Genomic DNA, 69738 nt, shown 5'->3' on the forward strand with positions numbered 1-69738 from the left:
AGAATGAGCACATGCAGGAGAGGGGTGCTGTCTGTTTCCTCCTTTCTAGGTCTCAGGTTGATCAGACAGGTAGAGGAGACAGAGTTCACGCTGTCTCACTTTCCTTATGGAGCTTCTCAGGTGAAGTGACTTGTTCAAGTTCATGATTAATACAGAACCAGGTCTCCCTGTGACACATGGGGTTGGCATGACTGGGCTGGGGCTGGGATCCACGTCACCCCGACTGGGAGTCCAGTGTCCTTTCGATGACTCTGTGCTACTGTGGGGTGTGTGACATGTTATGGAGAGAGGGGACTCTGTTATCTGAAGCTCCTTTCCCTTCATCCTTTGCTCCACAAGCCCTAATGGCCAATCTTAGTTTGCCCCCTCTTCTTTTTTTTTTTTTAAATATTTGTTTATTTAGTTTTGGTTGCGTGGGGTCTTAGTTGCGGCACACAGGCTCTCTAGTTGAGCTGTGGAGGCTCAGTAACTGGAGTACAAGGGCTTAGTTGTCCCGTGGCCTATGGGATCTTAGTTCCCTGACCAGGGACCAAACCCATGCACTGGAAGGCAGATTCTTAATCACTGGGCCCCAGAGAAGTCCCCTGCCCCTCCTCTGTTTCTCCGTCTCTCCCTCACCATGACTCCTTCTTCCCGGGAGGGCTTATGCTTGTGTTCTCACCTCTTCCACAAGACTAATTAGCTGTTCATATTCATAGATCTACCCACCTCTCACCATCTTTTTTAAACAGAATTTTATTGAACAGTTGAATACCATGTTTCTCAAGGCTTTAAGCTTGCTGCGTAAATAGGCATTCATCCTAAACAATGAAAGAAATTCTCCTTTTGTGCCGGCCTATGTGCAATGGCATTGGCAGTTGGAACAGACTATTGAAAATTTCTTGGAATGTTAAAAATAGGACACTGACACTGGAAACTAACACAACATTGTAAATCAACCGTATTTCAATAAAAAATTTAAAAGAAGAAAAAAAACAGAACATTAAAGTTGTTAGTGTTAATACAAAATATTAAAATTATTGTCACTGGGGAATTCCCAAGCTGTCCAGTGGTTGAGACTCTGTGCTTTCAAAGCAAGAGTGTGGGTTCAACCCCTGGTCCGGGAACTAGGATCCTACATGCTGAAAGCCATAGCCAAATAAATGAATAAACCACACTGCTACCACTGACTGATCCTAAAGGGAACCAACCCTGAATATTCGTTGGAAGGACTGACGCTGAAGCTGAAGCTCCAGTACTTTGGATGCTGGGAGAGATTGAGTGCAGGAGAGAAGGGGGTGACAGAGAGTGAGATGGTTGGATGGCATCACCAACTCAATGGACATGAGTTTGCTCAAACTCCAGGAGATGGTGAAGGACAAGGAAGCCTGGCACGCTGCAGTTCACGGGGTCACAGAGTAAGACATGACTTAGCAACTGAACAACCGCAACAACCACTGATTGAATGCTTAGAATATGTCAAACCCTTGCTAAACACTTGACGTCATTTATCATCCACGAATGCAGTGTGAGGGGTACCAGCAAGCTTCCCATTTTTAACATGAGGTGTCTCTTAGTGTCTTCACACTGGAAATGGGCTATTTGACTCTTGCACTGTATTTCAATGACTCGGCTTCTTTAAGAGCTCTGCTTTGGGTCCACTCATGCCGCACTTGGAGCCTCCCTGGGTGATGGTAGAGGTGATCCTCATCCTCTGTGGGTCCAGCTTTAATCCTCTAGTATCTCAGAAGCTGGAGGATGGGGTGGAGTGAAGTCAGCCGGAAGTAGGGGCATCGAGGCTCCATTCATACCTACCTGGGATCACAGAGGGGAGGCCAGGAAGGGCCAGAGAGGGTGGATTCCAGGGTTGAGGATTAGCTGGTGGATCAAGACATCAGTGGGTGAGGAGCTCCGATGCCAAGTCACAAAACCCTAGGCCCTCCTCACTCCTGTCTGTTCTCCCTGTATTTCTAGCAGTCTCAGCAGCTGGAGAACTTGGGGCCTGGATTGGGTCTTGCGGATGCTCATGGCATCCAGAGACCATTTGGGTGAATGTTGTACTCTGCTGTGGGATTCATCTGGGAGACGTCCTGCGCAGATGGGCATGGGATAAAACATCCTAAGAGTTGAGGGTGGAGTCTGACTGACTCAAAAGGACTGATAGAGAAGTGGCGATTATCTATTGCAACATAACAGGGCCCTTGGTCCGAAGTCAGGAGTCTGCGGGCTGGGCTGGCCCAGAAGGGCACATGACCTGCACGTCTCTGGGCCGCAAAGCATGGACACATACACACTGCCATAAGTAAAATAGACCGCCAGTGGGAATTTGCTGTATGACTCAGGGAACTCAAACCAGGGCTCTGTAACAACCTAAAGGGGTGGGAGGTGGGAGGGAGGTTCAAGAGGGAGGGGACATATGCATATTTATGGCTGATGCACATTGATGTATGGCAGAAACCAACACAATATTGTAAAGCAATTGTCCTTCAATTAAAAATCAATTAAAAAAACAACAACAACAAGGGGGGCTGTAGTAGATTATCTTTGAGGGCAGTTTGGATCAATGTATCGGAATACTTGGGAAAAGGGCACTAGGAACATTCTAGCAATACCTGATGGAGTGAGCTGTAATTCCATTAAGCCTCATGACGTCACCTTCCCCATGGAAGCTGGGCCAGGCACTGTGGCTCTCATTTCGTGACCGAGGTCTTCTGGGAAGTTCAGCCAGAAAGAGCAGTTGGGGGACCTGCCCAGCACAGATTGAATGAGACCTGGTGGGGTGGGGAGTGGGGCAGGTCAGGATCCCCAATGAGGGTTAAGCTTTACTCTGAGGTTTGAATTGCAGGTGTACATTCCCAAGAAAGTGAGACATTAGGATGTCATTGGAGAACCCTGGGAAAAGGGGAAGAGCCCTGAGGACTGGGATCAAGTCTGGCATCACTTACCTGACTGCGTGAGAGAGGGTTTCTTCATTACGCAGACCGGATCACAGAAGATCACCCAGCTAAAAAAGCAGAGTTCTGAGCTGGAACCCAGCGAATCTGACTCCAAAGCCCTGTCTTTCTCCTTCTGTTCACTTGGGACAGGCCCGGCGTTGTGGGAGAGGAGGCAGAAGGCCGGGAGGGGCGCACCTGGGTGTTTTTCTTTGGGGGGGGGGGGCGTGGTTAGGCCCTGGCACGTGGCCGCTGGATCCCGGAGCCCTGCCTCTGTCTGACTACAAAGGGTTAATGGACCTTGGCCCCCCCCTTCCTCCCGCCTCCTCCCGCCTCCACCCCAGGCTCTTCCTGTCCTAAGTTGCAATACCCCATCTGCCTCTCTCCCTTCCCCTCCCACCTCCTCTCAGCTCAAGTTTTCTCGGAGCTCTCCGGGCTCTGGGCCGCAGGGCTGGCCTTCCGGGTTTGAGGTCCTCCGGATTGGGCTGTGTCCCCGCCCCAGTCTCAACCCTCCACTCCCCGACCCGAGGCCCGGGCTCCACTGGGCATACGCGAGGACCGTGTTGCTGTCACTGTCGCGGGCCGCCACTGCCCCAGCCCTGATGGGGGATTGAGAGGCCACAGCTGGCCGGACATGGGCCTCCCCACCGTGCCTGGCCTGCTGCTGCCACTGGTGAGACGGGGAGGGGCCCAGGGAGGAGTGGGCAGGCGGGCGAGGGGCGCCTGGGGCTGGAAAGGGTGGAGGGCCGGGCCGAGCCTCAGGCCTGCGCGGGCCTGCCCTCACACACTGCCCCATTCACCCGCGGCCCAGAGCTGGGGACAAGCTTGGAATGCCAGGAGGGAAATGGACCCAGGCCTGGGCAGGCTGGGAATGTGGCGGCAGGTGCCCACAGGGTAAGGAGAGGCAGTTTGATAGGAAATCGAAAGCAATGGGAGAAAGGTGGGTCCTCTCAGAATCTGGATGGTTCTGCCCGGCACGTCGTTGTGTTGGGCCGCGGAGAGGCTAGGCTACCTGGGCGCCGGGCTGAGAATGGAAAGCAGGGGCTGGACGCCGCTCGTGAAGTGGGGAAACTGAGTCCAGGAGAGGCCCTGGGCTGGGGGCGGTGGGCTTGGGATGCTATGTTGGGGGCATTTGGGAAGGGAGTGGGTAACTACATAGGGGCTGGAGATCCCTCGGCCTCCCCAGGCCCAGGCCTCCCGGCCCCCTGGGGGGCACCCTTCACCCTTGGTCTGTGGCCTCTGGCTGTCGGACTGACCCCCCTCCAAGGCCGCAGAACCCCAGGGCCTGTCCCCTGGCCCCCTCCCCCGACCCCAGCAACAGATCACTTGCTTTCTTCTTCCACAGCTCAGTTTGGGGAAGTTGGTAGACACTTGTTTTCGTCACTGGAAAATGTCCCTTTCTCTTGCCTCAGCCTTCTTTCAGTGGATCCTTGACACCCCCCCTCCCCGCCCCCCGCAGTGGTTGGGGGCAGAGACCCAGTCCCTCGCCTCTGCCTAGTTGGGGGGCTGCGTTGGCCGCTTTCTCCTGGTTCACTCTTCCTCTGCCCAGTCGCCCCTCCCCACTTTGACTCCCCCAACCTCTTCTCCCCCCACCCTCCTCCCGCCAGCATCTCCTGCTGTGCGCCCTAATCATTCCTTCTTTTCTGTCCAGTCTCCCCACCAGTCAGACTCCTCGGAGCCTCCTTTTTGAACCTTTCTCTCCGGTTCCTCCCTCTTCTCTGCTCTGGTCCACCTTTCCCGACACTAGTTTCTCACGAAGCACCCCCCCCCCCCGCCCCCCCATCTCCTTCGTCCATTCTTCCACACCCCCAAGCCCACCTTTCCCTTCTTTCCTGGCTGTTCTCACAGGCTCCCCCCATTTCCCTCTGCAGCCTTCCTGACTCCTCTTCTCTCCTGGGGCAAACCACCCGATCCAGTCCTGTCTCCCTCAGGTACTAGCTGTCTGGACTTGAATGGGTTACGTAACCCTCCACGTCTTGCTTCTTTATCTCTAAGATAGACAGAATAGTCACCACCTCATAATGTCGTTGTTTTGGTTTGTTTTGTATTTAATTTTATTTTATTATTGGGGTATAATTGCTTTACAGTTTGTCTTAGTTTCTGCCGCATAGTGTCGTTTCAAAGATGACATAGATGGATATAGATCAGGTATTTCATTCCTTTATGCTTGCTTGGTGCTGGATACTGTTTTAGGTGCTGGTAGTGAACATAGTCTTTGCCTTCACGGGATTTCTGATCTAGTGGAGGAACAGAGTATGGCAAACGGAAAGCACTCAATATTAATGAGAGCTTTTCTATTGTTAGTAGTAATAGTGTGTGTGTGTGTGTGTGTGTTGCTTAGTCATGTCCAGCTCTTTGTGACCCCATGGACTATAGCCCGCCAGGCTTCTCTGTCCATGGAATTTCCCAGGCAGGAAATCTGGAGTGGGTAGCCACTGCTTTCTCCAGGGGATCTTTGGGATCCAGGGGATCTTTGGGATCCAGGGATGGAACCCGGGTCTCCTGCATTGCATGCAGATTCTTTACTGTCTGAGTCACCAGGGAAGCCAGTAGTGGTGGTTATTGCTCAGTGGCTTCTGCATTTGGAAAATAGAGATACAGGGGGCCTGGAAAGATAAAGAAAGGTGTCAGGTGCCTGGGGTTGCGGCTGATCCAGCCCAGGTTGGGGTGTGACAGCTAAGGGAACAAGCTTAGCCTGGAACTGAAGGGGACAAAGGAGGCGTGCGGTGCTGGGTAAGGCTTCCCTGGGCCAGTCAATGAGCAGTGCAGGGAATACTGTGTGTGTGAGGGGACAGAGGGTGGTGGAGGTGGGAAGAATGCAGGAGACACTGTGAAGGAGCACACGAGATCTTGCTGCACCCAAAGAGCTTACAATCTTGTAGCCAAGACAGCTTACAGAAAAACAAATTATTTTAACGATCTCGGGGAAAATGCCCACAAAAGCGTGATGTGGTGCTCTGGAACACCAATGGGAGGCAGAACCAGGAGCGGGGTGAGTGCTGTCCTGTCTGCGGATCAGTGCCCAGCTCCCTCCCCAGTCACCCATCTCTGACCTAACTAAGAAGTCTTTTGTGTCTTCATCTCATCTTCCCTGGCATTCCTCTGGGACCTGCACCTCAAAGGTGCTCCTCCCCGGTTTGTTGAATGAATAAAGGATGGAATGAGGGAGGGAACGCCTCCTGGAAATTGGGTTTTGGAGCTGAGATTTGAAGTCACAGACAAGCAGGAGGCTGAAAAAAGGGACACTGGTCCGAGGGAGACTTTGGGCTTCCTTGGTGACGCTAGTGGTAAAGAACCTGCCTGCCAGTGCAAGAGACACAAGAGACACAGGCTCGCTCCCTGGGTTGGGAAGATCTCCTGGAGGAAGAGGAAATGGCAACCCGCTCCAGTATTCTTGCCTGGAAAATCCCATGGACAGAGGAGCCTGGTGGGCCACAGTTCATGGGGTCGCAAAGAGTCAGACACGACTGAAGCGACTTAGCACACACGGCCTGGAGGAACAGAACAATGGGGTTGTGTGTTGGAGGCTGGTGGTGGCAAGAAGCTCAGTGTCTTGACTGTTAGGGGTAAGACTCTGTTGAGGTACAAAAAAAAGTGAGAGGGGCTCCCCTGGTGGTCCAGAGGCTAAGACTCTTGAGCTGTCAATGCTGGGGCCCTGGCTTTGATCCCTGGTTGGGGAACTAGATCCCACATGCCACAACTAAGACCCTGCACAGCAAAATAAATAAATAAAAATAAATAGTAAAAAGAAAAAGAAAAAGTGAGAAAGAGAAAATTGAAGGAAATAGGGGAAGGGACAGAGAGAGAATCTTGACTGTGATCCCTGGTAGAGGAATTCCGTTCATTCATTCATTTCTTCATAAATGATTCTCTCAGGTCCGCTGTGTCCAGGAATGTGTCCAGAATAGTAGCAGGTACCTCTTCAAGTTCTCATTCAGGGAAGGAAGGAGTGACCTACGGAAATGATGTTCAGGGTCAGGCGAGAAAGATTCCTACACCTGTGGGTGCAAGTTGAAGCTTGAATGCAGATAAGCAAGGGTGTAGGCTGGACTGGAGCAGGGAATAGGCGAGAAGACAGTGGCAACAATCTGGGAGTGAGGCATCCCATGGAGAGGGCTGAGAGATGACGGAGGAGGTCTGGCAAGATGGACTACGGACCCGGATTGTGGCATGGGAGGGATGGGGACCCTGAGGAGAGAAGGGTGGCCAAGACAAGTTGATGCTGTGATATCTGTCTGGTCGATGGGTTTTGTTTGGGGGCATGTAGAAGGTCTGGGAATTTGCCAAGTGAAGTGCGTATCTGACAGGCTCAAGCAGAGGTTCTCACACCCTTATCAGCCTCGTGTTCAGGCAGAAATGTTCAGACTCTTATCTGTAAGCGCTGCCTTCACTCACCAGGGATGCTCAAAAGGAGTGGAAGGCTTGCCAGCGTCTCCTGTGAGACCGTGCAAGTGGCTGTGCGAGTGTGTGGGAAGGAGGGAGGAGTTTTCCCCTGGAGATAAATATATTCCTACAGCCCAGCACTGACTCCCATCTTCCCACTTTGGTTATCACTGGCTTTTACTGGAGTGGAAGAGAGATAGTCATGAAATCAATCAATCAAACCACATTTATTTTGCCCCTATAGTTCTGTGTGCGGGGGATTAGACAGTATCTCTGACCAAAACACTTTCAGATCTCTCATCGCATAGTTTATGGTCTACTTGGGGAGATTATTATCTAGTCACCCAAAGCTGTTATGTTATGGTAAGAGCCCAAAATAGATATAATAAATTCATGGTTTTAAAGTTCACAGGGTGGGGTTTGCATGGGATATGCTGGAAGGGGGGAAGCCTCGCTGATGGGGGGCTTCAGGGGAGGGAGGCCGGGCCTCAGCAGAGCCTTGGAGGAGAAGCTGTCTTAAGCTCCCCAAAGATTTTGACATCAAATGAACAAAACGGACTTTAATGAACAAGTGAATGGGGGATGGAGAGTGAGGCGGCTGGTCAGAGCGAGACCACAGGGTCTCGCTCTGCTGTCAGCTCTTCCACCCCCACGCTGCAGGCCCAGCGCAGGAAGTCGCACTTAAAAGCCTCCCCAGGCGGAAGTTGTGGGGGAGTTGGAGGGGTGCTGGGCCACCTCCTCAACTGTCTCTCCACAGGCACCCCAGCTTCCTGCCTTTGCCCTGCTCCAGGCCACAGACACTCAGGTTGACTGGGGTCTGGGCGCTCAAAGCTCACCCTCTGTTTCTACTGTTTTACTGCAAGCCTTCCAATGTAGGAGACATAAGAAATACGGGTTCAATCCCTGGGTCCGGAGGATCCTCTGCAGGAGGGCATGGCAACCCACTCCAGTGTTCTTGCTGGAGAGTCCCATGGACAGAGGAGCCTGGCAGGCTACTGTTCATAGGGTCTCAAACAGTCAGACAAGACTGAAGCAACTTAGCACAACACACACTGCAAGATGCAGTGGCTAAAGATGTGCTCGGTGCCGAGGGATGGTGCCCACTAGTGGGGGGACCTGAGGCCCTGGCTCCTAGGTTCCAAGTGGGCTGGCTGGGGGTGCAGGTGGGGACTAGGGGGGCCCCCCTGGGGACATGATGCTGGTTGTCTTCCATCCCTGCTTACTTGCTCCCTCCCTCATGGAACTGGGCATTCAGGGCTCTGGAGTTTTTCTTGTGCAGCCTGTGGGCTTGCGGGAGGAGCTGAAGAGCCTCAGAACTGGCCTTGTTTCCTAAGGATTGTTCAAGGACCCCAGGGAGGTCCCCAAGCCCAACCCAGCTGGCCAGAACCAGCTGAGCTGTGGGAAGGCAGTGAACTCAGCTGGGAGGGCAGCCTTGGTTCGCTCCCTTCTGGACGTAGGGCGCTCCCTTCTGGAGCTAGGGCAGGTCAGGGGGCCCTCGTTGTCGGGGGACAGGCAGAGCTGGGAGGAGGAGGGGTCTGGGTGAGGCTGAGTCTAAAGGAAGGATGCTGAGGGGTGGGAAGGAGCTGAGTGGCCCTCCGGGAGGGGGAGGGGCGGGTAGTGACCTGAGAGGGGGAAGCCCGAGGTCACCGGAGACTTCCCTTTGGGATGGAATGGGATAGGGAGCCATTTCCCGAAAAAGTGGGCCAAGAGGGACTGAGACCCATGGCCTGGCTGTTTGAAGGAGGAGGGGAGGAAGGGGGGCGCTGCGTGGGGATAGAGCCTGGCCCCCAGGAGGAGGGAATCAGATGGGGTCCAGATTGCGTGCGGGGTCCTGGTCCCATCAGCCTTTCAGCTGACTCATGACCCTTGAGGAGCCGGGGGAAGCGACGGGTCCCCTCTCCCTCCCCTGGATTCCCTCCCTCCCTCTGGCCTGAGTCACTGGGCGGAGCTGCTGGGAAAAGATTTCCCTTTCCCGGATCTGAGTTAACCCCCAAATTGCTGGGGATTGCAGCACGAGGCATGTGGCCTGAGAAAGCCTCTTTCCCTCCTTCTTGGGAAGCTGATTTCCTCATCAACCCACAGTCCCTGGAAAGCTGCACCCCCACCCCCTCAAACCCTGGCCCAGACCTGGACCCCCGCCCCCGTTCTTTTTCCTGATGCTGTCTCTGCAAGTTGGCTCTGCTTCCAGCCGCCTGGAATGTAGTTCCAAGGTCCCGTGACCTTAGATGCTATGAGGCCTTCTTCGGGAAAGGAACTGCACATACAGGATTGGGAAGCCCTTCCCATAAACATCCCCAAACTCTTCCTGTTGCCCTGGAAGCCCCAGGCCTGTTGTCAGGGGCTGTGGCACGGGGCTGGGGTGGCTAGGGAAGGGTGCTGGCCCTGGGTAGGGGAGGCGCCCTACAGGATTGCAGCTGGGTTTCTGAGTATAGCTTCCTTTGGCTGGCGCTGGGGCTGGGGCTGGGGCTTCTAACTGCTGCAGCGACACCCAGCGGGGAACTGGGTGGTGACCTGCTTATAGCTTACCTGCTCTGGGCTGCCAAGCCCTCCTGTCCTGGCTGGGGTCTCTGGGCTCTGATTAGCCTGTTGCTCTCAAAGTTTAACAGGGCTTCCCTGGTGGCTCAGCAGTAAAGAATCCGCCTGCCAGTGCAGTAGACATAGAAGACTTGGGTTCGATCCCTGGGTTGGGAAGATCCCCTGGAGGAGGAAATGGCAACCCACTCCAGTATTCTTGCCTGGAGAATCCCATGGACAGAGGAGCCTGGTGGGCTACAGTCCATGGGGTCGCCAAGAGTCGGATATGACAATGTAATACAGGAAAGGGCACAACCCTATAGGTTCGCCTCTGTGAATGTTCACGAAGTGAATACACCGTGAGCACAGCACCCAGATGGAGAAATGCCACCTTAACCTTTAGGGCTGCTCATTGGAAGGAAAGGCCTGTTCTCAACCCCTCAACTGAACACCTGCCCTGGTCCAGTCCTGAGAGCTGGTTTGGGGAAACAAGGATAAAGTACAAGCCGCACCTGGGATCTTGCAGCCTTGGGTTGGAGGGAAGAGGATGGGAGAATGAGAGAACAATGGCGACAGCACAGTGCCGGTAGCTCAGGCGGAGTGTAGGTGGGGGCGTCCCAGGGAGAAGGTTCGAGAAGGCTTTAGACTTGCTACCTCTGTGATCCCCATCCTTCCTTTCCTGAGGGTCCTCCTCCATCTGACTCCTCCCCAGGTGCTTCCAGCTCTGTTGGCAGATGTGTACCCCGCAGGGGTTCAGGGGCTGGTCCCTCACCCCGGGGACCTGGAGAAGAGAGAGAGTCCCTGTCCCCAAGGAAAATATAACCACCCGCAAAATAGCACCATTTGCTGCACCAAGTGCCACAAAGGTAGGAGAAAGATCCCCGTGGAACTCCTCAGTCAGGAGGCCCTGCTTCTTCCTTTGCATTTTCCAGATGTTCTAGAACCTGGCTTGGTTGCCTCTCCTGGTCTGGGGCTTTCTCCCTCCTTTCCTCTCCTAGGGACTTTGGGAGGTGCCCAGGCTATCTTCCCAGGCCTGGAGCTCCTCCCCTGAGCTCCTGGCTGCAGCCTAATTCCAGCCCCTGAATCACAGGTACCTATCTGTACAATGACTGTCCGGGTCCAGGGCGAGACACGGACTGCAGGGTGTGTGCCCCTGGCACCTACACTGCCTTGGAGAACCATCTCAGACGATGCCTGAGCTGCTCCAGGTGCCGGGACGGTGAGTCTCAGGAGGGTGCAGGGCTCTGAACAGACTGGGTCAGGTGGGTGTTCGGAGGGGTGTGCGGTCTGTTTCTAGGGGAGGGGACGGGTGTGTGCTGCTGGGGGTGAGTAGGGACGTTCATGCACAAGTGACTGAGTGCATGGCTGTGAGTGCGCGTTACACAGAGAGACACACCAGATGAGGACCATGGGGGCTCATACCCCATCTCCTCCCCTCACCAGAAATGTTCCAGGTGGAGATTTCGCCTTGTGTAGTGGACCGGGACACTGTGTGCGGCTGCAGGAAGAACCAGTACCGGGAATACTGGGGTGAAACTGGCTTCCGGTGTCTGAACTGCAGCCTCTGTCCCAATGGCACAGTGAATATCCCCTGTAAGCATGGCTCTCCCAACCCCGCTCCTCGCCCCATCTCCGTCTCCAGAGGAGGGTCCTCACCTTGCTGTACCCTGCCCCTCCTAGCCCTCCCTCTTGCACTCAGGGTGAGGGGCGTCCTCTCTCAGCTGTGCTGCTTGTCTCCCCACAGGCCAGGAGAGACAGGACACCATCTGCCACTGCCATATGGGCTTCTTTCTTAAAGGCGCCAAGTGCATCTCCTGTCATGAGTGAGTCCTTCTGCCAGCTGCTGGGCACTGGATTGGGGTGGGAGGATGGAGAGGTTCTAGGGGGTGCTTTTGCTCCCACGGGATGCTTTTTTGTTTTTGTAAATTTTTATTTATTTATTGGCTGCGAGAGGGCTTTCTCTCATTGAGGAGAGCAGGGGCTACCCTCTAGTTTTGGTGCACGGCCTTCTCATTGTGGTGGCTTCTCTTGTCGCAGAGCACAGGCTCTAGGGCACTCGAGCTTCTGTAGTTGTGGCACGTGGGCTAGAGTTGCGGCTCTGAGAGCCGGGGCTCAGTCGTTGTGGCGCACAGCCATAGCTGCCTTGAGGCATGTGGGATCTTCCCGACCCAGGGATCAAATCCATGTCTCCTGCATTGGCAGGCAGATTCTTAACCACTGGACCACAAGGGAAGCCCGCTACTGGCTGTTTGGTATGGGAGACACTTCATGTCGAGATACCAGCCAGTCTTCCCTGCCCCCAACATGTTCAGAAATCTTATGAAGTCTTTGAGGAATAGAGGCTCATACCCTCAAGGACTTGCAGTTCCTTTTAGACATTCAGATCTTTTTCTGAAGACATTCAGATTCTTGGGAAACAGGCTCTGCTATTGATTCTAGGAATACACGCTTACATCTTTGAAATCAGACTGCATCTTACAACAGTTGATGGCACAGGTGACAGCTGTGTATAAGATGTAAATGATGCCTTTGATTGTTGATCTTAGGTTTGATACAGCATGGTCTTTCTTTCCCAGTCCTTTTGACCACACCTCCTCACTCCTTCTTGCTTTGCACACTTGCTTCCAAAGAGGAAACTCCGAGGGCTCTAAAGTTGAATTGCCCTGGGTTTAAAACTCAGGCTAGCCACTGTATTGGCTGTGTGAGCTTGAGCCAGTGACTTAACATCTCTGAGCCTTAGTTCTTCTTTACCTTTAAAGTCAAGATAATGACATCAGGTTGGCAAAGTTGTAAGAACCACAAAACATAACTACAAAGTGTCTGATGAGAAATTAGTTTCTTTTTCCCACTAGTCTCTTTTTCTTAAAATCACTTTTACACCCTTTCCATGTGGTTCTCTGTGTGAGCTTGTGAAGTGGGTAAAATCAGCTCTCCTTGTTTGCAGATTCCTGCGGAGAACTCACCTCCTCAAGTTCCTTCCAAAACCCTTGATGTAGTTCTCATCCTTCCGTGCTGCCTGATGCCAGCTCCCAACATGGGAAATTGTTCTAGTGTTCTCTGGCTTCCCCCAGCAAGATGTGTTTTTTAATGGTTCACACGTGTGCTAGACCCCCTCTCAAAGTCAGGTGCTGTCATCAGCAGTGTCATCTAGAGAAAAAGTTCTTGAATCTCTCTGCCACTGGATTCTCATCAGTAAAACAATGATAAAATAATTCAAAGGACTTCCCTGGTGGTCCAGTGGCTAAGATTCTTCTCTCCCAATGCAGGGAATCTGGGTTCCTTGATCATGGAACTAGATCCCACATGCCACAACTAAGACTCATTGCAGCCAAATATTTAAAAACAAACAACAACAACAAAAACAGTTCAATGACAGTCAGCATGTATAAGCGTTTACTATATGTCAGGCATAATTATTTTACTTAATCCTTAGTCCAAGTAGGATCCCTGTTTTACTGATGAGAAAACCGAGGCTTACAGGTGAAGTGATGTGCCTGTAGTCACACAACCAGTCTGGTGACTCTGACTCTGACAGGTGGCTCGGTGGTAAAGAATTCACCTGCCAATGCAGAAGACACAGGACCAATGCAGAAGACACAGGAGACACTCATTCAATCCTGGGTCAGGAAGATCCCCTGGAGAAGGAAATGGCAACCCACTCTAGTATTCTTGCCTGGGAAATCCCATGGACAGAGGAGCCTGGGGGGCTACAGTCCACGAGGTCACAAAGAGTCAGATGTGAAGAGCACGCACACACTTTTAACTCTTTCTCTACACAGCCTCTTCAAGATCAAATCCAACTCTAAAATGAAATGATTCTGGGATCAGCTAATTTTTTTTTCCTTCCACTGCATCTGTTGCCAAGATAGGATTAATTTCCATTCTATCGCAAGATAGCTAAATATTTGTAAAGGGCAGAATTTCCAACAATCTGTATGGGTCTTTCTATTTTTTCCCTCCTATATTCCTCTTAATGGGGGGCCCCTACTCACCAGCACTATCTCTTCTTTTAGTTGTAAGAACAAGGAGTGCGAGAAGTTATGTCCAACCCGACCTTCAACTGGTAAAGACTCTCAGGACCCAGGTGAGGAGAACTATCCTAATGCCCAACCAAGCCCAGGGGCCTTTTCCTGGTCTTGCCCCCGCCCCCATCCATCCGGTCCTGCCCTCGCCTCTGACCACCTTCTGCTCTGTCTCCAGGCACTACAGTACTATTACCCCTGGTGATTGTCTTCGGGCTTTGCCTGGCATCCTTCGCCTCTGTCGTCTTAGCATGTCGCTACCAGCGGTGGAAGCCCAAGCTCTACTCCATCAGTGAGTGGGGACTTTGGGAGGACAAGGGGATAAGGGAGGGTGGGGTGCACAGGCACGGAGGGAGATTAAGGGTATCCTCTTAGTTCCCTGCCAAGGACCCCGCTGGCCCGAGCTGATACGGGATGGCTGGTGAGAGCTCGTACTGCATCAGTGATTCTTTCGTCCCTGGGGTCACATAGTCCCTGAAGCGTGTCACCACAAGGGCCCACCACCAGTCCTGCGATGGGCACTAGGGCTGAGAGAGGAAGTGAAATTTGTGACGCTCTGTTTCTTTTTTTCTCAGTTTGCGGGCAGTCGACTCTGGTAAAAGAGGTAAGTTGATACCGGGGAATGACCCCCAGGCTTCCCTAACTGTCCACTACTACCTGGTAACACCCAAAGCACCCAGAATCAACCTTTCACCCTAGGTCTCCCCTGATTCCCTCTAGCCCGGCTCCCATCCATAATCCAGAAGAACTGGGGCTATGGGGCTGTTTATCCTCTTGCGCTAATGCTGTGCCGTCCCTTCCTCAGGGGGAGCCAGAACTCCTGGTCCCGGCCCCAGGCTTCAACCCCACCACCACCATCTGCTTCAGCTCCACCCCAAGTTCCAGTCCTGTCTCCATTCCCCCTTACATCTCCTGTGACCGGTCCAACTTCGGAGCCGTCGCATCTCCCTCCAGCGAGACGGCCCCGCCCCATCTAAAGGCTGGCCCCATCCTCCCGGGGCCTCCGGCCTCCACCCACCTCTGTACCCCGGGGCCTCCGGCCTCCACCCACCTCTGTACCCCGGGGCCTCCGGCCTCCACCCACCTCTGCACCCCAGTTCAGAAGTGGGAAGCCAGCGCCCCCAGCGCCCCCGATCAGCTCGCGGATGGTGAGTTCCTCATTCATCCTCTCTGGGAACACCGGCCCCTCCGGGGAGGCGGGTGGGCGGGGCGCCCTGAGTTGCGAGCGCTGTGCGGGGCCAGGCCGGAGGGCCGCCGCTCCAGGCTCACCGCGCTGCCTCCCCGCAGCCGACCCCGCGACCCTGTACGCGGTGGTGGACGGCGTGCCCCCGTCGCGCTGGAAGGAGTTGGTGCGGCGGCTGGGACTGAGCGAGCACGAGATCGAGCGGCTGGAGCTGGAGAACGGGCGCCACCTGCGCGAGGCGCAGTACAGCATGCTGGCGGCCTGGCGGCGGCGCACGCCGCGCCGCGAGGCCACGCTGGAGCTGCTGGGCCGCGTGCTCAGGGACATGGACCTGCTGGGTTGCCTGGAAAACATAGAGGAGGCGCTGGGTGGCGCCGCCCGCCTCGCGTCCGAGCCCCGCCTTCTCCGGTGAAGCCCCGCCCCTCCGACTGCGGGCCTCCCCGCCCTGCAGACGGCTGCTTCCTTCCTGTGCCAGGCAGCCCGGAAGGATCTGCGAGATGCCCTGTGGACCTCCTGTTTTGTTTTTTTTTTTTTCTGGAGAGGAAGTCTTGGAGGAGCAGGCACGATCTGGCAGCCACTGACCTGGTGCTACTCACTCAGTGTACATAGCTTTTCTCAGCTGCCTGAGTGTGTGTCTGTGTGTAGTGTGTGTCTGCGTGCAGTGCGTGTGTTTGTGTCTCTGTATGTGCGTCTGTGTGATGTGGAGTATGTGTACTCGTGAGAGAGGCCGAGTGTGCCCGGAGCCCAAGGCAGTGGTTGCGAAGATGAGGGGCGCCCTGCCTTATTGCCTGTTTTTTGGGCTTGGAGAACTCAGCAAGGCGACTTGGGGAACCTACGTCGGTCCCTGAGCCGGTTTCGCAGTAGATAAGCCATCTTTGTATCCACTCTGCACATCCACTCATCCACTCTGTACACTAATAGAAACTTTGTTGCCCTGCCTGGACCAGCTGAACTGTCCCCAGGCAGCGGGGGAGCACAGAACAATGGGGCCTCCCAAGGGAGCTAGCTGTTCAGTTCAGTTCAGTCGCTCAGTCGTGTCCGACTCTTTGCGACCCTGTGAATCGCAGGGACTTCTGTAAATACACTAAAATCTTCCAATTAAAGCTCTGCCCTGGAGGGACTGGTTTTTCTGAGTGATGATGCTGTTGTGGGAGGCTGGGGAGGAGGAGGCCAGAGCCCTGATCCTGGTGGGGCACAGATGGAGTCAACCTGTGCTCAGTCTGGTACAACCACCCTGACCCCCACCCCAGGTTCTCTTTGCTCCGCCCTCATCTAGTGCTGCTTGGACGGTGGTTTTCACACACAACTTTATGTGGGGTTTCGGGGTATCTGTGATACATAAATGTACAGTTCTTGATCCCCAAAGTCCTCTGAGCAGGAGGGGCAGGATGCCTGGGGAAATGTCCTTGAGGTAGAGTCCCAGGGTGGAGGTGGTGACCAGCATTCATCAGAAGAGATTTCCTCCTGGAGAAATGCTAAGGGTCTTTCGTGTTCCTCACACCTCTCTGAAAGGGAAAGAAGCAGGTATCAGGTAGACGTGGGTGAAGAGTGAAGCTAAAGGCCTCTCCCTGCCACGACACCACTATCCCCATTCCTGCCCTCCTTTACTTTTTGTCTTTGCGCAGTGGCTAAGTCATGTCTGACTCTTTGTGACCTCATGGACTGTAGCCCACCAGGCTCCTCTATCCATGGGATTTTCCAGGCAAGAATACTGGAGTGGGATGCCATTTCCTTCTGCAAGGGACCTTCCCAGCCCAGGGATCAAATTCGTGTCTCCTGCATTGGCAGGTGGATTCTTTACTGCTGATCCACCTGGGAAGCTCTCCTATGTTGACCCATCTCACAACCACCTCCCCCCCCACCCGACCACCACCTCTTGCATCCCCGATGGTTCCACACTGGCCTTTCCCTCCACTCTGTCCCAAGCTGGCTTCCGTTCTGCACTTACGATGTGGACAGGGGTGTGTCCAGGTGTACTACATGAGACCCTCGCATCCTCTGCAGTTGGACCCGAGTCAGCTTTCGAGGCCTGCTGTCTCCAGGCTCGGGGACGCCCTCAATCCTTTGACTGGCCAGTTCCTCACGGATCTCTCGGAGCATGTCCTCGGGCCGGAGTGGGTGAGGGGAGGGGGTGTAGTCAGGTCCCTGGAAGAGATACCCCTCTTCTTCATCCCCTGAGGACTCCCAGGGGCTTTCCTCAGAAGAGTCAGCGTGGGTTGGGGAGGGGCACAGTTGCCCCCGGAGCTGAGCCCTCTGCAATGTTTCCACCACCACATTCTCGCCTGTTGAGGTCCGGTCTTCTTCCTCAGACCAAGTTGGTGGATCTACCCTGGGAAGACTGCCTGCTTTCCGGACACCTTCCTCTGGCAGTACAGGGGCGCTTCGGCGTTGGGGAGCCTGGGGGTCAGAAGGCTGGGGACGCAGAGGGACATCTCGGAGTTCTAGGGTGGAGAAGGTGAGGCGAGGGTCCCGCCGAAGGGCCCTCAAACGTAGACGGCTCAGCGAGGAGTGGGACTCTTTGGGAGAGCCTGGGATGAGAGTGCCGTAGCCAGAGTCCGAGGTGTCATCTGGTACCGAGGGGGCATCATCATCTGTGTCTTCTGTCACCACCAGGTGGGGGATGACAGTCGAGGACTCGCAAGTCCTACAGTTAATAGCAAATGGTCAGAGTCAGATGCTGAGGGGTCAAGTTCAAGTCCAGGGAATCTCCCTTGATCTCTCCATCCAGAAATGGCCCCTCCTTCAAACTTATTTTGGTCTCACTGTTTGCACTTTATTGATTGTTTTTCTCATCTCACTGGCTAGACCACAAGCTTCTTTAAGGCATTTTAGCCCCTACGTTCGGGTCCAGAAACTTGTTATCAAGTATTTGCTCTTTCCTGAGCTCTGCTGAGTTCTCACCCACCATGGATGGAGTCTTTTTTTCCTCTTTAACAAACCAAGATGTTCAGCAACTGTGTTATTTTGGGTGAAGCTCTCACATTATCTGTTCAGATCTGAACTAGCCGGGTTCCTACAGCCCTGACATTCTGCAAAACCCCTGGCCTGGGGAGCCTATTCCTCTCGGTGAGTTTTCTCCTCTCCTGTCTGTTTCCTTTACCCTGTGCCCACCCAAGGCTAGCTAACCCAAAGGCGGTCCTTTACAGGGCTGGTGCCAAACTATAGCCTGGGTTCCTCAATCAGGTCCCACCCCACCCCCGCAGCCAAACTTGTCATTTCTAGCCTCATAGATTCCCCTTCCTTGCCTCCCAGCAGGCAGCCCCCCTACCTTGGGAGAACTTGTGCTCCCTGTGGTTCTTACCTGCCCTCCGTGCTGTTCTGAGAGCCCTCCTGGGAAGGCGTGGAGGGCCTGGTGCATGGGGACTCCCCATCTCGGTCCCGATAGAGGGCCAAGAGCTCCCTCTTCTGTTGGATATACTCCTCTGCCTTCAGCTTTTGCAGGGTGGCCTGGAGTGTGGAAACTTTCATTAAGAGCTCTCCTTTACTGAGCACCTGTTGTATGCCAGGTACCATGCTAAGTGCTTTACAAATATTATCTTACTTCATCTTCTCCACCACCCTATGAAGCAGATTTTTTTTGCTCCTACATTACTCCCAGAACTTCCCTGGTGGCTCAGTGGTAAAGAACCCACCTGCCAAAGCAGGAGACTTGGGTTCGATCCCTGGGCTGGGAAGATACCTTGAGAAGGAAATGGCAGCCCATCCCAGTATTCTTGCCTGGAGAATCCCATGGACAGAGAGGCCTGGCGGGCTACAGTCCATGGGGTTGCAAAAGAGTTGGACATGACTTAGGACTAAACCACAACTTTATTCCTGAGAAACAGAGACTCTGAGGTTAAGTAATTACCAAGGTCATGCCTTGGGAAAGTGGGATGGAGCCAAGATTTGAGCTCTTGAGCTGGTCCTGGGGGTAGGTGGGGGAACAGAAGTGCCCTTTCCCAAGCTGTACCATTCTTCCTGCCTGTCATGCTCCCTTGGCAAGCCCTCTCTCTGGTTTGTTTTTTCCTTCAAGAAGCCATTCCTGATTGGTGGTGACAGTGGCATAATTGCTCTGAATGATGCTGGATCCTCAGGTTACTCTTCCTCCTACCTGCAGAATGGGCAGGGGTATGCTTTGTCCTGGGCCGAGGACTCTGCTGTCCCTCAGAGATGACAGCAACATCGTTCCAAGAGGAATGGAAAGAGGATATACCACATTTTGTCCTCCTTAGCATTTTCCTACGGGCACCATCAGAATAAAAGAGTGATGTCTGAGAAGTTGTTCATAAAGCCCTTCTACATGCATATGGATATTGGATACACATCACCACCTGGCAGAGTGGAAGCATGGATGTTAGCCCATTTTACAGATGAGAAAACAAGACTTAGAAAGATGAGTGGACTTGAACCAGGCCTTTGTGAGGAAGCCTTTGTGAGTCCTAGTTCAATAACTGCACTATTTTTAAAGGGCAGCCTTAAAGGGTCAAGAACGATCCAAGGAAAACTTTTCTCTTGGCGGCAGGGAAAGGCGGCAGCGGAACCCTTGGAGAGGCTAAAGGCGGAGGTTTGGCAAAAAGGCTGTGGTGGCAGCTGCTGCAGGCAGCGCTGGTACCGGCACAGGCTGAAATGGCCTTATCACTGTGGAAATATCGAAGGACTTCCATGCTGGTGAGCAAACGGTTCCTGCCCGAGCCTCACGCCTTCCTTCCCCAAGGGCCAGCAGCTGAGAGAGAACATCTGGCACATCAGGGGGCCGCTAAGACCACACCCCCAAGCTCTACTCTGATTGGTTGATTCCCATTAAGAAATTTGAATATGCTCTGGCCCCACCCCACCCAGAGTTGAAGTACATGATCCGGCAACTCTTAGGCACCAGGACCTTCCCAAAGCCTCTCTAGAAACACAGCGAGGTAAAGGGGAGCTGGGTCTGTACAAGAGACATGTTGGAAAAATGGATGAACAGAGTCAGGAAAATAACCTCGGGTTCCTATTTCCAATTTTCCCACCCTGGCTTCCCAGTCACTGTCTCCTGCGAGGATTCTCAGCAGTCTCTTAAGACTTGGTATGTTGGCCAGAGCCAAGGTGATGGTTCCTGGGGGCAGGAGACCACCATGCCAGGCCAGGTCCTGTGACCTGAGTGTGGTGAGGGAAACGAGGTGGGAGGAGCTGGTCTTGGGGTCAGGGCAGCGCTGGGGCAGCCTGCTTGATGTTCGGGACCCAGGGATCCAACCTATATCTCTTGCATCTCCTGCACTGGCAGGTGGATTCTCTACCACTGATTCACCTGGGAAGCCCACCCTAGCCCTAACCTAACATTACGAAATGATCCCCAAAGAGTCTAGTTAATAACCATCACCATATGTTGTTACAAACATTTTTTTTCCCTTGAGAAAAGGACTTTTTAGGATCTGCTCTCTTAGCAACTTTCATAGTTCATCCTTATCTCTCACCTGAACTCCAGTCTGTTTCCATATTTCCACAAACCCCAAAAAGCCCTTAAGAGATCTCTGGTCTTCACAGGTGGCTTAGTGGTAAAGAATCCACCTGCCAATGCAGAAGATGCAAGAGATGTGGGTTCCATCTCTTGGGGGGGGGGGGGGGAGATCCCCTAGAGAAGGAAATGGCAACCCATCCCAGTATTCTTGCCTGGAAAATCCCATGGACAGAGGAGCCTGGCAGGCTACAGTCCATGGGGTCACAAAAAGAGTTGGACATGACTGAGCACACTTGCACTGCTAAGAGATCTCTACTTGGCTGTCTCCTACGACTTCATTTCCAAAGGTTTCTGTTTAAAACGAAACCTCACTACCGCAGCCCTACCCCACCCAGGAAGCAGCAACTAAACAAACAGGTTTCCCTTTCTGATGATTTCAGTTGTCTTTGCCAAAGGTTTCCCTTTCTGATGATTTCAGTTGTCTTTGCCAAAGCAGCTTTTCACACAGGAACCTTGCAAGCAAGTCATCCTTTGTCCTTGTGGATCTGAGTTACCACGAGCTGCCACCACACTGCCTGCTTAATCTGAATGGTTTCTTTGAATCTTACCTGTGAGACAAGGACTGTTATTATTTAAATCCATTTTGCAGGTGAAGAAATGGAAGATCAGCCTCATAACTCCCCCAAGGTCACCCATTCAGTAAGAGGCAGAGCTGGGGTCTGAACCATGCATTCAATACAGGCTTCTCTTAGTCTCCCTAAGGCTCACCTGTCTCTTCTTTCTTCTTTAGCTCCTTTCTTCTTTTTCACACCATGTCCCTAAGGCCATGGCACTCAACCTCCATGTTTCATACCCAAACTAGTACGGTAAATCTCCTGCCACCAGTCTCTCCCTCTCTCAGCCCACCGTCACATGGCCACCTAACAATTCAAGACCAGACACACAGATTTCACCATGGCCCTCCCTTGCTCAAGAATCTATGGCAACTCTCGTGTCAGCCTGCTAACTAAATTCAGACTCGTCCAGTCCACACTCTTCTGCAGGCCCTGGGGTCCCTGTAGAACTCGGCCCGTCATCACTGGCTCCACACAAAACCCTTCTCTACAGACTCAGAAGGCATGCTTACTGTCCCCCTCAAATAAATCCAGCCCAATTTCTCCCTTGAGTTTTCTGCCTGGGGTTTTCCCATCCTTAAAGTCCAACTCAAATCTTCCCTCTTCTTTAGAAAAAAAAAAAGTTTATTTATTTCTGGGTCAGGTCCTAGTTGCAGCATGAAGGATTTTTATTGTGTCATTCGAGATCTTTCACTGTGGCACTCGGGCTCAGTTACCCTGCAGCATGTGAGATCTTAATTCCTGGATCAGGGATTGAACCCACAACCCTAGCATTGCAAGGTGAATCCTCAACCACTGGACCACCAGGGAAGCCTGCTTCCCTCTTCTTCGGCCATTATGCTCCCATAGTGGGTTGAATAGTGGGCCCAGACAGACAGGTCTAGGTCCTGACTCCCAGAACCTGTGAATGTGGGTGACCTTGTTTGGAAGAAGGGTCTCTGCAGATGGGCACAGATTCTAAGTGAAGGATCTCAAGATGAGGTCATCCTGGATCTGAGGCTAATGAGCAGTGTCTAAGAGACAAAAGAGGGATACTGGGACACAAAGACACACAGAGAGCTGGACCACGTGAAGACAGAGGCAGAGAGTGGAGTGATGCTGCCATAGGTTAAGGAACACTTGGAGCCCCTATGAGCTAGAGGAGGCATTGAAGGATGCCCCCTAGAGCCCTGGAGAGGACACCTCGATTTTCAACTTCCAGCCTCCAGAGCTGTGATGAAATACATTTCTGTCATTTTAAGACACCAAGTGGTAACCAACACAGCTGCATTTGGGGAACTTTGTTGGTGGTCGAGTGGCTAAGACTCCATGCTCCCAATGCAGGGGGCATCTGGGTTCAATCCCTGGTCAGGGAACTAGAACTCACATGCTGCAACTAACTAAAGATTCCCCATGCCACAACTAAGAACTGGCACAACCAACCAACCAACCAACTAAATAAATAAATATTTTAAAAACTATAGCTCCATTTGGGTCTCGCTGCTTCTGAACTCTAGTTTTTGTTGCAGGAATCTGCCCAGCGTCACTCGCCGGGTTAACATTTTCACGAGCTCTGTGTCATTTACAGGACAAAGTTCAAGTGCCCCAAGCATGGCATCTGGAAACCACATGATCTGGCAGGGCAGTGCTGCCCTTGTGCTGGATGCCCTGGTAACGCCACCCACTAGGCTGGTGATGGTCTTAACACACACGACTGCCTCCAATTTCCAACCTTCACACACTCTGCTCTCCATCTGGAATGTCTTTCCCACCCACCTCGTTCCCCCAACGTGCCCCAAGAGATGCACCAACTGGGCTCAGACAGTAGCTCCTTTTGAAGCCTTCTCATCATCCCTACCCTCTGCACAGTCCCTGCCCCAACCAACACCCAGACAGAGTGAGCCACGCTCTACTCCGTCCCTTCCACACGCTTCTGTCGCGTGTACACTCATTTGTCTAGATAGGCTGTAGCGTGTATTACGTGAGGGCAGAAATGGCATTTTATACTTTCTTGATTCCCCAGCCCCTTGCCTTTCGTACGCAGCAGGTGCCCTGTCTGCTGACTGGAAGCCCAAGTTCAGCAGTTAATTGTTTCACAGCCTCGAAACCTTCAGGGAAGTGTGTCTTGGCTGGCCCAGAAATGGGCATCCAAGCTGGCCAAAAGCTTCTTCTAGGCTCTTTTTTCTTTTATACTTTTTTTTTTTTCAGCCGTGTCCCATGGCTTGTGGGATTTTAGTTCCCAGACCAGGGACTGAACCCATGCTCTTGGCAGTGAATGCACAGAGTCCTATCCACTGGACCACCAGGAAATTCCTTCTTGATGGTCAAGGCTGTGTCTTCCTCTGAGAGCACACCAGAGGGGCAGAAGTTCTGGTCTGAAGCTGAGTGCTTCTCCCCTAGCTTCTCTCTCCTCTCCTTGATCCTCCCCTTTAGTGTCTGAGCTGCAGGGCCCTCCCCAGCCCCACGCCCAGCATCACACACCTGGGCCTGCTGGGTCTTCTCCAGCCACCGGGCCCGGTTGGCAGTGCTGGGACAGTGCACGGTGAGGGCGCTGGAGACACACTGGAATTCAGTGAGGTGGATCAGCAGGAAGCTGCCTGGGGGCAGGAAAAGGTCTGCTTCCAGGGCTGGACCTTATCTGATCCCCAACCCCACCTCTGCTTCTGTGGCCGATGGGAAGGGAGACAGAAAAGAGGAGAGACTTACTGGGATCACGGAGCGGCCGGCACACAAGCTTCTCCAGCATGAGGGGCGGGCGGATAACCTTGGCTTTGTCCGCCTTGCGAGGGGGCTTGGTCACCAGGAGCACATCAGAGAACAGGAACAGGTACACATCCAGCTAAGGGCGTGCAAGGAGAGAGACAAGGGTCAGCTGGAGCAGGGGTGGAGAGACAGGGGTCAGGCATGGGTGTGCGGGCAACACAGAGCAGCGGGACTGAGAGCTGGGAGCCCCTCCATGTGGGCACGTCTCTTTACAGGAAAGAAAGTGGCTGACTTGAGTCACAGCAACCAGCAGAGCAAGGCCAGAACCATCTCCTCCTCCCAACACACACAGACACACACAGAGAGACACATGGACACAGACACAGACACAGACACACACAGAGAAACATATGGACACACACACAAAGACACACACACACACATAGAATACAGACATAGACACAGAGACACAGAGAGACATATGGATACACACAGACATAGACATAGACACACACAAAGATACACACAGAGAGACACGCGGACACACACACAGACACACACACATAGAATAAAGACATAGACACAGAGACACAGAGAGAGACATACGGACACACACAGACATAGACACACACAAAGACACGCGGACACACACACAGACACACACACATAGAAAACAAACATAGACACACACATAGACACACAGACACACACACATAGAATAAAGACATAGACACAGAGACACAGAGAGAGACATACGGACACACACAGACATAGACACACACAAAGACACGCGGACACACACACAGACACACACACACAGAATAAAGACATAGACACACACAAAGATACACACAGAGAGACACGCGGACACACACACAGACACACACACATAGAATAAAGACATAGACACACACATAGACACACAGACACACACACATAGAATAAAGACATAGACACAGAGACACAGAGAGAGACATACGGACACACACAGACATAGACACACACAAAGATACACACAGAGACACGCGGACACACGCACAGACACACACACATAGAAAACAAACATAGACACACACATAGACACACAGACACACACAGAGACATATGCACATGCAGACACACACACAAAGACACACAAAAACACAGAAACCCATAGACACACACAGACATAGACACACACAGAGACATATGGACACACACAGACACACAAAGATACACACAGAGTATCTTTGTGTGTATGGACACACATACAGACACAGACACACATACACAGAATACAGACATAGACACACACAAAGATATACACAGACACACAGAGAGACACATGGACACACACAGACACATGGACACTGGCAGAGATACACACACAGACACACACATAGGCACACACACACACACACACACACAGCCTCCTCCTCCCATTTGCAGCCTCTGATCCAGCCTCTTCCCTTCCCTCCCATCGTCCCTGTTTCTCACCTTCCCTTCACGTCCCTCCTTCACACGCGCGGGCCCCTCGAACAGCAGCTGCCTGGTGTGCTCTGGAGCGACCCCCAGCATGGGGGCCATCAGGTCCAGGGTGGAGAAGGGTCGCAGGTTCTGAGGGTGCAGAGAGCAGAGTGGGCACCGGAAACCCCGCCCCTTGGAGGAGTGCCTCCGGTTCACCCCCCTAAGCCCGCCCCCGGGGCCCGCCCCCTGCGCCCCCCCCGCCCCCCCCCCCCCCCCCCCCCCAGCCACGAGGAACGATGGCCACACGCAGAGCCCTTGGCACCTCTGCCCCTCTCCCTCCAGGCCTGGGGACCTTACTTTCCCGAAGCCCCCTTCCCTCTGTCTCTCTCACCTTCTCCACCTCCTCGCTGGACGGCTCCAGCACCTCGTAGGGCCCGATGCGCCGGGCTGCAGCCACCAAGCTCTCCTGCTCTTCGCCCTGGCGCACCTGCTTGTTGATGTGTTGCAGGAATGACTCCATCGCTGCGATCTGGGGGAGCGGGAGGGGAAGGCTGCGGAGGAAGATGGCGCGGCTCCTCGCCTGTTCATCCCACCCACTGACGACATCAGCGCCACACGGGCACATACGCATGAGAAAGGAGACCTCAAGGGTTCCCGGAGCTGCACCCCCACACACCAGCCGCCGACAGCCCCCGCCTCCCTCAGGGGTCAGCCCTGCCGGTCCTACCATGGCGGTCAGGGCCTCCCGGGCCTGGGGCTTGGGGGTCCTCTTGAGCACAGCCTGAAGCAGCAGAGGGTACTTGGTGATGCGCTGGTGGGGCTTGATGAGCAGGTCTCCCAGCATCTGCCTTCCCGAGAGCTTGTGCTTCTCACACCACTGCCAGGGAAGGGGCGCAGGGGTGAGGGACTGTAGGCTACCTTCCTGCCTTGGACCAAGGTCCGCCGCGTCCCCCTTCCCCAGTGAGTCCTCTCCCACCTGCACGAAGATGTGGAAGAGAGGGTTGTGGTCCTGCTGCTCCCGGGCGTAGGCCATGGTCTGCCTCACTCGCAGGCAGTATAGGACGTAGGGCTGGAAGCGCTGGCTGCACTGGAGGGACAGGTGTGGGGACGGGGAGCGGGCAGGGGAAGGCGGGATGAGATACCTGCTCCAGCCACACACAACACGCAGAGCAGCCTGGCCTAGACCCTTCCTCCAGTGCCTGCCAATCCAGACCCTCCTCAACTTCCAGCCCCGCTCCCTGGACTCCAAGGAGGAGTTGAGGTCCTGAGGGGTCGACCCGATTCCACCTCTGAACTCCATCCTCAGCCCCTGCTGTGCCCTGCTGCTCTGGATTTCACCCACCATCAATAATTCAGCAGACTGTTGTTAGGGTGCTGCAGATCCCATTTCAGCCCAGCTGTGGAGTGGCGACCTGAGGCTTGCCCAGAGCCCTGCCCTGGAGAAGGGGGTCACAGAAGGCCCCCAGGAGACTGTGCCCCCACCTCTCTACCCCAGCCCAACCCTGCAAGGCCATGCTTCCCTGGCTGGGGAACTGGGCAGAGGTTGGATCCCCAGCCTCTTGCTTGCCAGTGGCCTGTGGTCTTTCACATCCCCTCCCCCCAGGCTCCCAAGGGACAAGTCACTAAGGCCCCAGTCTTGTTTTCTGATGCTTGTCCCTGAATCTCTGTCCCGGACATCAGATTTCATGATGTGTGTAGCCCTTCCCTGAGACAGTTGCCCTCTGGGATGTTCAGAAGCCCAAAGAGCCCTGGGGACAGAGGTCATACTGGTGAAATGAAGGCAGGAGATGAACTGGTATTTGAGGGTAAGGGCCGTGTCTTTGGACTTGCTTGAATTACAGCAGGATTCCGGCGGCAAGCGCTTGCCCTGCGGACAGGACCCCTCAGGGCCTTCCCAGTTCCACCCCATCTGGAAGCGGCCCTTGTGCCCTCCTCACCGTCAGGAAGCCATCCTGCAGGCTGACCGGGTCCAGAGGCTGGCCTGAGGCTCGTGTGTCCTCTAGGGTGGGCCCCAGCACCTCTTCCCAGAAGCTCCGGTGGGCTCGAATCAGGTTGGGGACGTTTCCAAATAGGGTCTCAGCTGACACCTGGGGGAGGGGGTGGCACTCAGCCATGTGTCTGGGCAGGTGACCCACGGGCTGCACTGGCCACGGACAGGCAGGCCAACTGAGCCTGGGTGCGGGGAACTGGGGTCTAGAGCAAGAAGTGGAGTGGGGACGGCGGGAGGTTGGGGTCCTAGTAGATGGGGCAGTGGCATTTCAGTTCTCTGTGACCTTGCCCCCCCAGGCCCTGGGCTCAGTCCACCCACACTAATCTGTCCCCCCGCCCCACACCACGTGCCCACTCACTTCCGTCAGCAGACCCACGCGCTGCAAGTTCAGCAAACCCGCAGCTAGGAGCTGGATGCAGGGAGAGAGAGGGTCTTAGTGCCTGGTCTCCTCCTCTCGGACCCCAGCCTCACCCTTCACAGCATCCCCACCCCCATCTTCAGTACCACAAACCTCTCTCCCAAGACCCTGGGCAGGGGGCTCTAGGTATCCTGCCCCTCCCTCTCCAACAACCCTGCCCCGTTCTGGTCTGGATGATGGGGGATGATTCGAGGGCCAGGGCCGGGCCGCTGGGTGGGCGGGGGGTGGCTCACATCCGTCATGATCTTGAGCTTCCGCACGTAGATGAGCTCCGTGGTCAGTAGCTCCCACAGGGCCTCCTGCTGGTGGCAGAGGTCCCGGCTCATCTCCTGGGTGGGGATGGGGCTGGTGAACGATGACAAGACCAGCTGCTGCCGTCTGCTAAATGCTACCGGACATGCGTCCTAGACAGCCTTTAACCTTCTCCGTCTTCCAGTGTGGAGGGGGTGTTTGTCATCCTCATGTCATGAGGCGATGGAGGCACAGAGAGGCTTGTTGTCTTGTCCAAGGTCTCACTAGTACCTGGTGGGGCCTCACCTAGTACCTGGTGGGGCCTCACTAGTACAGGGCTGGGTCTCACTAGTACCTGGCAGGGTCTCACTAGTATGTGAGGGTTTCACTAGTACCTGGCGGGGCCTCACTAGTACCTAGTGGGGCCTCACTAGTACAAGGCTGGGTCTCACTAGTACCTGGCGGGTTCTCACTAGTACCTGGGGGGGTCTCACTAGTACCTGGCTGGGCCTCACTAGTACATGGCGGGGTCTCACTAGTACATGGCGGGGTCTCACTAGTACCTGGCGGGGCCTCACTAGTACCTGGCGGGGCCTCACTAGTACATGGCGTGGTCTCACTAGTACCTGGGGGGGCCTCACTAGTACCTGGCGGGTTCTCACTAGTACCTGGTGGGATCTCACTAGTACCTGGCGGGGCCTCACTAGTACATGGCGGGGCCTCACTAGTACATGGCGTGGTCTCACTAGTACATGGCGGGGCCTCACTAGTACCTGGCGGGGTCTCACTAGTACCTGGCGGGGCCTCACTAGTACTGGCGGGGCCTCACTAGTACATGGCGGGGCCTCACTAGTACCTGGCGGGGCCTCACTAGTACCTGGCGGGTTCTCACTAGTACCTGGTGGGGGCCTCACTAGTACATGGCGTGGTCTCACTAGTACCTGGGGGGGCCTCACTAGTACCTGGCGGAGCCGCACTAGCACCTGGCGGAGTCTCACTAGCACCTGGTGGGGCCTCACTCATGGCATGGTCTCACTAGTACCTGGGGGGCCTCACTAGTACCTGGGAGGGGTCTCACTAGTACCTGGCGGGGCCTCACTAGTACCTGGCGGGGTCTCACTAGTACCTGGCAGGGTCTCATTAGTACCTGGTGGGGCCTCACTAGTACCTGGCAGGGCCTCACTAGTACCTTGTGGGGTCTCACTAATACGTGGTCGGGCCCAGATCTGAAGCTTCAGTGACATGCCTCTAAGTGCTGTCCCTGTGGACCCCACTTCCCATGGCCTTTCCCTCCTCTGGGTCAGAGGTGAGGGGGGTGTGTGTGTGTGTCTCGGACCCCACGTGGTCAGGCTCACCTTGTGCCCAGGCACCAGCTCCTTCCAGGACTTCTCAATGGCCACGCTGTTGTCGTTGCCCTCCCCGATCTCCCAGTGCTGCCGGTCCTCCCGGGGCAGGCGGGGCATCCCAAACATGCTGAAGGTATGCAGCCTCACCTGCAGCTCGTGGGCCTTGGTGACTTCCTGGGGGCGCCAAGAGGGGATTAGTTCTGGCACCTGGACCACCCGGCCGATGAAGGGCTGCATGTGTGCATACGTGTGTGTATGTGAGAGAGCTCATCTTTAGGTGGGTTGATAAGGAGTCTGGGGCCCTTGAGGAGAAAGGAGTCTAGAGCCCTTGAGAAGGAGAAAGGGGTCTGGGGGTCTCAAGGAGAAAAGGACAAACTTTTTACACTGTTTCGACTTAGTCAATATAACAATGTATCTTGCTTGAGGGAATGTTTCCCCTTAACAAGAACCTTCTGACTAATCTTGTTATCTTAAGACATATATTGTGGGAGTGAGTCTGGTGAAAGTGAAAGTGAAGTTGCTCAGTCATGTCCGACTCTTTGTGACCCCATGGACTATAGCCTACCAGGTTCCTCCTGTCCATGGTATTTTCTGGGCAAGAATACTGGAGTGGGTTGCCATTTCCTTCTCCAGGAGATCTTCCCAACCCAGGGATTGAACCCAGGTCTCCCCCATTGTAGGCAGACGCTTTACCGTCTGAGGCACCAGGGAAGTCCATTAGCTCTAATCTTATTAATTTAAGCTGTATGTTGTGGGAGTGGGCCTGGTAAAACTCTATAGGGCCCTGATAAGACTAGGGAGGGGGACACTCTCCGTCCCCGTTCTGATGTCTGTGTCAGAAGCTTTCTCTGTCCCCTTTCACTTTAATAAAACTCTGCTACACAAAAGCTCTTGAGTGATCAAGCCTGGTCCCTGGTCCTGAATCTGACATTGTTCACTGTAAGTTATCATATGTGTGTGTGCGTGTGTATGTGAATGGGAGGTGGCAAGCAGCCCTGAGCATGAGTGGGGACACGGAGGCCTGGCAGGGGCGGGGAAGATCAACCCTGGCTGGGATTACAGGGGTTGGCATAAGGCTGGAACCCGTATGGAGAGGAGCCTTGTCTGCAGGAAGGTCCCTGACTCCCGGCTCCCTAATCAGAAAGACAGCTTCCAGGTCTCTCCTGAGTCAGACCCCTTCAGAGGGACCTTCAGGTGAGGGCCCGAAGGGGGCTTAGGGAACCAGCAGTCCCGGGAATATTTGGACACTTGCCCGTAAAGTGGACATTCTTATGAGACAGCCTGGCTGGGAGATGCTCCCCTGAGAGGGTCTCTAGAGCTACACTTGGCTTCTTGGAGGGACTCTGGTGTTCTCAGCTCTGATCGCAGCTCAGGCTGGGAGCTCGGTGATGGGAGAAGAGGGACCCCTCACCTTGAGTTTGGGGGAGTGAGGTGTCCCGACCCCAAAGGGACTTCCATGCGTCTTCTCGGGCTCTGGTTCTCGAAGCCTCAGGGGAGAAAGGCGTCGGGCCGGGCCAGAACCCGTGGTGAAAGGGACATAGCCCATGAAGCGTCGGCGGCTGGGATCCTGGAGGAAGAGCAGGGGGAGCTCTGGGCATGCCCTCTTCCCGCAGAGGTCCCAGAGAGGCAGAGTGGTGCCCGGCTTAGCTCTGGACAGCGTCCCCTACACCTGCCTGCAAGTTGGGCTGGCTCACCGCTCCCCTAAAACCAGTTTAGTGTGAGCCGCTCCGGCCCTGAGTCACAGTGGTCGCTGCCAGGAAGGCTGCCTAGATGGGCAGGAGCCAGTCGGGCAGGGCAGAGGGGCCGGGGGTAGACGCGGCCTCGTGCAGAGCAGGCACAGAGGCACGTACTCGACTGGGCTCTGCGTGTGCCCGAGTGTCCCCAGCTCCCGTGTGCTCCCTACACTCTGGCTGTGTGTGTGCACAGGGCCCAGTGCACATGCACTCTGCGACCCACGCACACATGTGTGCCCTCCCATCCCGTTGGGAGTGGCTGCCCTTCTGTGGGAGAAGTTGAGGCTTGGGCTAGCAGTCCCTCCTGGGCAGGCCTGGTCACATTCCTTGACCTGCCTGTGGCCTCACTTACCCCATAGACTTCCTAGTCTCCCTTCCCACCCTCGGTGGTGTCCCATGGCCAAACCCTCCTCCAGTCAGACGAGGGATATCCCCAGCTGGAAACAGAATTGACCTCAAGGTGGAGGGAGGCCAAGGGAAAGGCCGCTGGGCCTCCACGCCCCTTTCCTTGGTCAGCGCTGGAGGCTGGCCGGTGGGTGGAGCCGGGCTGGAGCCAGGCAGGCCCCCACACCCCTCCCCACCTGTAGAATAGGGGCACCTTGAACCTTTGCTCTTCCTCCAGGCCTGACTCAGAGGAGGGCAGGTCTCAGGACGCTGCTCACAAGCTCTTCCCTAGTAAAGGTAGGAGTCTGGGAGGCACTGAACCCTGGGTTTGGTGACCTCCCACCCCCAGCTCTGTGCCTCCAACAGCACCGAGGGCCTGGCCCCTCCTGGCTCTCTGCCTCACCTGCTCCTTCTGTCTGGGGTGAGTGTGGAGTCCTGGGACCCTGGCCCCACACAACCGTCCTCTCCCTCACAATCCAGGAGAGAAGGCGGGGATGTGGGCTGGGATGAGTGCCACCCAAGGCCTGGCAAGGGGACAGAGACTTGAAAGCCAGGGTGTCCTCCCGCCTGCCCCGCCCAGATCACCTCTGGGGCACAGCCCGGACTCACCAGCAAAAGACCTCCTTGCGGATAGACATTGCCTGGAGGACTCGAGACCGAGGCCCGATACCTGCCTCCATAGGTCTCAATGCGGGAGGCCACCAGCCCTTGGAGGGGACTCTTATCAGGAGGACCCAAGGCCTGCATCCCTTCTCTCCTGGGTCACCTGCAAAGGCTCATCACTCCACTGTGCAGGGGAAAGGGGCCCCCTGAGGCTGCAGAGAGAATATAAGGATCAAAGGGCCAGCCTTGGTTAGTGGAGGGTGCAGGGCTGGAGACAGAGGTGGAGGGGGAGGGGAAGAAGAAGAAGGGAAGGGGAGAGCCCAGTTTGCTTGTTGGGAGTGGGTTGGGTACACTCCCACATGCTGGGCAGAAAGCCCCTTGGAACATACCCCCTCATTCACATGTGCATACTTGGGATACCAGTTCCTGCACTGGCTTCAAAGGATGCTGACATCCTAAAGAGTAGCTGGGATCAAGAGTTACAGACAGGTTCCCTGCTTCCTGGGTGCCCCCAGGTGAGGGGGATGCCCCTTGCACCTAGCAACACCCTTCCCTCCCCAATACACAGGAGTGGAGGTGCGGGGGGGGGGGAAGTTGCCGGGGTGGGGGGGTGGTGGGCAGGGGTGGTGAAGACAGCCCGATCTGCCACCTGTTTTTGCACAGCCCACAAGCTAAGAATGGCTGTTTTACATGTTTAAATATTTGGAAAAGTCAAAAGAAGAATAAACTTAAAAAGTAAATAAAATCATGAAAAAGAAGAATAGTTAACAACACAGGAAGATCATATTCAATTCAAATATCCATGTCCCTAAAGAAAGCACTATGGGATCACAGACACGTTCCCTGCTTGGTCAGTTGTGACTTCCTCCCTGCTAGCTATGACAGAGACCGCAGCGCCTTCAAAGTCTGAAATATTTACTCTCTGGCAACCTATTCCAATATCCTTGCCTGGAGAACTCCATGGACAGAGGATCCTGGCAGGCTACATACAGTCCATGGGGTCGCAAAGAGTGGGACACGACTGACTAACACACACACACACCTAAAGGAACGCCCCACCCCTAACCTGGACCCTCAGGCCATGGGCAGGTCTTAGACTGCTGGCCTTAGAGATGAGCAGAGAGGGAGCAGGCTCTGTCTGGTTTGGCCAGCCTCTGGGAGCCCCTCGGTGAGGCTGGGAGACACGCGGGGGGCTCCATCCCCTCCCCCTCAACCTCGGTAGAGGCCTCCCCGCTCTCTGGGTGGGCCGGGCTTGGAGAGGAGAGACCGCCTAAGCAAGTGCTGGTGTCCCTCCAGGTGGGCCCCGGAACCCCGCTCCGCCTCCCCTTACCTTTCCTCAGATTTGTGAGCAGGGGAGAGCAGCGCTCCTTGCCTCCCAATAACCCTCCCTCCTTGGGCTCCGAGTCCCTCTCCCCGCAGCCCCGGGTCCTTTCTGAGCTTTGACCCGCTTCCCTTCCTCTGGGCTCCGCGACCCCCGCCTCCCGTCCCGTCCCGCCCTCCTGCCGTTCACCTGTGCCCGCAGGTGTCCCGGCGCCCTCTGTCCGCGCCGCCAGCCCCGCGGTCTCCGACGACGACTCCCCCGGCGATACCCGCCCCGCGGCCCGGCCGGGTCTGGGACCGAGCGGCCCGCAGGACCGGGGCTGCGTGGAGCCGGGCCGGGAGGGCGGGGGCGGGGCAGGGGCGGGGCAGCGGGCTGGCTCCTCCCTCTCCCGCCAGCATCCGACCCGCCGCGCAGCGGGCGCCTTCGGTCCCTGGGCACCGGGCGGCTCTGCCTCGCTCCGCAGGGCTCCCTCCTCCCTTCCCCTCGTCCCTGAAGTCGCCACCCACCCAGTCCGGCCTGTCACCCTCGCGCGCTGCCTTCCGGGTCGGCGGTGGTAACGACCGAGTGACCCGCTGCAGGTGCCCACCTCGCTTTCCGCGTCGGTGAGTGGCCGGCTAGCCCCGTGCCCCGGCCTCGGCCTCGTCTTCCTCCTTTAACCAGGCAGGAGAGCAGGACCGGCCGCAGAAAGGGCCTCGGGGATCAGGGACCCCGGGGGCACTGCCCCCTTCTGGCAGCGGAGTCCAAAGTGTGACCCTTATCTCTGCTTGTCGGCTCCAGCCATCTGGTGGAAGTTTGGACTTCACCTTTGCTCCGGGGATGGCGCCTGATGCCAGGCTGAGGCTGGCCCAACACTTCTCCCACTAACCAAGTCTGGGGGTGGGCGGACCCCACTCTTAACTGGCAAACAGCCACACTCCCGCCTTCAGGAGGGCGTCTGAGCACCTGCGGCCACTAATAAAACAGACACTGTTCAAGGAAGGGCACACTTCACATTCCCAAGTCAGGACACATAGTCTGACAGAAACATGGGATATCAAGAATCAGGAGTGTCCATAGATGTGCGGTCACTGTCATCTCACACTCGGGGAGCCAAAGACCCAGTGGAGGGTGGGAGGGAGGTGGGAGCAGGTCTGAATGCAATGGCTCCAGCCCTCCACTGAGTCCTGTGGTCTTCTCCTGTGAGTCGGCTATGTGGTGATACATGGACACTTTCTTTGCTTTCAAAAGCTCCCTCTCTTATTGTATCGCTGGCATATTGAACCCACCAGTAATTTCAGGTGTTCCAGTCCTCGCTGACTGTGACGGCTCTTTTTGATGTGGAAGAGGGATCTTTATCCTTTGATACTTTCTAATTTCGTCCACCTCCCTCCTATTGCCCTCCAAGTATTCTCTTGTTCTGAGCTTGCTGTGATGTGATTGCTCTTGTAGTTCAGAAGAGATGTTGGTATCTCCAGCTCTATACATCCTTACTTCTTGTTTCCTGCTTTCCAGTTGATTCGGATCAGTTTTAGGGAGAGCAGTAGGATGGGGCAGGAACTGGGATGGAGAGAAGCCTTTTTCCCATTCGTGTGTGTGTGCGTGTGAAAGATGGAGAGAGAGACCCAGAGATAACAAGACTAGCCATGAGGGAAAGACAGCCAGTAAACAGGAGGTGGTGATTACTGGCAGTATTAAATGACACCCCAGACACTGCTGGTGGCAAGGATGCCCTCCCAGTTCTCCAGGAAGGAAGTGGAGGGAGTAAGAATGGAATTGAAATTGAGAGACCAGAGGCAAGCCCGGACTTACAGGCTCTGGGGAGAGCTGGCTGGACTGGCCCAGTGGACATGAGGGCGTTAACCCTTTCACTTCCCTCTAGGCTGAGATCCAATCTCCACCAGCCACTGCCCCAGGGCCTGACTTCAGCCCCTCTGGGAGGCAAGGTTCCCAGGGAAAGCTGGAGTCTAGAAGCTGGGGGAGTGGCCGGCAGGAGTGTGTGGGCTGGGAGGTCGGACTCCTATGTTCTATTTGTTCTACTCTGGCCTCCTTAGATGGTTCCTCTCACAGTCTCCCTTGTCCTTCGGTGCTGTGGAGAAAAGACCCCTGCCTGTGACAGGTTGAGAGGGGAACACAACTCAGGGAGCTGAATGCAGCCTAAAGACTTGAGAGATTGGCGGATTGGCCTCTACTGAGTGGAGCTGGGGTGGGGGTGGGGACACCTGGATAGTGTCTTTCTTCCTGGCAGACCCCCGCCTTCTCTCATACCCCTCCCTCTTTTTTTTGGCTGCACCACACAGCTTTAGGCATCTCAGTTCCCTGACCAGGGATTGAACCTGCGTCCTCAGCAGTGAAAGCACAGAGTCCTAACTACTGGACCACCAGAGAAGTCCCCCGGCTTGAGTCCCATTTCTCCTCTGACCCTCGGTTTCTGCCCCAGTGCAGATGACCCCATCAAGTCCCCAGCTGGACCCCGCAGCTAACAAGGTGTCATCTGTCCAGGAGCGGAGCTCTGAGGAACAAAATGTCTGTCCAGTACAGCATGAGGGTAACTTCTGGGGCTGGTGTAGGGAACCCCAAGTCCCTCCTGCCTTTCCTCACAGGTGGGAAGGTCAGGGAGATTGCCCTGATTCCTGAACTCTGCCCAGCCCACACTTCTCAGGGCGGGGTGGGGGCCATCTGGGTTAATGAGGTGCTGGCAGGCACTGGCAGCCAGGCAGCTGATCGGAGGTGTGTCCTTCTCTAGGCAGAGCTGGGAAGGGTGAGGTTGGGCGGGGGAGCTGAGGGTTCCAGCTGGGAGGCACCAAGTCATGTGAGACAGATAAAACCAGGAGGCCAGGCCAAGGGGCACAGCTGACGGCGCCTTAGATGGGAACTGATGCCCTCCCTTCCTATGCCGCTTACTGGCAGTGTTCTCTGTGCCAAGGTGCGAGGGGTAAATAGAATACGCATTCCTAGTATGAGTATCCATATTGAATAGTACAGGCTTCCCTGTACTACCCTGTAGTTCAGCTGGTAAAGAATCTGCCTGCAATGCAGGAGATCCAGGTTTGATTCCTGTGTTGGGAAGATCCCCTGGAGGAGGGCATGGCAACCCACTCCAGTATTCTGGCCTGAAGAATCCCCACGGACAGAGGAGCCTGTCAGGCTACAGTCCATGGGGTCACAAAGAGTTGGACACGACTCAGCAACTAAGAACAGCACAGCAGCATTCCTATTACAAAGATAGTCCGTGACTTTCAGGAGATTACAGAAGAATGGGGACACAGACTAGTGGGGAACATTGGTATGTAAGTTACATGTAAGCAATGAACCAAGAGCTGTGGGAGGGACTAATAACTACACAGGGCAGCCAGGGAAGGCTTTGTAGAGGAGGCGAACGTTGTGCTGGGGCTTTGAAGATAACTAGGAGTTTGCTAGGTAGAGTAGGAGGGAAGGGCATTTCTGGAGGAGGGAATGGCATGAACGAAGACAAAGTGTTTAGAAAGGAAGGGGAAGGGACTTCCCTGGGGGTCCAGTGGTTAAGAATCCTCCTTCCAAGGGGAAGCTGATTCAGATTAGGGGACTACGGTCCCACATGTCTCTGGGCAACTCAGCCCTTGCACCACAACCAGAGCGCTCTTGAGCTGCGATGAAGACCCAGCACAGACAGAAAAAAAAAAGAAAGAGAAAGTGGGGAAGGGCAGGACTCCCAAAGGCCTCCTAAGAGTCTGCCCTGATGGCCTCCTGGGGACATCGCCCCCTCCCAACTGCCGATTTCTGGGTGGTGGCTTGAGAGGACTAACTTCTTCCTGGAGTTCAAAGACCTCAAATGTATGGTCCCGGTTATGCTTCCTGCCTTTCACCTGCTGCTCCTCTACTTTGTCCCTGGACCGTCCCCATCCTCTGAATCTACATCAGCTTCCCTGGCTCCATGAACTTGCTCAAGCACATCCCTGGGCCGGCATAGTTATCACTTCTGACCCCTTGTCCCCGCATCTCCACTTCCACTTCTTTCAATATCCTGCATCCTTCAGTACATTTTCCTGACAGTTCCTCAGCCAGAGCAATCACTTTCTTTCCTGCTTTCAATGCCTTGGCCACCAAGCTCCTTGGAAAGGCACCACCTAATCTTGCTGCTGTGGGCATAGGTGCCCACAGCCCTCACTGGACTCCTGGCTCCTTGGGGGCTGGGACACCCTAGCACAGGGGCTGGTGCAGGCCTAGCATCGCTGTCTGTGGAGTTGAATGGCCTTGACTTACTAAAGGACCAAGATAGAATGAACTTGCAGGTAGAATATCATATCTCTGCTCCTGCCGAAGTAACCACCTTTGTTTTTTATTTTTATTTTTATTTTATTTATTTTATTTTATTTTTTTTTACGCATCAGAAAAAATTTTATTTCACATGTTTTCCTTAAACGTTGCTAAAGAAATATTATAGAACTCAAATAGTATTACAACCACAATCCCCAATCTTCCTACTCCAATAATTATTTTTAGGCTTAATTTTATTTTATTTTATTTTTTTTTTGAAAATTTATGCCTTTATTTCAGTTGTTGTGTTGGCAATATCAATCTTAAAATAATGATGAAAAGTTAACTCTTTCCAAATATGGGTATTTTGGCTTATGGTGAAATAGCAGTAGCTTTAAAACAGTATAGTAGCTAGATCCTACCTATCTTTTCCTGGAATGCCCACTTCAACACCAAGCTGTCAGATACATTCCTGAACTTTTGAAGACATTATAATGATGGTAATGTCAGGCCAGGATAAAGAAAAACAGAAATGATCAGAAGACTGAGGGGAAAAAGACATGAGATGGAAAAAAAAAAAATAGTTTGTATTGTCGACACCATCCAGTCTAGCAATTTTTACAGATGCTTTCTGTTTGCTCGAGACAGTTTATTGCTTATGTTATTTCTTCTGTTCCTTTTTTTTTTTTTTAATTTTTCAGCACTTTATTTATTTATTTTTTTTATTTGATAAATTTAACGCCTTTTATTGCCATACCTCATTTTACTGTGCTTTGCTTTAGTGAACTTTATAGATACATGTTTTTTTTTTTTTTTTTCCTTGTTAATTTTCTGTTTAGTTGATCTATCCATAAGTGTGAGTGGGGTATTAAAGTCTCCCATTATTATTGTGTTATTGTTAATTTCTCCTTTCATACTTGTTAGAATTTGTCTTACATACTGCGGTGCTCCCATGTTGGGTGGATATATATTATATAATTGTTATATCTTCTTCTTGGATTGATCCTTTGATCATTATGTAGTGACCTTCTTTGTCTCTTTTCACAGCCTTTGTTTTAAAGTCTAATTTATCTGATACGAGTATTGTGACTCCTGCTTTCTTTTGGTCCTAATTTGCATGGAAAATCTTTTTCCAGCCCTTCACTTTCAGTCTGTATGTGTCCCCTGTTTTGAGGTGGGTCTCTTGTAGACAACATATGTAGGGGTCTTGTTTTTGTATCCATTCAGCCAGTCTTTGTCTTTTGGTTGGGGCATTCAACCCATTTACGTTTAAGGTAATTACTAATAAGTATGATCCCGTTGCCATTTACTTTATTGTTTTGGGTTCGAGTTTATACACCATTTTTGTGTTTCCTGTCTAGAGAATATCCTTTAGTATTTGTTGGAGAGCTGGTTTGATGGTGCAGAATTCTCTCAGCTTTTGCTTGTCTGAAAAACTTTTGATTTCTCCTTCATACTTGAATGAGATCCTTGCTGGGTACAATAATCTGGGCTGTAGGTTATTTTCTTTCATCATTTTAAGTATGTCTTGCCATTCCCTCCTGGCTTGAAGAGTTTCTATTGAAAGATCAGCTGTTATCCTTATGGGAATTCCCTTGTGTGTTATTTGTTGTTTTTCCCTTGCTGCTTTTAATATTTGTTCTTTGTGTTTGATCTTTGTTAATTTGATTAATATGTGTCTTGGGGTGTTTCTCCTTGGCTTTATCCTGTTTGGGACTCTCTGGGTTTCTTGCACTTGGGTGATTATTTCCTTCCCCATTTTAGGGAAGTTTTCAACTATTATCTCCTCAAGTATTTTCTCATGGTCTTTCTTTTTGTCTTCTTCTTCTGGAACCCCTATGATTCGAATGTTGTAGCGTTTAATATTGTCCTGGAAGTCTCTGAGATTGTCCTCATTTCTTTTAATTCGTTTTTCTTTTATCCTCTCTGATTCATTTATTTCTACCATTCTATCTTCTAATTCACTAATCCTATCTTCTGCCTCTGTTATTCTACTATTTGTTGCCTCCAGAGTGTTTTTAATTTCATTTATTGCATTATTCATTATATATTGACTCTTTTTTATTTCTTCTAGGTCCTTGTTAAACCTTTCTTGCATCTTCTCAATCCTTGTCTCCAGGCTATTTATCTGTGATTCCATTTTAATTTCAAGATTTTGGATCAATTTCACTATCATTATTTGGAATTCTTTATCAGGTAGATTCCCTATCTCTTCCTCTTTTGTTTGGTTTGGTGGGCATTTATCCTGTTCCTTTATCTGCTGGGTATTCCTCTGTCTCTTCATCTTGTTTAAATTGCTGAGTTTGGGAGTCCTTTCTGTATTCTGGCAGTTTGTGGAGTTCTCTTTATTGTGGCGTTTCCTCGCTGTGTGTAGGTATGTAAAGGTGGCTTGTCAAGGTTTCCTGGTTAGGGAAGCTTGTGTCGGTGTTCTGGTGGGTGGAGCTGTATTTCTTCTCTTTGTTCAGTCGCACTATGGGGAGGGAGGGAGGGATGCTGCAAACAAATGACACTGGCGTGCGCTCGCAGTGCCTCAGCCACACTGGGTCTGCCCCCGCTCACGGCGCGTGTAGCCTCCCTGCCCACACTGCTCAGGCTCTAGGTTGTTCCGCCGGGAACAATCCGAGGCTGGGCCTGGGTTGCATGCACCTCCCAGGTCCAAGCCACTCAGGTTCAGGCACTCAGGTGGTCCTCAGAGGCGCAGACTCAGTTGGGGCTGCGTTTTGTGCTCTTCCCAGGTCCGAGCAGCTCAGGTGATGAGGTGTTTGGCGAGCACCAATGCTGCGACTTATCGCCTCCCCGCCACTTGGTTATCTGGGTGTAAAACCGGCGCACCTTCTCAGGCAGATGTTGACCGTCCAGACCCCCAATAAGTTTTAGTTAGCAAAGAAGCCAGTTTTATAGATAATGTCTCTCTGGGGCTGCGATTGCCCCCTTCCGGCTCTGGCTGCCTGTCACCAGAGGGGGAAGGTTTGCAGCCGGCTACCTCTGTTTAGTCCTTTGTTCCGTGCGCGGGCTGGCGGTGTCTTAGGTTAGGGCTGGCTTTTCGCATGGTAGATATCCCACAGTCTGGTTTGCTAGCCCAAATTATTTCGCTCAGATAGTGCTCAGGGTATTCAGGCCAGATTCTTACTCTCAGCGATGCAGCCCGCGCCGCGCCTCCCTGCCCAGCCCCGGCTTGCTAATGGCGGATGCAGGCGTCTGCGCTGCTTCTCCGCTGGAGGAGTTACCGTAGGGCTCGCAATCTGCGAGTTTTAATTGTTTATTTATTTTTTCTCCCTGTTATGTTGTCCTCTGTGCTTCCAAAGCTCGGCACGGATTCGGCAGTGAGAAGGTTTCCTGGTGTTTGGAAACCTCTCTCTTTTTAAGACTCCCTTCCCGGGACGGAGCTCCGTCCCTCCCTCTTTTGTCTCTTGTATTGTCTTTAATATTTTTTCCTACCTCCTTTCGAGGAGTTGGGTTGCTTTTCTGGGTGCCTGATGTCCTCTGCCGGCATTCAGAAGTTGTTTTGTGGAATTTACTCGACGTTTAAATGCTCTTTTGATGAATTTGTGGGGGAGAAAGTGTTTTCCCCGTCCTACTCCTCCGCCATCTTGGCGCCTTCCCCCCACCTTTGTTTTTTAAATACTTGGAATGCTTCCCTAATTTCACTGGGGATTCCTGGTTCATTAGTGAAGCTTCAGCGTTTCCTCAGTGGCGCTCATCTAAAGGTTCCTGGCTCCTTAAAACAACCACTTCACGTAGGTTTTACCTCGCACACCAATTCTGATGGATTAATAGTGGAGTCTTCTAGAATATTTTGTCCAGGGCTTCCCTGGTGGCTCAGTGGTAAAGAATCTGCATGCTAATGCAGGAGACATGGGTTTGATCCCTGAGTTGGGAGGATCTCCTGGAGAAGGAAATGGCAAACGACTCCAGTATTCTTGCCTGGAAGATTCCATGGCCAGAGGAGGCTGATGGGCTACAGTCCATGGGGTTGCAGAGCTGGACACATCTGATCACGCAGATGATCTGATCACATCTGAGCATCCCACACGCACCTCTCCCCAGAGGGCCCTGGTCTCCCCTAGTGGCAATCCTTGGAAGTGCAGTTAGATTTTACTTGGTCTGCGGGGCCAGGAGTGGCCAGGCCCCCAAGCCCTGGCCTTTCTCAGTGAGATGGCAGCTGTGTGGTCTCACAACTCCGTGCAGGAAGGCTGCCTAACGTCCTTGGCAGATGGTCCTCGCTGCTGCCCGATGACCTCCAGCAAGGCCGCTGCCCAGGTTGTCCCTTTGTTCCTGCAGCTCTGATCAGTGACAACCCCTTCCTCCAAGTAGTCGTTTGATTTCCTTCCTCAGGTCTTCACTGACAGTGGGTGTCCACCTGCTCAGCCCCAGTGACTCAGAAGCACACAGAATGAAGAATTTTAAGGTTCTGGGTCAGTCTTTGCAAAAGTTTTCAAAGTGAGAGTAGCTCACGACCCCCAACCTCGGTCAGCTTCTATGAGCACTATGGCCCTTGTCACAAGTCCAGGCTTACAGCCAGCTCTTCCTTGTGAAATACACAAAATATATGTGTATTTTGAGGTTCATTTGCCCAGAGAGATTGACTGTCGGCCCATCTCATTATGACACATCTTGCCCAGCCTGGGAAGGTGGGCAGCTCTTTCACTCCTAAAGCAGATGCTAGCACAACAGTCCTAAATCATTATTTATAATTTGATTTGACAACCCTGAATTTCAGGAAGTTCTTTCTCATCTCTGACCCAAATACCTCCTGCTCAAGCTTAAAGTAATTTCCTCATGTTCAGGGGAATACCTGTCTCTGTATCATGGGCCCCTTTTTGGATAATTGAGCCACAATTTGGGTCACAGTTCGTGACTTCCTAAGTGTCGCTAGTGTTAAAGAATCCACCTGCTAATGCAGGAGACTTAAAAGACACTGGTTTGATTCCTGGGTTGGGAAGATCTCCTGGAGAAGGAAATGGCAACCCACTCCAGTATTCTTGCCTGGAGAGTTCCATGGACAGAAGATCCTGGCGGGCTACAATCCATAGAGTCACAAAGAGTTGGACATGACTGAAGTGACTTAGCAAGCATACTCGGGTCATTGTAGCAGCATCCTGAAGCCTTGGATCCACTCCCCATCCTTCAGAGACTTAGATTCTCAGTTTGGGGTCATGTGGGCAGCCCCTAGGTCTCAAGAACCACCCTGTGTGCCTGGCACTGTGTTCAGTGGAGACCAGTTAGCTCTGTTCCCTCCATAACCCAGTGGAATGGGGCTGCCTGTATTAGCCCACTTGATGGATACAAAAACAACTCTCAAGTAAAGCCCCTTGGCCAAGGACACGAAGCCACTATGTGGAGCAGCACACGGAACGTCCAACAAGGCTTCAGGGTGGGCATTGGTCCAAGCACTAGCCTCACAGGAGATCTCTGTGAGCGTTCTGGAGAGATGTCTTCTCTGACCTCGCCCTCATTTCATCCCCATTTTATGCTTGTCCCATATGGCACTTGTGGTAAAGAACCCGTCTGCCAATGCAGGAGACTTAAGAGACACGGACTTGATCCTGGGTCAGGAGGACCCCCTGGAGGAGGAAATGGCAACCCACTCCAGTGTTCTTGCCTGGACAATCCCATGGACAGAGACTTGTGGGCTGCAGTCCATGGGGTTGCAGAGAATTGGACACGACTGGGCACACAAGCGTTATGTTCATCTCTACCCTGATTCTGCATTGATCCTTTGCATCTGCCTAGATGACCTTCAGTCATGGCCCCATGCATTCCTTACCATCTTTGTTCAAAGGCAGGCCCTTCACAAGGGCTTCTGGGGCAGGTGAATTTGACTTCTCCAAGTCTCCATCCTTGTACATAAAATGAGGATAATAATACTAATTTTTGGATCATTATGATAATAACAGCTAACTTTTTATTAAAGCAATTACTAGGTGAAGGCATAATTTAGCACTTGACATGTGTCATTTCATTTAATCCTCACCAAAACCCTTCGAGTTAGATATTAACCTCATTATAACAGATGAGGAAACAGACTCGGAGAGGTTACATAACATGCTCACGAGGACAAAGTTAGCAAGAGGAGAAGCCAGGATTTGAACTCAAGTTGTCTGGCCCCCAAGCCTGCACCTCTCACCTCTCGCCTGTAGAAAACAAATGGGTTACTGTGGGTAAGCCTGTCGTGAGATGGTGAAGGACAGGGAAGCCTGGCATGCTGCAGTCCATGGGGTTGCAAAGAGTCGGGCGTGACTTAGTGACTGAACTGAACTTAACAGAAAGCCTGCCGTGGGGCTAGGAAACCAGAGGAAACTGCCTGCCTAGTTTCCATCTGAAAGGTTGTCTCAGCATTCTAAGAGACAGAAGTCTCCTTCCTGAAGCCTTGAGAAGTGATGCTGGCCTTTGCTCAGGGCTGTCCTGTGGCACAGGGCCCTGCAGCTCACCACCAGCACTGCTTCCTTAAAAAAAAAAAAAAAAGCACCTTCACGGGATTTTGCTGTTAGTCTAGGGGTTAAGACTCCACGCTTCCACTGCTGGGGAAATGGGTTCAATCCCTGGCTGGGGAACTAAGATCCCGCATGCTGAGAGGTGCAGCCAAAAATCATCTTCATATATCACCCCATCCCCCAAATATCACTCCTCACATCTGTTCAGCCTCTCCGCTCTGTCTCCTCGAAAGCCCTCTTCCTGATCATCCGTCCCGAAGCTGCATCCTCTTGCCGTTATAAAGCCACTTGCCCTGGTCCTCTGGCAGATTTTTCTGGGAAGCCACTGTGCTCAAAAGCAGGTAGTCAACTCCCATGAGGACGGAAGATGCTTGTCTTGGTATCCGGACTCTGGGCACGTCCGAGGCTGATGGGAAACCCTAACGGGCTGAGGGGCCAACCAAGAGGGGATTTAGAGAACTACCTTCCTCATGGGCCTCTGTCCCATCCCCCTTTTCCTTCCCCTCCTCCAGTCCCTGGGGGAGGGATCAATGGGGAGTCATTCGGCCTTACTGACTCATCCAGTTCTGCATATTCTGCACAACTCAGATTGATTCCTGCCCAACCATCAGACCCCTCCAGTCCCTGCGCCCTCTCCCAGCTTTGGGTCCTGTTGCTTTCGCCACCCCTGCCTCTCGCCCTGCATTCACTGTTACCAAACTTTCCACGGTGGGTGTGCATCTCCTTAACTAGGCTGTGTACTCCTTCAGAGAGGCAGCAACAGCACAGCTGTCTAGCTCAGGTGTGGAGTCAGGCAGTCTTGGTTTGAATCCTAATTCTGACACTTTGGCTATGTGGCCTGGGCAAGTTATTTAATCTCTGTGTCTCTGAATCTTGACAACGGAAGCATCTATCTCATATGATTGTATGAGAACCAACCGAAAGTGTTGAAAAAGCGAAAGTGTAAGTCGCTCAGTCATGTCTGACTCTTTGCAACCCCATGCACTGTAGCCCACCAGGCTCCTCTGTCCATGGGGATTCTCTAGGCAAGAATACTGGAGTGGGTTGCCATACCCTCCCCCAGAGGGTCTTCCCAACCCAGGGATCAAACCCAGACCTCCTGCATTGCAGGCAGATTCTTTACCATCTGAGTCACCAGGGACCAAGTGAGTTAATATTAAAAAGCACTTAGAATGTGACCTGACGTTGTATGCTCAATACAAATTTATAATATAAATAAAATGCAGCAATGGACAAATAATTAATTACTGTTGGAATAATTAGGCTTCAGAGCAAATTAACAACGAGAAGATACCTACAATACTAGTAAGTGGCAGGCTTGCAAAATATGTATTTAATGATTGTTGTTAAATGCATTCTTTATAGGAGAATATTTACATCACAGTGCTGTTAAAAGTTAATCTAACAAGGACACAGTAGGAATAAACAAATGAGCTGAGAAATGACTGACGATTGACCGGCAGAAGATGATCCAGCAAGGAGGAGACATGTATCCAAGTTAAAAAAAAGAAAAAGAATGATTTTCCATTATCCAATAATTTAGGGGCCAAAGTTAGTGAAAAAATTTTCTATAAGTCATTAAATGTTTGTAAAAATATAAAACACTGAAATGCCTCTGATACATGTTCCTTTACTTTAAAGACCTCAAGTAATAATAGTTCAGTTGGTAAAGAATCCACGTGCAATGCAGGAGACCTCGGTTCGATTCCTGGCTCGGGAAGAGCCGCTGGAGAAGGGAAAGGCTATCCACGCCAGTATTCTGGCCTGGAGAATTCCATGGACTCTATAGTCCATGGGGTCACAAAAAGTCGGACACGACTGAGTGATTTTCAGTTTTACTTTCTTTTGGATTCAGCTGTTGAAAGTAAATGTGAAACTTCTCACTTCCTCCTCCTGGAAGTCGTGTAAATATGCAGAGGAGAACAGACCCAGGCAACACGGCTGAGGGTACCTGCCAAGCTCTTGAAGGCTGAGAACAGCCAGGGCGCAGGTGCGCCTCAGAGCAGAAAGCCTCCATTGCCCAGATGCTCTTTAAGAATCATGAATAGTTTTAAGATAGACGGATAAGGCATGGTGTTGCGCCACCAGTTCATCACCCGCATCATGTAAAGTACCATCAGCCTTGGAATTTCACCTGTTTTGTGCTCAGGGATTCACCCTCAGGAATCAGGCATTCTTGGACAATGGGGGGCAAATGGAAATGAATAGCATCATGGGGACTTCCCAGTGGTCCAGTGGTTAAGATCCTGTGCTTCCTTGGCAGGGGATTTGGGTTTGATCGGTCCAGGGAGTTCTGCCTGCCTCAAGGTGTGGCCCCTCTGTGATATATCCAAGTCTAGAACACCCCAACGGGGCCCAAGTATGTTTTTATTTATTATTTATCACTGCTTTATGGACTCATTTTCTATTAAATCCTCAAAAAAGTTTTTATTGCAGTATGTGCTGTACTTAGTCACTCAGTCGTGTCTTTCTCTTTATGACCCCATGGACTGTAGCCCACCAGGCTCCTCAGTCCATGGGATTCTTCAAGCAAGAATACTAGAGTGGGTTGCCATGCCCTCTTCCAGGGGATCTTCCTGACCCAGGGATCGAACCTGCATCTCTTATGTCTCCTGCATTGGCAGGTGGATTCTTTACCACTAATGGCACCCAGGAAGCCCCAGTTGCTGGTGTAGAGCAAATTAAATCAGTTATACATATATCCCCTCTTTTTTAGATTTTTTTCCCCATATAGATCATTAATGGAGTATTGAGTAGACTTCCCTGTGCTATACGGCAGGTTCTTATTATCTATTTTATATACGGTAGTGTGTGCATATCAATTCCAGTCTCTCCACCCCGCTGCCCCTTACTGCCTGGTAACCATAGGCTTGTTTTCTGCATCTGTGACTCTATTTCTGTTTTGTAAATAAGTTCATTTGCACCTTTTTAGATTCCACATGTGAGCACTATCATGCTATGTTTATCCTTCTCTAAGATAAATATTTATCATGCTATATTTATCTAAGTGAAGTGACTTACTTCACTCTGTGTGACAATCTCTAGGTCCATCCACAACTTATCTTCTTCTTAATGTCACATTGGAGAAGGGCATGGGGACCCACTCCAGTATTCTTGCCTGGAGAATTCCACGGACAGAGGAGCCTGGTGAGCCACAAATCCATGGGGTCGCAAAGAGTCAGACATGACTGAGAGACTAACACTTGTGCCCAAAACAAAAAGATATTTGTGACAGAGAAGACATGAAGCTGGTCACAGGCTTGTGGTGATTCGATTAAAAGAGGACTCATCAGAACTGATATTTTGGTGTCATTTTGTTTCGGACAAAACTTTTGCATTCCAAGCATTAATACAATCAGTTCAGTTCAGTCGCTCAGTCGTGTCCGACTCTTTGCGACCCCATGAATCCCAGTACCCCAGGCCTCCCTGTCCATCACCAACTATCGGAGTTCACTCAAACTCATGTCCATCGAGTCAGTGATGCCATCCAGCCATTGCATCCTCTGTCGTCCCCTTCTCCTCTTGCCCCCAATCCCTCGAAGCATCAGGGTCTTTTCCAATGAGTCGACTCTTCTCAATTGGAGTTTCAGCTTTAGCATCAGTCCTTCCAGTGAACACCCAGGACTGATCTCCTTTAGGATGGACTGGTTGGATCTCCTTGCAGTCCAAGGGACTCTCAAGAGTCTTCTCCAACACCACAGTTCAAAAGCTTCAATTATTTATTTGGTGCTCAGCTTTATTCATAGTCCCACTCTCACATCCATACATGACCATACTAGATGGACCTTTGTTGGCAAAATAATGTCTCTGCTTTTTAATATGCTACCTACATTGGTCATAACTTTCCTTCCAAGGAGTAAGCGTCTTTTAATTTCATGGCTGCAATCACCATCTGCAGAGATTTTGGAGCCCCCAAAAATAAAATCTGACACTGTTTCCACTGTTTCCCCATCTATTTCCCATGAAGTGATGGGATCAGATGCCATGATCTTAGTTTTCTGAATGTTGAGCTTTAAGCCAACTTTTTCACTCTCCACTTTCACTTTCAGCAAGAGGCTTGTTAGTTCCTCTTCACTTTCTGCCATAAGGGTGGTGTCATCTGCATATCTGAGGTTATTGATATTTCTCCCGGCAATCTTGATTCCAGCTTGTGTTCATCCAGCCCAGCGTTTCTCATGATGTACTCTGCATATAAGTTAAATAAGCAAGGTGACAATATATAGCCTTGACGTACTCCTTTTCCTATTTGGAACCAGTCTGTTGTTCCATGTCCAGTTCTAACTGTTGCTTCCTGACCTGCATACAGGTCAAGAGGCAGGTCAGGTGGTCTGGTATTCCCATCTCTTTCAGAATTTTCCACAGTTTATTGTGATCCACACAGTCAAAGGCTTTGGCATAGTCAATAAAGCAGAAATATGGAACTCTCTTGCTTTTTCCATGATCCAGCGGATGTTGGCAATTTGATCTCTGGTTCCTCTGCCTTTTCTAAATCCAGCTTGAACATCTGGAAGTTCACGGTTCATGTATTGCTGAAGCCTGGCTTGGAGAATTTTGAGCATTACTTTCCTAGCGTGTGAGATGAGTGCAATTATGTGGCAGTTTGAGCATTCTTTGGCATTGCCTTTCTTAGGGATTGGAATGAAAACTGCCCTATTCCAGTCCTGTGGCCACTGCTGAGTTTTCCAAATTTGCTGACATATTGCGTGCAGCACTTTCACAGCATCTTTTAAGATTTGAAGGACCTCAACTGGAATTCCATCACCTCCACTAGCTTTGTTCGTAGTGATGCTTCCTAAGGCCCACTTGACTTCACACTCCAGGATGTCTGGCTCTAGGTGAGTGATCACACCATCATGATTATCTGGGTCATGAGCATTGTAGGCAAATGCTTTAACCTCTGAGCCACCTGGAAAGCTATTAATACTTAATAATAATTAGTAACAAAAATCCAGGAGGGGTGAGAGTCTGAGGCACACCTGAAGTGTCTCACGTGGTGTGTATTATTTTTTACCTGCTCCCTCCTCTCCCTATTAGACAAAATTATTTTCAGCAATAATCATGAAAGAAATGATGACATTTCATATTTGTCCTGACTCAATGAGAAACATTGAACCTGTGATTTGCCCTCTTTTTCTCGGTTTAAAACCAGAAAACACCTATTCGTCCTTTAGATCTCAGGCCCCTTAAATGTTGGGGCCTTCTCTGACCCCTGGAAGTGTCCTCCGTAAGTGTCAAAAACCCCATGATATGTTAGTAGGAAGATGAGGGAAGAACATTTCATAGAGTAAGGACTTCAGGTAGGAAAGTCAAGTGCCCAGACTTTCCAACCTAGGGAATTCCAGCATAGGGAACAGAAATAAACTCAGGATGGGGGGCTCAGGGTCAAGTGGATGCTGGCGGTTGTGAGCAGGAACTCCAGAATGGCCCATGGTTTATCTGTGTTTGCTGGCCTTGCCAAATGTCACGGTCTGCTGTTTCAGGAGGTTCTCAGAGACCAATCCAGAAATCCAGGGCCCTGCCCTCCCAGGGTTGCCCGGACAACCTCTGTTGGTAAAGAGTCTTGTTTACTACCTTCTGACTCATGCTTACCTGTGGTTTCTATGACTGCCACCAACAATGAAGCATAAATCCATTCCTGGAGGGTGGGGTCCGCAGGGTGGGGCTGCCCTCTTCCTTTTTCTGGCTCAGAACCTGGCAGAATTTCCCAGACTATATAGCAGAGATGATGGGGGTTGGGGGAGAGTCTTTGTCTATGGAATTTCAGGTGTGGGTGTCCTTGGGAGGGGATTCAGAGAAGCGGGGGGCAGGAGCCGAGCAGGGTAGAGGCACAGGTCTCTGCATTGGGGCCTGGGGTTCATGCAGAAAGAACAGTGTGGCCCCAAGCTTATCAGAAGCCCTCTATGTCTAAATCATTATGGAGAGAGAGTCTTCAGGTATAGAAGAGTTAGAGCAATGAGACTTCCCTGACGGTTCAGTGGTTAAGCCTACCACCAATGCAGGGGGCTTGGGTTCAATCCCTGGGCAGAGAACTAAGATCCCACATGCTGCAGTGTGGTAAAAAAAAAAAAAGCGTTAGAGCAAGATTCAGGAGACCTGGGTACTTTCTTCACCAGAGACAAACAGGCTCTGGTCCTCAGGATGGTGGTGGGGATGATAGACTGGGTTTATAAACACAAAGCTGGGGGCAGGGTGTGGGAACAGGCTGATGACGGCTGGTAAGGACACACGCAAAGGAACCAAAAGAAAGGCAGCCAAAGGGACAGAGGGTCTTTTTACAAGACCATTTCATACTGACTCACTTTGCTATACACCTGAAACGAACACAACATTGTCAATCAACTATACTCCAGTAAAAATTAAAAAACAAAACAAAAAAACCCACCATCTCATCGCACACATTTGCACAGTCCTAGAGGTTACAAAGCACCTGCGTGTCCATTTTCTCATTTGCTTTCCATAGAGCCATGTGAGGAAGCCAGAGCAGGAAATACAGTCTATCCCAGAACGGGGAGACTAAGGCTTATCGAAGTTGACTAACTCAGTCAAGGTCAAAACCAAGACTAAGATGTAGACATCCTGGCTCCCAGTCCAGTGCCCTTGAAAACCAGTGCTTTTCCAGCTTCAGCGTCTATAGACCACTTTAGTGGGTGTCCAGTAACACACAAAGTGCCAACATTTTGGACACATTTAAAAAATGATCGCAAACTCTAAAATAGAATAAAAGAACACTTAAAAAGGTAACAAATCAATGAGAAAGATATATACGAAGCCTTCACTAAAGAATTTATATTGAGGTCGACGTCAGACAGTTTGAGTCATGTCTCATGTTTGAGTCATATCCAGCCAGTTTTTTTTGTTGTTCTGTTTCCACTCAATTAGGACAAGTTAAGGAATGAGCTTGAGTGCTTCGTGAGACAGGCCTGATAACAGATGAAACTTACATTCAGAACCGTGCAGAGCATTCTCAGGGAAGACGGTTTGCTGAACAATTAGGACCGAAGTCTACAAGTTGAAAGACTATTTTAACTGGATGGTGGTTTAGTCACTTAGTTGTGTTCAACTCTTATGACCCCGTAGACTGCAGCCCACCAGTCTCTTCTGTCCACGGGGATTTTCCAGGCAAGAATACTGGAATGGGTTGCCATTTCCTTTTCCAGGGGATCTTTCCTACCCAGGAATTGAACCCAGGTCTCCTGCATTGCAGGTAGATTCTTTACCTTCTGAGCCATCAGGGAAGGTGGGGGCAATTGGGGATTCCTTATCCAATCCTTGACTTGGCTCAGCTTTGGAAAGTACTTCTTATTCTGAAGGGCTTCCCTGATAGCTCAGTTGGTAAAGAATCCATCTGCAATGCAGGAGACCCTGGTTTGATTCCTGGTTTGGCAAGATCCCCTGGAGAAGAGAAAGGCTACCCACTTCAGTATTCTGGCCTGGAGAATTGCACGGACTGTACAGGCCATGGGATCGCAAAGAGTCGGGCACAACTGAGCAACTTTCATTTCACTTTCTCATTCCGATGTAGAATTACAAGTGTGTGTGTGTGTGTTTGTTTACCATTTTATCAAAGTAGTTTTAAAATTCTCCTAATTATATGTTTTTAATTTCTTTTTCAAAGAAATCAAATATTGGGACATAGTAAAACTTAGATGAGGCAACTGTGGCAGAGTTTTAGCTTTAAGAAATCCTGATGTTTTATGCCAATTTTCAGTTCAGTTCAGTCACTCAGTTGAGTCCGACTCTTTGCAACCCCATGAATCGCAGCACACCAGGTCTCCCTGTCCATCACCAACTCCCGGAGTTCGCTCAAACTCACGTCCATTGAATCGGTGATGCCATCCAGCCATCTCATCCTGTGTCGTCCTCTTCTCCTCCTGCCCCCAATCCCTCCCAGCATCAGGGTCTTTTACACCTGAAGAGTCAACTCTTCTCATGAGGTGGCCAAAGTATTGGAGTTTCAGCTTTAGCATCAGTCCTTCCAATGAACATTCAGGACTGATTTACTTTAGGATGGACTGGTTGGATCTCCTTGCAGTCCAAGAGACTCTCAAGAGTCTTCTCCAACACCACAGTTCAAAAGCATCAATTCTTCAGCACTCAGCTTTCTTTATATGCAATTGGAGAAATTCTCTTTATTGGTATTCTTATTTATTGTCATCCCACATTTCATGTTTTTTTTTTTGGTTGTGAGGCATGTGGGATCTTAGCTCTGTGACCAGGGATCAAACCCATGCCCCCTTACATTGTAAAGCAAAGTCTTAATCACTGGACCACGAGGGAAGTCCCCACATTTCAAAAATTCATATAGTGAAAAAGAAGAAGTAAAACTGTTTTTATTTTCAGATGATATGGTCTTATTTATTAAAAAAAAAAAAATCCCCTGAAGAACTGATGAAGAAAGAAACCCAAACAAAAAACAAAAACCCAATCCTGATTAGAGATAATAAGTAAGTTCAGCAAACCTGAGGGACGTAAGATCAATATAAACATCAGTTTCATTTCTATTTGCCAGCAATGAGCAATCTGAAATGAAGAAAGCAATTCCACTTATAATAGCATCAAAAAGAATAAAATACTTAGGAATAATTTAACCAAAAAAGTGCAAGTCTTGTACACTCTGAAACATTGAAAGAAATTAAGGACATTTAGACAAATCTAAGAACATCCTTATTCATTGTTTAGAATACTTAATATTGTTAAGATGGCAATGCTCACCAAATCCATCTACAGATTCAATGAAATCTCTGTTAATACTGCTTTTCGTTTTTTTTTTTTTTCAGAAATGGACAGGCTAATCCTAAATTGCATACAAAATTGCAAGGAACCAGGAATAACCAGTACAGTCCTGAAAACAGAAGGAAGGACAAGGTTGAAGGACTCACACTTGCCAATTTTAAAACTTGTGACAAAGCTACAGTAATTAAGACAGTGTGAAATTAGCATAAGGACAGACATAGATGCTGCTGCTGCTGCTGCTGCTGCTGCTGCTAAGTCGCTTCAGTCGTGTCCGACTCTGTGCGACCCCATAGACGGCAGCCCACCAGGCTCCCCCGTCCCTGGGATTCTCCAGGCAAGAACAATGGAGCGGGTTGCCATTTCCTTCTCCAATGCATGAAAGTGAGAAGTGAAAGTGAAGTCGCTCAGTCGTGTCTGACTCTTAGCAACCCCATGGACTGTAGCCTACCAGGCTCCTCCGTCCATGGGATTTTCCAGACATAGATGAATGGGATAGAATTGAGAGTCCGGAGACAAACTCATACATTTATGATCAATAAAGGTGCCAAGACGATTAAATGGGGGAAAGATTAGCTTTTTCAACAAAAGATGCTGGTAAAAGTAGATATCCACATACAAAAGAATGAATTTGAACCCTTCCTTCATACCAGAAACAAAACTTAACTCCAGGGACTTCCCTGGCGGTCCAGTGATTAAGACTTCCTCTTCCAATGCAGAGGTGCAGGTTCCGTCCCTTGTTCGGGAGCTAAGAACCCACATATCTTGAGGCCAAAAAACCAAAACAGAAAACAGAAACAGTATTGTATATAATAAATTCAATAAAGACTTTAAAATGGTCTACATTAAAAAAAAATCTTTAAAAAAAGAACTGAACTCAAAAGAGATCAAAGACCTAAGTGTAAGAGCTAAAACTATAAAACTTTAGAAGAAAACATATGGAAGTTTGTGTGGCCTTTGATTAGGCAATGGATTCTTAGAAATGAGAACAAAAACACAAGCAATCAAGGAGGAAAAAATACAAATCAATTGGACCTCATCAAAAATAAAAATTTTGCGGTCAAAGAACACTAACAAGAACATGTAAATACAGCTCACAGGATGGGAGAAAATATTTGCAAATCATATATAAGATAGGGAGCTAGTGTCCAGACTATGAAAAGAACTCTTAACAACTCAATATTAAAAAAGATCACCTAGTTAAAAAATTGGGCAAAGGGTTTGAATAGATATTTCTGCAAAGAAGGTAAACAAATGGCCAAAAATCACATGGAAAGATGTTTTTAACATTATTAGTTACTGGGGAAATGTAAATCAAAACGATAATGAGATGCTACTTCACATCCACTAGGATAGTTATAATAATTATAATTATAATTCATAATATATAATTATAATATAACAGCATCGACAAGTGTTGGTGAGAATGTAGAGAAAGTAGAATCCTCATACATCGCTCCTGGGACTGTAAAATATTTCAGCTGCTGTGGGAAGCAGTTTGGCAGTTCCTCAAGAGGTAAAATACAGAATTACCATCTGACTCAGCAATTTCATTCATGTATACCTGAGAAAATTGAAAACATTCATTCACACACATGCTCGTGCATGAATGTTCATAGCAGCGTTACTCAAAATAGCCCCAAACCAGAAACAAGCCAATGTCCATCTACTGATGAATAAATAAACAAATGGGGTCTATCTGTACAGCAGAATATTATTCAGCTGTAAAGAGGAGTCAAGTACTATTATATGCCACAGCATGCATGAACTTTGAGAATATGGTGCTAAGTGAAGGAAATCAGACAGAAAAGACCACATAGTGTAAGAAGTCATTTATATGGAAATATCCAGAACAGGCAAAGCCATAGAAGACAGAAAGTAGATTAGCAGTTGCCAGTGATTGGGGGAAGAAGAGAATTTAGACTAACAGCTAATAGGTATGGGGTTTCTTTTTAGGGTGATAGGAATGTTCTGGAAATTAGATAGCATTGATGGTTGTACAACAGAGTGAATATACTAAAAATATACACTTTAAAATGGTGAATTTTGGGACTTACCTGGTGGTCCAGTGGTTAGGACTCCGCACTTCTATCGCAGGGGCATGAGTATGATCCCTGGTCAGGGAACTAAGACCCTGTATGCCATGCGATGTGGCCAAAAAAACCCCCACTAAATTAAAAAAAAAAAAAAAAGTGAGTTTTATGCTATGTGAATTGAATCTCAGTAAAAATGCTAAAACAAAACAGAATTGATGTGAACTCCTCTGCCCTCCAGCATCTATGTACTTCCCAGGGCTTGGCAGAAGGAAGCAGGTTCCTGTACTTCTATTTCTATGACCATGTTGAAAAGAATGTATCCTTCGTGACTGCAGCTTGACTCACGATGAAAATGTTTTCTATTTCCTCCAACACTGAATTAGGTTCAGGACACGTACTGAAGACTGCCAGTGGTTCTCTGAATTAAGCAGTGTTCAAACCAGCATTCATGTAATGAGAATAATATCTCACCTTTATTGAGTACTTCCTTAATTTTTTAATTGCTGGATGTTTGATCTTTGTGGCAGCACTCGGGATCTTTAGTTGTGACATGCAAACTCTTAGTTGCAGCGTGTGGGATCTAGTTCCTTAAACAGGGATTCAGCCCAGGCCCCCTGCACTGGGAGCCCGAGTCTTAGCCACTGCACCGCCAGGGAAGTCCCCACCGAGTGTTTTCGATATGCCAGACATTGCTTTATGTGTAGTTCCTCACTAATCTTAAGCACCTCTGTAGGAAACAGGCATTGTTATTACTGTTAACAGCATCATTCCCACTTTTCAGAGGGAGAAACTGAAACACAGAGTCGGAAAATCCCCTTTGTTAGAATTCCAAGGTATCTTTTTCATTTACCAAATAACCTCTAATAAAACAAAATATTTTCCTCTGGCAGTAGAAAATTTTAGAGATAAGTGGAACAAAAATTCAGTGACTGCTTGGCCATCGTCTATGTTTTCCCCTTTCTAAAAGCTATTGCCTAGTCTGGATATGAAAATTTTCACCAGGAGACTTGAATGTTGACATCTGTACCTAATGGCGATTGCTCATGAACTCGGCGTGCCATTGTTCTATGACATCCAGCAGTGGCATTTCATCAAACTGCTTTCTTGCCAAGTATTTATATCACTAACTCCACAACGGGTTTGTCTGTCTTTTCTGTTGTGTCTTTCTGTTCTGTTGCTCTGAAGAGTGAGGGCAACTAGAAGTGATGTGCTCTATTTGGGGGCCTTTTTCTATCTCTATCATGAAATTAAATTTTTATTCTGGGAAACACTATATTGGGCTTATTCTGGAAAAAAAATCAGTAGGCTTTACCTGTGACCAGTACACAGGTTTTGATGACTTTGAGCCTTGATTTGACATTTTAGAGTTGATAATGCACTGGGGACGGGGTGAATCATCAACAAAACCCAGTTTCTGGGACTTCCTTGGTGATCCAGTGGTTAAGACTCCATGCTTCCATTCCAGGCTTCCGCTGGTTTGGTTCCTGGTCAGAGAACCAAGATCCCACATGCCACATAGTATGGCCAAAAAAAAAAAGACTCCCAAACCCTCCAGTTTCCAGATAATGTTTATGGTAGTTCCTATTTGCAGTTTCTTTTTTTCTTATTGTGTGAAATAATTGCTCATATTTTCCTTCATCCCAGCCCATTTGGACATATTATACCCCACTGAATGCTGTTTGCACTTTATGAATGGTATTGTTCTGAGCTGTCAGATCCCTATTACTACCTTCATCGCCGCTTTTATGAGTCAAGGAAGCACTTTTGAGGCATTGGTGATTTTTTTCTAATTTGGGGCTATAACAGCAGGGCAATAGGGACATATAAGGCACATTCTACAAGGTAAACAAAAATGTGCATACAAAAGAAAAATGATTTGCCAGTGTCAACTACTCCCGTTGACGAAATATTTAAGAACATGAAATATTTAAGATCATAATAACTATTAACATAATGAGACGCAGTGATAGCTGTAATCAATGCCACATTTCAAATTTGTGAAAAGTGGTGAACTAGGGTGCTTACTGGGCTTCCCAGGTGGCGCTGGCTGTAAAGAATCCACCTGCCAATTCAGGAGACCTGAGACACAGGTTCAGACCTAAGACACAGGTTCAGACCTGAGACACAGGTACAGTTGGGGAGATCCCCTGGAGGAGGGCACAGCAACCCACTCCGGTATTCTTGCCTGGAGAATCCCATGGACAGAGGAGCCTGGCGGGCAACAGTCCATGGGTCGCAAAGAGTCGGAGACGACTGAAGTGACTTAGCACACACACGGGGTGCTGATTACCTCTTCCCCTAAAACTACCCCCAGTCTACCTGTGGGCTCAGTGATACAACTTGCCTTGGAAACATTTCAAAGGGACAAGATATTTTAAATTCCTCAGAGATAGGCTGTGGGGAAGCTGACAGAAGAAAGTAGACAAAGGCCATCCGAGGTGCTGAGAGAAGCTGGTAGCCGGGACTCGGAATCTTGCAATTCTCCCCTATGGCCTGGGAATCCTATGCAACAGTTCTGTCACCACCAGAGGGCGCTGTAAAACTAGAGATGGTAGCCTTGAACCTGCTGAGTCGCTTTAGTTATTCCCCAGGCATTATTGATCTTTTTAAACTTTCTTTCTTTCTTTTTTAAGACAAAATCTTCCATGAAATGGTCTAGATGTTCTTTCATTTTGTTCTTTTCTTTCACAGGTCATCCCACAGCCAGCTTAAATCCCCTGAATATCCAAAGATGAGTTATGGCTGTACTGGGTCTTCATTGCTGCAAGGGCAATTCTCTGAGTTGCAGCGCGCAGGCTTCTTACTGGAGTGGCTTCTCCTGTTGCAGAGCGTCGGCTCTAGAGCACAGGTTCCGTAGTTGTGGTGCACGGCTTAGTTGCTCTGAGGCATGTGGGATCCTCTGGGATCAGGGATCAAACCCATGTCCCTTGCTTTGGCAGGTGGATTCTTTAGCACTGAGCCACCAGGGAAGCCCCTGCCCCAGGCATTCTTGACAGCTAACTTCTAGCTTTGTTTTTCTCCCTTATACTCAGGGCTCTTAACCTGGTGACTCTGGTCAGTCTTCTAGTCATCAGTGACCATCCAATATTTATGTGTAAAATATGTGTGCCTGTGTTTAGCTTCATTATTGTATCTAGAGGGAAGTTTTTTTTTTTAAAGCTGTTCTGGGTATTAGTTTCCACTCTTGAGATCTAGTGCCCTGACTAGATGGAACCCAGGCCCCGCTGTATTGGCGCAGAGAGTCTTATTACTCACTGAACCATCAGGGAGGTACCTAGAGGTAGGTCTTCTTATAGTTTTTTTTTTTTTTTTTTTGGTTTTATAGTTTTAAATCAAACTCTCAAAGGGATTTGTGAGCTTCCCATCCCCCCAAAGCAACAGCATCTCCTTGAGAGTGCGGAATGCAATGATGTTAGGTACTGTTGACATCTATCAGTAGTAAGCACTTGTTATATGTAATGTAACAGAGGCTAAGTACATGTTCAGTCGTGTCTGGCTCCCTGTGGTCCCATGAACTGTAGCCCAACAGGCTCCTCTGTCCATGGGGTATTCCAGACAAGAATACTAGAGCAGGTTGCCATATCCTCCTTCAGGGGATCTTCCCAACCCGGGGATTGAATCCACATCTTCTACAATGCAGGTGGATTCTTTACCCCTGAGCCATTGGGGAAACCCAACATAAAACAGTCTCTAAAATTTCCTTGCAAAATATCCCCATTTTTCAGAAAACCAAAAAAAAGACTTACAAAACCCCCTGAAGTTCAAAGAGATGAAAGTACTTTGCCTCATATCACACAGTTAATAAATGGCAAGGCTGAATTTAATTCCAGGAATGGTTGGCTTGAACTGCACTGTTGCTACACTGAGAAATAAAAGAAGCCAGAGATTCACCTCATTCACAGCGAAAACTGAGTGTGTGTCCAGCACCCTGAGCTGGGTGCTGGGGTAGAGGGGGAACCGGACAACCCTGCTTCCAACCTTCTTGGAGCTTAGTGCCTGGAGGTGATGGTGGCGATGGTGGTCATGTCAACAGGAAACAGGCAGTAAACAATAAGCCTGTAAATTGCAAATCGAGAAAGGCATTCTGAAGGAAACAACAGGAACAGAGACATAGAAAAATGGGGAAATTTATAGATAGTTGGAGCTGAAGCTGCAATACTTTAGCCATCTGATGTAAAGAACAGAATCACTGGAAAAGACCCTGATGCTGGGAAAGATTGAAGGCAGGAGGAGAAGGGGGTGACAGAGGATGAGATAGTTGGATGGCATCACTGACTCAATGGACAGAAGCTTGAGCAAACCCTGGGAGATGCTGAAGGATAGGGAAGCCCGGTGTGCTGCAGTCCACGGGGTTGCAAAGGGTCGGACACGACTCAGCAAGTGAACAACAGCAACAGATAATTGGGCCAGGGGAAACCTGAGCATGCTAGCTCAGAGTAAAGGGTGGAGGTTGCTGTGAGAAGAGGTAGAGACAGAGTCTCTCAGGGAGGGACAAGCCTGGTCTGGGTACACATATGAGAAGCGTCCGACATGGCTGAGCAGGGGACCCAGAGCAGAGGTGAGGGTGACAGAGAAGCAGAAGTCATCCGGGCTTTCTAGACCAGATAAGGAATTCAGATCCTATTCTTAGAGAACTAGGAAGCCATTCTAGGGAAGAAATACCAGCTAATTTGTTTTTTCTTATTTTACTTTTATTTTATATACATATATATGTTAATTAGAGGATAATTACTTTATAATATTGTGGTGGTTTTTGCCATACATCAACATGAATCAGCATTAGAAAAGTGAAAGTGAAGTCACTCAGTCATGTCCGACTCTTTGCGACCATGGACTGTAGCCTACCAGGCTCCTCTGTCTGTGGGATTTTCCAGGCTACAGTACTGGAGTGGGTTGCTGTTTCCTTCTCCAGAGGATCTTCCCAACCCAGGGATCGAACCCGGGTCTCCCTAATTGCAGGCAGACGCTTTAGGGTCTGAGCCAGCAGGGAAGCCCTGAATCAGCATTAGGTATACATATGTCTCCTTCCTCTTGAACCCCTCTCCCACCTCCCTCCTCATCCCACCCCTCGAGGTTGTCACAGAGCACAGACTTTGGGCTCCCTGCATCATAGATCGAACCCCCACTGGCCATCTATTTTACATACAGTGATATATTTGTTTCAGTGCTATTTTCGCAAATCATCTCACCCTCTCCTTCCCGCAGTGTCCAAAATGTCTGTGTCTCTTTTACTGCCTTGCAAGTTGGATCATCAGTACCATCTTTCTAGATTTCATATATATGCATTAATATATGATATTTGTCTTTCTGACTAACTTCACTCTGTATAATAGGTTCCAGTTTCATTCAACTCAGTAGAACTGACTCGAATGTGTTCCTTTTCATAGCTGAGTAATATCCCATTGTGGATAATATGATATTATCCATTCATCTGTCGATGGACATCATGTTCTAGCTATTGTAAATAGTGCTGCAGTGAACATTGGGGTACACGTGTCTTTTTCAATTTTGGTTTCCTCAGAGTATATGCCCAGTAGTGGGATTGCTGGGTCATATGGTAGCTTTATTTCTAGTCTTTTAAGGAATCTCCATGCCATTCTCCACAGTGGCTGTATCAATTTGCATTCCCACAGACAGTGTAAGAGGGTTCCCTTTTCTCCACACCCTCTCCAGCATTTATTGTTTGTAGACTTCTATGATGGACATTCTGACAGGTGTGAGATGATACCCCATTGTAATTTTCATCTGCATTTCTCTAATAATGAGAGATGTTTTTAAGTGTAGAAAACTCCCACACAATGCCTAATTTATCACCTGAACCATCTTTTTAGGCTTACAGTTCAATAGTGTTAAGTACCTTCATATAGCTGTGCAATCAATTTCCAAAACTCTTCATTTTGTAAAACGAAAATTCTGTACCCATGGAACAACAACTTCCCATGTCGTCCTGCCCGCACCTCCTGCAGGCCTTGGCAACCAGCCTTCCATCTCCTTCTGTCTCTGTGGATTTGACCACTGTAGGGACCTCATGTAGGTGGAATCATACAGTACATGTGTGTGACTGGCTTATTTCTGGTAACATTATGTCCTCAAGGTTCATCTGTGTTGTAGCCTGAATCAGAATTTTTATCATCGGGGAAGAAGAGGACCCGGATCAGAGGCCACGGTGATGGGTGGGTCTTTCCCATGGATGCTGCCCGGTAGAGTGAGTAGTTTCTGGGAAGAGCAAGCCTGGAGCCAGGAACCCGGTCTTCAGGGAAGGAGGGGGAGTGGCCAAGAGGCCAGATGATGACAGTAAGCATTTATCTTTCCTGATACTTTTCCTGTTAGCTGACCTGTAAAGGGGTGGGGGGGGGATTATCTCTCATTCCCCAATTGTTGTGGAATTAACGTGTTGCTTAAATAAGTGGTCTACAAATTGTCATTATACAATGACCTAAGTCTTCCTTTCCTTCTCTGAGTTTGGGTGCATAATGGCACCTGCCTCCCCCAGGGCGGCTGTGAGTGTGAAATAAACACATAATCTAAGCACAGAGTTGCTCAGTCGTGTCTGGCTCTTTATGACCCCATGGACTATTCTCCAGGCCAGAATACTGGAATGGGTAGCCTTTCCCTTCTCCAGGGGATCTTCCCAACCCAGGGATAGAACCCAGGTCTCCCACATTGCAGGCAAATTCTTTACCAGCTGAGCCACCAGAAAACTAAGATCATGGCATCTGGTCTCATTACTTCATGGCAAATAGATGGGGAAACAATGGAAACAGTGGTAGACTTTATTTTGGGGGGGCTCCAAAATCACTGTAGATGGTGACTGCAGCCATGAAATTTAAAGACATTTACTCCTTGGAAGGAAAGTTATGACCAACCTAGATAGCATATTCAAAAGCAGAGACATTACTTTGCCAACAAAGGTCTGACTAGTCAAAGCTATGGTTTTTCCAGTGGTCATGTATGGATGTGAGAGTTGGACCATAAAGAAAGCTGAGCGCAGAAGAACTGATGTGAACTGTGGTGTTGAAGAAGACTCTTGAGGGTCCATTGGACTGCAAGAAGATCCAACCAGTCCATCCTAAAGGAGATCAGTTCTGAATATTCATTGGAAGGACTGACGCTGAAGCTTAAACTCCAATACTTTGGCTACCTGATGTAAAGAACTGACTCATTTGAAAAGACCCTGATGCTGGGAAAGATTGAGGGCAGGAGGAGAAGGGGCGACAGAAGATGAGATGGCTGGATGGCATCACCGACTCAGTGGATATCAGTTCAGTTCAGCCGCTCAGTCGTGTCCGACTCTTTGCGACCCCATGAATTGCAGCACTCCAGGCCTCCCTGTCCATCACCAACTCCTGGAGTTCACTCAAACTCACGTCCATCGAGTCAGTGATGCCATCCAGTCATCTCATCCTCTGTTGTCCCCTTCTCCTTCTGCCCCCAATTCCTCCCAGCATCAGAGCATTTTCCAATGAGTCAACTCTTTGCATGAGGTGGCCAAAGTATTGGAGTTTCAGTTTTAGCATCAGTCCTTCCAAAGAATACCCAGGACTGATCTCCTTTAGAATGGACTGATTGGATCTCCTTGCAGTCCAAGGGACTCTCAAGAGTCTTCTCCAACACCACAGTTCAAAAGAATCAATTCTTCGGCACTCAGCTTTCTTCACTGTCCAACTCTCACATCCATACCTGACTACTGGAAAAACCATAGCCTTGACTAGATGGACCTTTGTTGGCAAAGAAATGTCTCTGCTTTTGAATATGCTGTCTAGGTTGGTCATAACTTTCCTTCCAAGGAGTAAGCGTCTTTTAATTTCATGGCTGCAGTCACCATCTGCAGTGATTTTGGAGCCCCCCAAAATAAAGTCTGACACTGTTTCCACTGTTTCCCCATCTATTTCCCATGAAGTGATGGGACCAGATGCCATGATCTTCGTTTTCTGAATGTTGAGCTTTAAGCCAACTTTTTCACTCTCCTTTTTCACTTTCATCAAGAGGCTTTTGAGTTCCTCTTCACTTTCTGCCATAAGGGTGGTGTCATCTGCATATCTGGAGTTATTGGTATTTCTCCCGGCAATCTTGATTCCAGCTTGTGCTTCTTCCATCCCAGCGTTTCTCATGATGTACTCTGCATATAAGTTAAATAAGCAGGGTGACAATATACAGCCTTGACAGACTCTTTTTCCTACTTGGAACCAGTCTGTTGTTCCATGTCCAGTTCTAACTGTTGCTTCCTGACCTGCATATAGGTTTCTCAAGAGGCAGGTCAGGTGGTCTGGTATTCCCATGCATATAAGTTTGAGTAAATTCCGGGAGTTGGTGATGGACAGGGAGGCCTGGCGTGCTGCAGTCCATGGGGTCGCAAAGAGTGGACACGACTGAGCGGTTGAACTGAACTGAACTGGCACAGAGGGCTTCTGGTGGAGACGCCTAGGGTGAGGAGGGGCGGGGCAGGGGCTGGGAGTGGGCGGGGCGCAGAGCGCGGAGTGGGGCGCAGGGGCAGCAGGGCTTCCCGGTGGCCACGAGGGGGCGCCGCGGGGGCGGAGGGAGCGGGTCTCCGGGCGGGCGGGTGACTCACGGCGGCGGGAGGGAGGGAGGGAAGATGAGTCTGCCGCCCTCCGGCTTCCCTCTCCCGCCGCGCCCCGGCAGCCGCCCGGAACTGACCCTAGGGAGGGGCCCCGGGGGCGCCGCCCTGCAAGCGGCAGGGCCCGCGCCTCCCAGAAGCGGGGGCGCTCTGGGCCTGCCTCTGGTCGTCGTCTCCTTCGGGGCCGGGGCTTCGGGAGGAGACTCCGCTCGCGACCGGGGCTGATGATCCAGAGCGGCGGGCGCCAGCTTGGGAGCCGCAGAGGCGCTGCCCCCGGGCTCGGGGTGGGCGGTGGTATTGCCTGCGGGGCCGGAGGAGGGGGCTTCCCTGGGGAGCCGCTCCCGCCAGGCCGGTGGGGTCCGCTAGGATGCTCCAGGTGCGGTGGGCTGCAGGCGGCGGCGCAGAGAACCGGGTCACCCCGCCCTGCCGCCAAAGCCGCACGCAGTAAACCTGCCCTGTTCCTTGGCGCACAGGCTGTTTTCACCTCTTTAACCTGGTGCCCGATGCCCGGTGCCCGGAGAGGGTCTGACTCAGACCTTGGGAGTCAGAGCTACCCAAGACCTCGCGGAGCCTGGGCCGCGGCCTCGCGTGGGCGATCCAGCCCAGGCAGGGAGGTGATTTGTCCAAAGGCCCCAGAGGGGAGACCGAGCTCCTGAATCAGGACCTCCTACTCACCAGCCCGTGGAAAGTGCTTAAAACAGTTCCTGGCACCTAGTCAGCCATTATGTATAATAAATAATATATATGCCTAATAGCTCATCTTTGTGGGGTACTTGCTGTGTGCCCCTACGTGTTCTTCATGGATTGCTTGATTCTCACAACTGCACTAAGACATGAACACTATTCTTATCCTTATATGGGGGTTTGGGAAACATGCTCAGAGAAGTTAGGTAACTTGCCCAAGATCACACAGCTAGGAAGTAGTGTGTGGGAGTTAAATCCAGACCTCTTGAATTCAGAGGCTGTGTGCATGAGACTGACTTCAAATATTGGTGAGGTGCAGGTGTTAACACAAAAATTAACTAGTCGATCTAAGAAAGAAATGGGAGATTTTTATTGGCGCCAAACTGCAGGGTTATAACCTGAGAACAGCCTCTCAGAAAGCTTTGAGAACTGTTTGCCCTGTTAGGGGCTTCCCTGGTGGCTCAGATGGTAAAGAGTCTGCATGTAATGTGGGAGACCTGGGTTCAATTCCTGGGTGGAGAAGATCCCCTGGAGAAGCAAATGGCAACCCTCTCCAGTACTCTTGCCTGGAAAATCCCATGGACAGGAGACCTGGTAGGCTCTAGTCCGTGGGCTGCAAAGAGTTGGACACAACTGAGCGACTTCACTTCACTTGGCCTGTTAGAGGTCAACACGTGGTTGTGTAACAAGGTTTGAGAGAGGGGGCTGCACATTAAATGACAGGTTATTGACAGTTTACATGATCCAGATCCACAGGCGCAAAGCACAGTCATGGATTATCATCTTACAAGATTAAGAAAGAAGTTTATCTCTTATGGAATTGCGACCCTTTATGAGATTAAGAAAGATCATGATCGAAGAGGAGGTTGGGTTAATGCAGAGACATCACACATGTACACACACACACATATGCAAAGAGGGGAGGAAGGAACCGAAAAGGACAAAGAAAAAATTAATGTTTGAATTATGACTTACCTTAGAATTTGAATTTTATTTCATCGCAGGACTATGCTGCAGGTGGTTTGCTTCTCAGGGTGTCTGAAGAGCAATAGTGTTAAGCTGAGAGCTAGCTAGATACTAAGGGTGGGGGTCTGGTGAGCTCTGTCCCTCCAACCAGGGCCCAAGTTCTGCAGGTTCCCAGGTGCCACAGGACAGAAGAGAAGCACTGGGCGTCATCTCATCTGGTCACTGGCTAGCCCTCTGCTCCCTGGTCTCCGGCCCCCACTTCTGGCTCCTTTGGTGGCCCACACTCACTGCTTGGGGGAACATTGCCTTTAGCAGAGTTTCCCAAATACCTGCCAACAGAGAGAGACCGACTTGAGGATGTTAGACACATAGATCCCAGGCCCTGGCAGAGGCAGAGGGGTGATTCTCAGCCTTGATTTTACGTTGGTGCTCAGTGGACTTTATGCCTAGGTCCTCCCACCTGGAGATTCTAATTAGATCTGGGGATCCCCCTGAGTCTTGGGGTGATCCTTGAGTGCAGCTGAGATTGAGCATGGCTGCTCCAGTGGTAGAGTCCGGAGGGTGGAGGTGGCCTTAGGAATCTCTATGTTTAAGAAACTGCTCCTGTGATTTTCAGGTTGCTCCCTGGTTTGCCAACCTCTGATGTAGAACACATTTTCTTCTAATTGTCTTTGAAGACTGCCCCAGATTCTTACAACTGAACTATCTGCCTTATGCATGTGAACTGCCTCACTGGTTGTCTCAGAAACTTTGCATCAATTCTCCCATGCAAGAAAGGGAGCAGGGTCCCTGCTTAGCTTCTCCTAAGCCCCTACCTTAGTTTATAGGAGTTCTCTCCTTACCACAGACCAGCATTCTCACCCATCCTGTCAGCTTCATTGCTCAAAAGTTCTGGGCAGGGTGGTGAGCTCCTCTGAGCTGGTGGTCACCTGGAGGCGGAACTCTTGCACCCCGAGGGCTCAGCCGTGTTGACAGCCCAAGGACCTCAGGGACCCTCACGCCCATCTTCTTTCCCCAGGTCTCGGTAGACAGTGTTGTCATGACAAGTGAGCTGGCTCTAGGGACTGCTCCCCCCTTCCTCTGGGACGTGTTTTTAGCCCTCTTTTTTCAGTGTTGTCTTCTGCCCTGAGGGCTTCCCAGGTGGCTCAGTGGTAAAGTATCCGCTTGCCAATGCCGGGGAGACTCGAGTTGGATCCCTGGGTCTGGATGATCCCCTGAAAAAGGAAATGGCAACCCACTCCATTATTCTTGTCTGGGAAATTCCATGGGCAGAGGAGCCTGGTGGGCTATAGTCCATGGGGTCATAAAGAGTCTGACATGACTTAGCAACTAAACAACAACAATAAAATAACAACTTCTGCCCTGGAGTAAAGTTACATCTATCATCCCCCAGCTTGATAGCCAACCTGTGAATCTGGCTACTGTGAGTTCTTCTGGTTTCTTGGTGCTCATGTTAGGTGTGAGGCTAGGAGTCTAGGGACCTGTGTTCTGGACTGTGTGCCCCCAGGGCATATTACCACCGCCTGTAATCCTCTCCCCATCACTCCTGGTCCTCTGGCACCCCTGTGCCATCTCAGTCAGATCACCCCCTCCCCGATCTCTGTCCCTGCCTGAGTGCTCCACCCTCCACCCAGAGCTGCCATCCATTGTTCTCCTTGGGAGTGGGTGCATCACGGGAAATCACTGTTTGGGGCCAAGGAAGAAGGAAGGAGGGACGGGACTGGAAGGGGCGCGTGATGGAAAAAGTGACTGCCAGCCATTGCCTGGACGCGAGCCTGGAAGGCAGGGCAGGGCGGTTGCCCTGGTGATGATCAGAAAAGCAGGCCACCACTGGTTCCCTGTCCTTGGCATTGAAGGCTACTTGTGTGTCTTTCCTGTCCTCCTCTGATAGCTTTAGGCTGCCTCCTGGGACAGGGTCCAGACCCCCAGATTTAACTCTTGTGCCTCAGGTTCCCAGCCTGGCCAAAGGAAGGTAAAGAGCATGTGCTGAGTATTCCATCTGCCCCTGCAGACCTTCCAGCCTTCTCCACGCGCTCTGTGCCCCAGCTGGCTCACTTTTGTGGGCCCCTCCTCCTGGGCTCTCTTGCTCTCTGCAAGCCCAGGGGGCCTCACCATCCCTAGCTGGTCTCCCTCAACCCCCACCTACCCCTCTGTGATTAGCCCCTCCCTGGGCACCCCTTTCTCTCCATCTGCTGCTGGGATCCTGGCTGCTGGAGGGATCCTGTTAACAAGGAGGGAGGGATGAAAGAGGCCAGGCACTTCAGGACTCCTTTCTCTGATCAGGCTCTGGCAGGCTGGCCGAGTGGGCGGGGTAGCCTTGAAGGTGTAATCTGAGCTGTACCCAGAAGCCTGCCCTGCCCAGAAATAGCTCGGCTGAAATCCTGAAGTCCAAGGGTCATTCTCTGGATTAAAGAGTTTCTCTGTATTTCTCTATTGCATATAGGGTTATCGTTACCATCTTTCTAAATTCCATATATATGTGTTAGTATACTGTATTGGTGTTTTCCTTTCTGGCTTACTTCACTCTGTATAATAGGCTCCAGTTTCATCCACCTCATTAGAACTGATTCAAATGTATTCTTTTTAATGGCTGAGTAATACTCCATTGTGTATATGTACCACAGCTTTCTTATCCATTCATCTGCTGATGGACATCTAGGTTGCTTCCATGTCCTGGCTATTATAAACAGCGCTGCGATGAACATTGGGTACATGTGTCTCTTTCAATTCTGGTTTCCTCAGTGTGTATGCCCAGCAGTGGGATTGCTGGGTCATATGGCAGTTCTATTTCCAGTTTTTTAAGGAATCTCCACACTGTTCTCCATAGTGGCTGTACTAGTTTGCATTCCCACCAACAGATGTATAGAATAGTCTTTTGGACTCTGTGGGAAAAGGTGAGGGTGGGATGATCTGAGAGAATAGCATTGAAAGATGTATATTATCATATGTGAAACAGATCGCCAGTCCAGGTTAGATGCATGAGACAGGTACTCAGGGCTGGTGCACTGGGATGACCCAGAGGGATGGGATGGGGAGGGAGGTGGGAAGTGGGGTTCAGGATGGGGACCACATGTAAACCCATGGCTGATTCATATCAGTGTATGGCAAAAACCACTGCAATATTGTAAAGTAATTAGCTTCCAACTAAAATAAATTAATTTTTTTCAAAAAAAGTTTTTCTGTAAAGATCCCACATTCCCTGGGAAGGTGAGTACATTACTTTCATTCATTTCTCAATGTATTTTGTAATAGTTTCAGCAGATAAGAAGCTTGACCATAAGCTTCAAGATACGAAGACTATCTTCTTTGTGTAGACATGGGTGGCATGGGGTCTGGTGAAAAGTAGGCTTAAAAGCAATCTGCTGAATAGATTCATTCCCCATTCAATAAATGTTTCTTGAGAGCCTACTGTGTTCCAGGTGTTCTAGATGCTTGGGATACATTAATGAATAAACAGATAAAGAACCCCTTCAGGCAGAGAGATGAACAGTATATTTTATATACATATATATACGTGTGGTGCTTCCTTGGTGGCTCAAAGGTAAAGAATCTGCCTGCAGTGCAGGAGCCGTGGGAGATGCACGTTTGATTTTTGGGTCAGGAAGATCCACTGGAGGAGGTCATGGCAACCCACTCCAGTATTCTTGCCTGGAGAATCCCACAGACAGAGGAGCCTGGTGGGCTACAGTCCATAGTGTTACAGAGTTGGACACGACTTAAGTGACTTAGCACACATACATGTATATGTGTGTGTGTGTCCAAAGCCCGCTACCTCCTCTGAAGAACGTCACTGAACCCCACAGTCCCATCCAGACTTCCTCTGTCCCCTTTGCTATAAGCAGACTGTGCCAAGTTGCTCTTTGTGACCCCATGGACTATAGCTGCCAGGCTCCTCTGTCCATGGCATTCTCCAGACAAGAATACTGGAGTGAGTTGCCATTCCTTTCTCCAGGGGATCTTCCTGGCCCAGGGATTGAACCCGAGTCTCTTATGTCTCCTGCTTTGGTGGGTGGGTTCTTTACCACTAGCACCACCTGGGCTAAGCAGACCAGTCTCTTCAAGTTTCCTTGGTGTATCTTATTTCAGAGACAGTTGACAAGGAAAGCAGAGGCTCCTAACAAAGGAGATACTTGTGGCTACTAGGGAGTTTTTACGGTTATATGTTGTATAATAAACCCCACCCTGGTGAAACTTAATGCTGTGTAAATGACTGTATTAAAAGCAATCAAGTACTACTTGATCCAAGAAGGTGACGTAGGAGGTTCCTGAACTCACCTTCTCCTATGAGCACAGCAAATCTATAGCAACATGTGGAGAAATTCCATCAAAAAATCCAGAAATCAGTTGAGTGAATTCTATACATTGGATGAATGTATAGAATTTGTTGAATCCACATCAAAATGAGGAGAAAGGCTGAGACACAAACCCCATCCTACACAGTGCTATGCAGTCAGGAGGGGACTCAACTCCCAGTGTCTCCCTGGGGAGCCAAGGCTTTGGACCTAATATCTTGTGCTCTAGCTTTTAGGACTTCCACTTTTGGGGATGGGCCTGAGACAGGAGATAGATGGGCCCTAGGCTGAACAGTTTCTCCCCTCTGGACAGAAACTCCATGATAGCAGATACTCTATAAGTGCAGGATGATGGAGGAGGCTGGGCCCTGCCCAGATAAGAGATAAAAGGCCACATATTCCTCATTCTTGAAGTTAAGGAGACCTCTTCAGCCGCATATGCCCAGAAAGGCTCCTTGGAGGTTTAAAAGGGAGGGAGTGCCACGTGATATCAACTACCCATAGGCCTCTTCACTAGACTCCATCTTGGCTAAGAGATGAGCATGGACACATGGGAGGACCCTGAGATGTACCAAATATGGACTCAGAACCAAGCCAATCAAAATGTCTGGCCA

At 50.5% G+C, this 69738-nt stretch overlaps 2 protein-coding genes and 1 long non-coding RNA gene across 10 annotated transcripts; 1 reads left to right on the forward strand and 2 right to left on the reverse strand.

The window, feature by feature from the left end:
• Positions 1 to 717: 717 nt before the first annotated feature.
• Positions 718 to 3421, reverse strand: LOC139183219 (uncharacterized). Of its 4 annotated transcripts, none has more exons than XR_011566772.1 (4): positions 3313 to 3421; positions 2925 to 2983; positions 2592 to 2725; positions 718 to 1857 (listed from the first exon to the last, which is right to left on the reverse strand). It is a non-coding gene; the product is annotated as an uncharacterized lncRNA (long non-coding RNA). The 4 variants fall into 4 exon arrangements; XR_011566771.1 differs by having other exon boundaries at positions 2592 to 2750; XR_011566770.1 differs by lacking the exon at positions 3313 to 3421 and having other exon boundaries at positions 2925 to 3142.
• On the forward strand, positions 3339 to 16134 carry TNFRSF1A (TNF receptor superfamily member 1A). The gene is made up of 10 exons (XM_019961665.2): positions 3339 to 3585; positions 10522 to 10675; positions 10900 to 11028; positions 11253 to 11402; positions 11554 to 11632; positions 13823 to 13893; positions 14010 to 14123; positions 14407 to 14435; positions 14637 to 14979; positions 15119 to 16134. Exons 1-10 carry the CDS (start codon positions 3547 to 3549, stop codon positions 15424 to 15426), a joined length of 1416 nt encoding a protein of 471 aa, XP_019817224.2. The 5' UTR covers positions 3339 to 3546; the 3' UTR covers positions 15427 to 16134.
• A 170-nt stretch (positions 16135 to 16304) lies between these two features.
• On the reverse strand, positions 16305 to 33989 carry PLEKHG6 (pleckstrin homology and RhoGEF domain containing G6). Of its 5 annotated transcripts, XM_070790253.1 has the most exons (16): positions 33385 to 33533; positions 31881 to 32086; positions 30566 to 30721; positions 29164 to 29328; positions 27811 to 27906; positions 27518 to 27568; positions 27107 to 27256; positions 26146 to 26256; positions 25897 to 26046; positions 25561 to 25698; positions 25200 to 25319; positions 23727 to 23859; positions 23502 to 23617; positions 18316 to 18461; positions 16963 to 17658; positions 16305 to 16519 (listed from the first exon to the last, which is right to left on the reverse strand). In XM_070790253.1, exons 2-16 carry the CDS (start codon positions 32016 to 32018, stop codon positions 16510 to 16512), a joined length of 2376 nt encoding a protein of 791 aa, XP_070646354.1. In that variant the 5' UTR covers positions 32019 to 32086; positions 33385 to 33533; the 3' UTR covers positions 16305 to 16509. The 5 variants fall into 5 exon arrangements, with proteins under 5 accessions (XP_070646354.1, XP_070646353.1, XP_070646352.1 ...); XM_070790252.1 differs by lacking the exon at positions 33385 to 33533 and adding an exon at positions 33782 to 33989 and having other exon boundaries at positions 25897 to 26256; XM_070790251.1 differs by having other exon boundaries at positions 25897 to 26256.
• Between the last annotated feature and the right edge of the window lie 35749 nt (positions 33990 to 69738).

This window comes from Bos indicus, chromosome 5 (assembly GCF_029378745.1).
Source record: "Bos indicus isolate NIAB-ARS_2022 breed Sahiwal x Tharparkar chromosome 5, NIAB-ARS_B.indTharparkar_mat_pri_1.0, whole genome shotgun sequence".
NCBI classification, from domain to species: Eukaryota; Metazoa; Chordata; class Mammalia; order Artiodactyla; family Bovidae; genus Bos; species Bos indicus.

Excerpts from the sequence above, each read along its gene's own strand:
- TNFRSF1A (XM_019961665.2), top strand. The coding sequence starts at position 3,547 with ATGGGCCTCCCCACCGTGCCTGGCCTGCTGCTGCCACTG. Across the intron at positions 14,436-14,636 it reads AGTCGACTCTGGTAAAAGAG|GGGGAGCCAGAACTCCTGGT; the intron begins GTAAGTTGATAC and ends TCCCTTCCTCAG. Across the intron at positions 14,980-15,118 it reads CCCCGATCAGCTCGCGGATG|CCGACCCCGCGACCCTGTAC; the intron begins GTGAGTTCCTCA and ends GCCTCCCCGCAG.
- PLEKHG6 (XM_070790252.1), bottom strand. The coding sequence starts at position 32,018 with ATGCAGGCCTTGGGTCCTCCTGATAAGAGTCCCCTCCAAGGGCTGGTG. Across the intron at positions 26,257-27,106 it reads TGCAGGATGGCTTCCTGACG|TGCAGCCAGCGCTTCCAGCC; the intron begins GTGAGGAGGGCA and ends CTGTCCCTCCAG. Across the intron at positions 17,659-18,315 it reads CAGAACAGCACGGAGGGCAG|GACTTGCGAGTCCTCGACTG; the intron begins GTAAGAACCACA and ends TATTAACTGTAG.